The sequence below is a fragment of the Leptonychotes weddellii genome, chromosome 13 (genome assembly GCF_054177405.1).
Source record: "Leptonychotes weddellii isolate Sample4059 chromosome 13, ASM5417740v2, whole genome shotgun sequence".
Taxonomy (NCBI): Eukaryota; Metazoa; Chordata; class Mammalia; order Carnivora; family Phocidae; genus Leptonychotes; species Leptonychotes weddellii.
Window position 1 is genome coordinate 8,992,687 of NC_138381.1, and position 62,376 is coordinate 9,055,062.

The following is a 62,376-nucleotide window of genomic DNA, read 5'->3' on the forward strand; positions in this document are numbered from 1 at the left end:
CATGTGCCGTAGTTCTGGTGTATTTAATTATGAGTATGGAAGGACCTAGGAGGAAGGGACAAAAAAAAGGAAGAGAAGAAATGGGACGAAGAGAAAGAGAGAGATTTTTTAGTGTTTCAGCAATCCAAATACATGAGTCATTTGGATCGCTTGCAAATTGTGCTACATCCAACAAAAGCAGAGACTCTGAGACTGTGTAGCTTAGAGGCATTTTCCCTTCTCTGTTTTATCTGCAATTCTTAAAATACAAGGTTACTCATCTATCCAAAACATTGCATTCGGATGGGAATTTATTAGTCAAATACAAGGTAGAATAATGTGATTAAAAACTAAAATAAAATTAGATGCACAAGTCTTCATTCCAGTACGTTTTGAGTCTTTCAACCATTTTCAAAGAAGGAAAAAACAATAGCAACATTATCTCATCTTACATTACTCTGAAATTTGCTGCTATCTACAAAATATTCACTTTCTGACTTATCAGACTTTTTCTTACTAGTTTTCCAAGTTGCTGGTATTAGTTAAAAGATAGCCATGTAGAAGCTATGGTTTCTACTAGAGATAGAACTATTAAGGCATTTTAAGGTTCCAGGCAGAGTTTTCTCTCCAATAAATCAATAAGAAATGTTCTCTTCAGTTAAAGAGAAATGGACATAACCTCAGAATGGCAAACAATAATAAATTATAAGGGAATCTATATTTTGACCCCGATGTAACACAAGTAAGAATGGGTGGTAAATACAATAATACCATAGATTGTGGATTCTTCTGTTTATTTTATAAAATAAAATACTGTATCACAGTCATGCAAATAAAATTTTCAATTTCAACTTCTCCTAAGGATTCAAACATTTTCACAAAGAAAAGACAGCTGTCCCAGGCACTAAATGGTACAGTTAGTCAATGCACCATGAAACCCTTATAGAGGAAAGCAATCTTGTGAATGCTTCCTGAGTAAGATACTTGGAACTATGCATTAGTACGTTTTTCCCTTTTATCATACCTCTGCTTCTCCTGGAATGGTTCCTTTAAGAATTCACCATTATATTCCATTTGACTCCTAGCAACTAATTTATTTAATTTTTTTTTTTTTTTACTATCATCTCTAAACATTGGGGAACACAAGTTCACATGCGCGTGCGCGTGCACACACACACAGGGCTGGCCTATAATTATATCAGTAAATACTGTAATTAGCAATAATCAGGGGCTTTGGGTGAACTGAGATGCCAAAGCAACATACAGTCAGGCCCCTCCCTTTTGTGATAGTTATAGTCCCTCACTCCCTCTGTCTCTGAGTATCTGCGTCTCTTTCCCCTGTCTAGTTTTCTTTTGGCGTCTTTCTCACATATATACAAGCACAAAATTACATGTCTCTGATAGGTAAGTGAATATCTCTACATCTTATGAGATTGTATCTGCCTCTGTGATTGAATAATACCACATACTATTCTTCCACTTTTAATTTCTTTGAACTGTTGCCACAATGGTCCTAGCCCACAGCAGGACACCAATTAACGCTACTGACTTGAATGGTTCTAGACACAAAAGGATGCTTGTTGCAGTCCAGAAAAATGTGAAGTGCACGACAGAAAAAGAGAATTATTAATATTTAATATTTAATAATTAATAAAAAAGAGATGCTGTATGTATTTATTTTAAGCATGTGATGACAGGGTATGTACTAATTTTACCATTTGACAGATGAAGAAATGGGCTCATTATGGAAAAATAAACAAGCCATCAAGTCAACCTTGTTCTGGGTGGTAGGGTCAGAATTTTAATTCACAATGCTTTGGCACAAAAGCTGTTTTATTTCTACTAACTGGAGAGTGAGAATTACCCTTAGTCAATTTTCACAGAATAGCTCTATTCAGTAAGAAAAACTGCATATTCGGGGCGCCTGCGTTGCTCAGTTGGTTAAGCGTCTGACTTTGGCTCAGGTCATGATCCTGGGGTCCTGGGATGGAGCCCTGTGGCGGGGCTCTGCACTCAGTGGGGAGTCTGCTTCTCTCTCGCTCCCTCTGCCCCTCCCCCCACTCATGTGCACGTGCGCATGTGCCCACTCTCTCTCTCAAATAAATACATAAAATCTTTCAAAAAATAAAAATAAATTGCATATTCTATGAGATCATGGCTTGAAAACTATTTTCCTAGATTTTTTTTCAGTTAGTAAAGTTCCCAAATTTCAGGAAAAATGGATGAAACCATACATTTAGTGGATGTCTACTACAAATCAGGTAAAATTCTCCTCTCTCTCTCTCTCACTTATACCCACCTAGTTATTCTGCATCTATTTCTACAGGTTGTCCTTCATTTCAGGCTAATATGTATAGATTTGCTACTTAAAAGTCAGGGTAGAATTGGTCTGAAGCCTTGGGAGCTTCCCAGGTGAAATCTGAAGCCAGCCCTCATATAAGGAGAGCAAGGAGAGACCAAGAAAAGAGGCCACCACTTCAGATCAGTAGATGGCAATTTTAATAAGGAAAGGAACTTACTTATGAGGCTCATCTTGGGTGGCCACAAGATGAGTAGGTCCCAACACCAGAATCTTAAGCATATAGAGAGGCCTTAATGGGTTCCATCATGTAATCAGTCCAGATGGTCTCAACAACACATTGCTTTCTCAAGCCTGTGCCTTTGAAAACAGCTCCTACTGTGCGAATGGTGGGTGAAATGTACATTCAAAGAACAGGGGATGAGGTGGGAAGCCTCTGATTGTCTGGGTGCACCACATGACTTAACCAGCAGTCACATCCTCTGGATGACCTCCTCCAACATATCACCCCATATGACCAACTCTTGCAGATTTACGCTCCCCACTCTTCCACAATGAGACTGAGCAGTCAACAATGTTAGCACGTTTCGTTAGCATGGGGGTGGTTGGTTTTGGAGCTCTCTGGCCACATTGGAGACAGATACCACGGAACCAATAGAGGTATATGCAAGAGAAAACATAGATTAAGATAATAATTCCCAAAATAAATAATATATATATTTTTTCCATCTAGAGCCCCATGATATGAACCATTGATTTAGTAAGTCCCCTAGGCTAAAGGTTGAATCGTTCAGGGCATTCACTTATATCTTCATGTGATTTAATAAAGATGACATATTAGCAGACTCATCAGCTATAAACATACAACATTCTGCTTAGACAATGGCACAGATGCCTCCTTGCAAGGCAGTAATAATGTCTAAGACCATCCTATTTTTGGAGGACAGTTTTTCTCTTCAGAGACATTTCAGTGTTCAGTAAAGACAGGTTTTGCCCACTGTCATTTAAGGCTTGTTGGGTGAATTTATTAAGTTCTCCTACATGGGCTCTACCATCCTCCAGGCAAATGGAGGGGACAAAGATGCTGGCCAAATGTTTATACCAGTGAAAACAGAACATACCCATCTGGCCTTGAGGAAGGGAGGTTGGCGACTTTTGTTACAGAGGGGTAAACTCTCCTCTATGTCTAGGAAAAACCCAGGGTGCAATGGCTCAACCACCCCAGGGGGAAGCCATGGCCAAAGATTGTGCCACACAACAACTGGGTCTCATCTAGGACTACCTAATAAATACCTGGACATATCCATGCCAAACCAGTTGCTATTATTTTTAATATGACAGAATGACTGTACAGTTCTGGTGATATCCATCCCATATTCCTGGTACAATTGGGTTGGTTTCCTTTAGAGTAATTTTTCTGTTCCCAACATAGGGGTACCTGGGTGATCAAATGCCCATAACCTGGGATGAGCCACATGAACCAATCCCAAATCTGAGTGCAGGCACCCCTGGCTCTAATGGTGGTAATTTTAAGACTCCTCTGGTCAGGAGTTTGATGGGCAGCCTTTGAAGTTTGATTGACAGGAAAAGAATACTCATGCCCAGGGTGATTGATAGGTTGTGCCACAGGCCAAGTTTTGGGATCACTATTGGTGGTATTAAATGAATTAAGAGTGCTAATCCCAGTTTGTTTTCCTTAATATATTGTTCTAGTGCCTTCCAGTCCCCTCCCTGGAGTGGTGATATCCACCATGGCAATCCTGATAAGCTAGAGAGGGCAGCTGCCAACATAACCATCCCGTGACTGGACACCACAGGAGCAGTCTAAAGTCAAAAAGACAGATACTTGGTGGGAACTTGTATGGGAAGTTCTTCCCCTTCTCTAAGAATTCTATCTGTGCCCTGATCCTTAGAGGTTAAAGTGGCTGCAGTGTTAGGAATTCAACTTGGTTGTGCATATTATACATGTTGGCCAGGGGAGCCAGCACCGTCAGACATGAGGAGCTATGGTGTGGGTGGAATATGCCAAATCAGGATTCCCATCTTTTCCCTTCTTTCAGTGGTATGTGTTCCATTCCAGGTGTGGTGTGTTTCCAGAGGTCTGGCTTGCAGCAGAACAGTGGGATCCTAGTGGAGATTGAGTAGCTCCCTCTCACACAGGAGTATGAAGTAACTCACCCATCCTGGTGGGACATACCATTGCAAATTCCAGTAGATTGATGCTGTTCCTGGGCAAGATGGGGCCTGGTGTTCTCACCACGGTGAGAGTCAGTCTACTTTCTGTCTTCTGTGACTTCCATACCTTTAAGGTGTTGGGTGACTTGGCAGGGTTCCCAATCTGGCATATGAGGCAACAGGCCTTATTTACTGGTTGATCATTCAAATGTATTAAAACCTAAGACAGTGCTTTATTCCACCTGGCCTAGGCTGTTTTAATATTCTATTTTTACTTTCTACCAACCTGCTGCTTGTGGGTTATAGGGGAGATGGAATCTCCTTTCAATGGCATGTTTTTTTCCCAGTCTTGCACATCATGACTTTTGAAATGTGACCCCCAATCACTGTCTATTTGATGAGGGTATCCATTCATGGTACTCGGTTTCTCTAATCCCCCAATGGTGGCAACCTGGTTTTCACTGTGACAGGGGAGATCTTGGATTAGTTCAGACACAATGCCTACACAAACCAAGGCATACCTAGAACACTCATTTACAGGGAGGGGGTCCATATCCCTCATTGGTTGAGAACTTTGATGGATGGCCCCAGACTCCTTTGGCAGTTGCTTTAGGTATTATTTAGAACACATTGCATTAACCAAGTCACTATATTTCAAGAGCAATCTTGCATCACTGACAGCATGTCAACCCACCCAGGCACTCTCCTATGCACCCAATCTGCTGCATCTACCAAAGGGTCAATTGCTAGGGTTCATACCTGGGTTGGGGCATCAGTTTCCTGATTTCCAGTGGGTGTCAGTGCCTTATGAGCTGGGACATGGAAGACAGTGAGGGCTACCTCAGGCTATTGCTGTTGAACTTAAATGTTTTTCACATATCTTAACCCCACAAGGGCTTATTTATGTTTTCCAGGGTTCAGTTTTCCATTGACCAAGATGTAGGGCTAATCCCTTTAAACCAACCCAACTATCAATGCAAATGGTTAACAGTCAGGGGTCAGCATGGGTATCAGTGCCCTGTACTGGGTGATAGGGTTGAACTGGAGTATCCTGGCTTTCATTCCTGCAGTGAATGTGGCCTGATCAGGTCCTTCAAAGACAGAGATGCAGATGGTCTGTCTTATTCCCAACTTCCTAGGAGTTTGTTGTACCTCCTCTATAGATTTCCGAGTTACTGCACACCTTGGGAGATAGCCCTCACTGGGGCAAGCCTCCTTGCAGGCTAGAATAATCCAATCTATGAGGGAGTGAGTACCTTGAAACCCCCAAGCACTGTGAAAAAGTTGTCATAGGGCAGGGTGTGTGGTGATGCTGCTCACTTCCTCCTGCCCATTGCCACCACACAAACCACACCTGGTTACTTCTCTGGACTTTTGCTGAAACTTGGTAGCTGTATCAATGAGCTCAGTGGGCATATATTCTCTCATCATGAACCCTTCCTGAATGGGGGGCTGTCCTACTGGCTGAGGTGCTGTGGCTGTGCCTTTGCTTTCCTTTGCATTAGGGGTCAGACAGCATGCAACTTTTCATCTGTTTTACTCTCAACAATCCCAACATCCTCCACCTCATTCCCCTCACTTGCTCAGGGATTCCGTCTCTTAGCATCCCAATCAGGCTCTGCCACAAGTGCTGGGACGTTAATCCACAGAGTTTGCAGCCTCCTAGCTTCACAAAATGGCACGCTAAACTCTCCAGCTGGTTATCCTGCTCTCCTTTCTTGTCTGCCAGCCCCGAAGCCAGTAGAGTGGTGGGCACTGCACCTCCTCCTCCAATTTCAGCCCTTCTTCTCACTTCCTTACTTGAACTTCAGCCTCTATGTGGGAGGGCTCAGTTGAGCCACCCACACTCACGATGGCCCTCTGCACAGCCCCAAGATTCCCTTCTCTGCTGCAGTTGCTCCGTGCAATTCCTCAACCAAATGTATCAGGCCACAGGGTGTTTTCAGGATCTCCCCATACTCACACAGTAGTCCCCAAGCATCTGAGATATGGGCCACCCCTCCCACACTGAGGTCAGTGGCCAACCCAGGATTTCCCTTGGGTGCCTCTTTCCCTAGGGCCACTTATTCCATCTCCTGGCTGACTCAGCAATTATTGAAATTGTTTGCAACCTTCGGAGCTCGCTGGGTGAAGTTTTATACTGGTCTCCATAAATGGAAGGCAGGGAGAGACTGTAGAAAGAGACAGGCCACTCTAGACAGTAGGTGGCAGGTTTAACAAGCAAGGGAACTTATTAACGAGGCTTGTCTTGGGCAGACGCGAGATAATGAGATCTCTGCACCCACCTGCCAGAACCTGAGTAGTTTACGGAGAGGTCTTAGCAGGGTTTAATCATGTATTCAGTCCAGATGGTCTCAACAACACCTTATCTCTCAAAGCTGCATCTTTGAAATGGCTGCTAGCATGGGAATAGTAGGTGGAATGTACATCCCAAGAACAGGAGACGGGGTGAGGGGCTTTCAGTTGCCTGGGTCCAGCTCACAGGTCAACCAAGAGTCACATCCTCTCAATGACCTCCCCCAATAGATAGGCATTGGATAAGTTGTTAGAATGTCAAAATATGTATATATCTGACTTTCAGTCTCCTCTTCTGGGGATAGCATCAATAATAGTATATATATCACAGTTCAAGACAAGATTTGGGCATGTAATATAAAAAGGTCATGGGGCCCTTGGATAAAACTCCCTTGACTATTTTGAACATTGACGTTGAATCAAAAGTTGAGGGTTCCAAGAATGGGACCACTGGCAATTTTTAAAAATAAACTCCATTCTAGATGTCTTAATTGGTAATTCAATCTCTTCTTCCTTGCTTTTTTTGTAGAAGATAGTAGGCCATTTCTAATGCTTTCAGGGTAGGCTTCTGGGAGAAAAAATAGTTTTTCTTGATTCATTGTGTTTTATTTTTTTTTATTTTTATTTTTTTAAAGATTTTATTTATTATTTGACAGAGAGAGAATGAGAGAGAGAGAGAGCACATGAGAGGGGGGAGGGTCAGAGGGAGAAGCAGACTCCCTGCCGAGCAGGGAGCCCAATGTGGGACTCGATCCCGGGACTCCAGGATCATGACCTGAGCCGAAGGCAGTCGCTTAACCAACTGAGCCACCCAGGCGCCCCGATTCATTGTGTTTTAATTCTATGATCTGTGAAGGCATTCTGAGCTTTCCAGAAAACTATTGATGTATCTGGGTATGCATGATTTCTTAGTCACTGTTGATATCACTTGAGCAATTACACCTTGGGTGGTGGGGAAGCTGCATAAACTCTTGAAATTGTGGGGATAAAGGTTACATCTAATCATCCATAACTCTACAGCAGTGAGTCATAGCCCCAGAGATTTACCCATATGACTGACTACCTGACCAGGGGAAGACATAGAAAGTGTATGTTGGAAACAATCTTCTCAGGCTGACCAAGCCTTGCAACATCTTACTGTGAAACTTTCAGCTATTGTTGGAATGATGGAAGAGAAACCTATTTCTTGTACCTACATGAAAAAGTCAGATTTCCTTCTCTCTCACACCATGACCACAATCTTCCTCTCTCTCTCTATGTGTCTCTCTCTCTTCCCCCAAATCCCTCAAAATGAATGATATTTAGAGTAAGCAATTACCAAGAAATAGATTCATTTTCCTTGGGAATTATTACTCATCAAGAATTATTTATAGAGAAGCTTTGATAGTTAGGTGAGCACAGTTTAATACTGAGAATTCATCAGAGGCTTTAAAAAGATTATCCTGGATTTTTTTTTTTTTAAACCTTCGGGGTATATGGCTTAGCTCCCTTTGTAGAAATATTTTATGGAAGAAAAGGATAATTTTTAAATTCACCAAGAATGAAAAGACTTTTTGTCACTGGATTCTTGTGAAAATTCTGACTGTTCCTCCTTTTTTTACTAGAGGAAAAAAACAAGGAAAAACGATTTTTATGACTTTTCCAGAATTTCAGAGTAGTTTCTTCCACAGATGAGATCATGCCCTAGCGGTATTTCCATTCAGAAAAGCCACAAACATTATTATGTCTTTTTCCTCACGTGAATTTTAATGGAAAACAGTGTCAAAATAAGAAGAAGTTCATATGTAAGCTGTTGTAGATTGCCATGAGACAAATTTCATGTTATTTGTGAGTAAGTCTTCGAAACTGCTCTTTGAATTTGGCCTAAAGAATATTAACTTTTAATTATTAATAACTTTTAGTTAGAGGAGTGTGGAAATAAATTGCCTCTCCACCAAGTCTATTACAACTCACGTAAAGTCCTATAACCGCACGTGCCTGCCCAATAGCCATGTCTGGTTCTTGAGCAGGAGATAGGATGCTTGTGCATGAATGCGGAAAGGCAGGTAAAAGGGTGGTCTATGCTCCTGTCACACGAGTTCACCTCCTCTCTCAAGGCTTTCTGTTTCACCTTAATGCTGTCACCGAGACAAAAATAGCCTTGTGACTTGTTTATGTCCCAACTGTTCCACTTTGGTCTAAGGCTTTTCAAATCTCAGACTGTTGTAATCAACTTTCCACTGTAGACATGGATGGGTTTGATGTCTAAAGACATCAGTGTTTTCTATCCTAAATGTGTAATAAGCCCACAGTCAAAAGCATCTACATATTATATGCTTATTACAGATTTTTCACACATTTTTATGCTTTGTACTAAAGACTGTTTCATTTGGAAAAGCAAAATAAAAACACTTTGTGCATTTCTCAGCAAGTTAACCCAAGCTCAGCAGGTAGTACTATGGTCAGATAGAATCCAGATTGACATGGTAGCTGGTTAACCCACCTCCCACAGATTATAGCCATAGAAAGGGGGATCCCAACTGAGCCTTGTTTTCCTGAAAATGTGTATCTCTAATGATAATTTTGAATACTACTTTACAATATCATTCACTTTCTGATATAAAAATGAATTAGATGTATTATTGTTTATAAATATTATACATCTGGCAAGTTCCAGGACCCAAGGACTTATTTTATTCTAGGGTGTTCAAAAAGTAATATCCTTTCATGCCACATCAAAATGTAACTGAGACAATGCTCTGTGTGCCAAACCAGACCACTGAGAACATTTGAACTGTGCTCACAGCAGAAAACACCTGGGTAATCTTCATTATCAGTTGGAAAAACTTGTGTCAGTGGTTAGAACTGGGAACTCTGAGGACCAGGATTGGTTTTGCAGCCCATACTGAAATTGAGCTAAACATAGAGATAAACATAGGTCAAGTGCATAACAGATTCATAAATCAGGAACAAATGAGGGAACCATGAGCTAAAGAGAATGGCTGATCTGCTGAAATTTGACTTTTATTAAATACTCAGAATGAAATGCGATAAAATTCACTTAGTCTGTGAAGCAAACTGGTAAACATTTTGCTCTCTGCTAACTTTGCAGTAGAGGGGACATTAAAATTTATTTTACAGGTAGTTTTCACAGAAATTTTCAATGTCAAAGCAATAAAATATAAGAAGGAAGGTTATATTTATCAGATAATATTGGTATTTCCAAGCTGAAAGGAAGCCCTAGGCTCACGCAACCTCCCTCCATTTTTCTAATCTAAGAAAGCTGAGGTCAAAAGGGCAAATGACTCACTTCATACAGCAGAGAGAGAAGTGTTAGAACAGAACTTAAAACCTCATATACGTTTTTATGCAGATCTGTCCTGGCTCTGAGGCTACTTCTAGTCCTAATATACTACAAAAGATAACTTTCACTCAACCTATTAAGGGTTTAAGGTTCTACAGTAAATTTGGACTACAGAGGCAATAAAAATGTTATGAACTGAATGTTTGTGTTTCCCCAGATTCATACTCTGAAGCCCAATGTGATGACATTAGAAGGTGGAGATTTGGGGGGATAATTAGGTTTAGGTGAAGACACGAGGGCAATAATCTCATGATGGGATCAGTGCCCTTCTCAGATGAGGAAGAGACGCCACGTCTTCCTCTTTCTGCTGTGTGAGGACAGAGCAAGAAAAGAGTCCTCTGCAAGCGAGGAAGAGGGCGCTCACTACTGACATCCTGATCTCAGCCTTGCAACCTCCAGAACTGTGAGAAATAAATGCCTGTAATTTAAGTCACCCCTAGTCTATGGTATTTTGTTATGGTAGCCCAAGAAGACTAAGACAAACAATGTTCCCAGAAAAGTCTGTGGTGGCCTAAGAGCAGCATGGAAAGTCTCCTGCAAGTATCTACCCAGGTCTCTTCTATCCTCCATGTCCCAGGAGTCTCCACTTTGGCACCGTATTCAGGGTGGTACATCTGATCCCACTGACTGATTGGATGCCCTAAAGCATTTGTGTTCAGCATAGCACAGTTTCCTGGTGAATACTGCAACGCTGTTGAGCATCAATAAATTTCTGTCCTGAGGACGCCTGGGTGGCTCAGTTGGTTAAGCGTCTGCCTTTGACTCAGGTCGTGATCCCAGGGTCCTGGGATCGAGACCCGCATCAGGCTCCCTGCTCTGTGGGGAGCCTGCTTCTCCCTCTCCTCCCCACTTGTGCTCTCTCTCTCACTATCTCTGTCTCTCTCTCTCAAATAAATAAAATCTAAAAAAAAAAAAATTAAAAAAAAAATAAATAAATAGATTTCTGTCCTGAGAAGTGGCAAATTGAATCTCAAGACACCAACTATTTGGGGGTACTTCCAATAGGAAAATATTTTTGAAATAATTTTGTTGACCCAAATACCTAAACATTTTTTAAAAAAACAAATCAAGGTCCTTTTTATGTAACTTGGATTTGAAAATACTCTACTTTTTAAATTATTTATGGGAAGCACATTCTCCTGACATAGAAATGTAAGACTATTCTAGGTTTATGCATTATAAACTGTACTTCAGTACCACTGGGATTTGGGGGCAAAAAAAAGAGAGAGAGCTTTGAATAGATATTAGTTAAATCTTGAGTATAGCAGAAATGATTTTAAAATTGCTTTTTATTTGGATTTCTTATTCCAGATCTTGATATATTTACATAACATAAATGTTTCTGGGATGAGTATTGTGTATGAAACACTACAGTAAGCAAAGTGGGAGATTTAAAATAAAGGTAGAGACAATGAAATTAAATAATAGATATTATGTAATCTAACATAGAGAGGTTCATATGCAAATGGTTCTATTTGAAGGGTGCTCTCACATATGTTATATAATGGATGCAAAATAACTACCATGGAAATAAAGGGGAAGGTGAGAATATTTCTAAAGAATGACTGGTGGAGGAAATATTGAGAATTGTGGAGACTGTCTGACAAGAAAAAATGGAAGTCCTGCTATGGAAAGAAAGTAAAATGACCAAAGCCAGAACAAGCCCAGATATGTTTGTGTGCAGATGTGTAAAAATATATGTGTGCTGGATACAGAAACAGAGGTAAGCCTGGAAAATTAAATGCATGCTTACATATTTGTAAAATTATTCTTTCTCCGGGCTGAATTTAGACATTATTCTTAGTTGCTAGGAGGAGAGAAATTTGATCAGATTGTTTATTTAAACAAATGTATGGTAGAAGAAAAATGATAATTTGGGTTTAGGGATAATAGTGATGGGAAATAGTTTTGTTATTCTATTTAGTCATTTTTTTAAACAATTATTTATTGAGTACCAACTACATGTCAGGGAATGTTCTAGGCCTTAGCAATATAGCAAAGAACAAAATATACAAAATATCCTCAGAGAGTTTATATTTCGGTAGAGATAGTTAATAAAATAATACTAAAAGAGATAAATTATATATTAGTAATTTATACAATAGTAACGTAATAACACATATATAAGATGGTCCTGTAACATGTAATAAAACAGTAATAATAAAGGGATACATTATGTTAGAATGTTAGAAGTACTATTAAAAAATAAATCAAGAGGGCGCCTGGGTGGCTCAGTTGGTTGGGCGACTGCCTTCAGCTCAGGTCATGATCCTGGAGTCCCGGGATCGAGTCCCGCATCGGGCTCCCTGCTCGGCAGGGAGTCTGCTTCTCCCTCTGACCCTCCCCCCTCTCATGCTCTCTCTATCTCATTCTCTCTCTCAAATAAATAAATAAAATCTTTTAAAAAATTTAAAAAAATAAATCAAAGAACAAAATTGAATTCCAGGGTTGAGAGTGCAAATTTAGGGTAGAAAGCATGTTGTCAGAGACAGATACATAATTTAGCTTGAGTAACTGGAAGGATGGAATTGTCATGAATTTGAAATTGAGAAGTCTACAGTTAGCACAGATTTGGGGTGCAGAGATCAGGAACTGGTTTTGGCAATATTATTGATATATGTCTGTTAGAATTTCAAGTTGAGATGTTGAGTAAGCAGGACTTTAGAGGAGAAGGATAGGCTGGAGATTTTAATTTAAGATTAATTAACTTAATTTTATCACTTAAAGCCATGGGACCAGAAGAAATCTCCAGGGGAATGAATGTAGATAAAAATGAGAAAAGTTTCAAGGACTGCACCATGATGTACTTCAAGAATAAAGTGGTCAGGAAGATGAAGACAAGGGCAGTGAGGGAGACGGAGATGCAGTGACCAACCAGTGAGGGGGGAGACCAAGTGAGTCGCTGTCCTGCAGGTGTAGTGAAGAAACTGTTTCAGGAGGGAAGAGTGGTGCAATGTGGCAGATGCTGCTGATAGGTCAAGTAAGGTGACAACTGAGCATCAATAATTGTGTTTAGCGAAACAGAGTTTTCTGCTGACTTGGACAAGAACAGTTTGGGGGAGTTGGGGGATTAAGGATCACTGAAGTGGATTAAAAAAAGATTCAGTGTGTCTCATTTCCCTGAAACAATCCAGGTTTACACTAAATTTCAAAAATTATTAATAGCATTTCCTTTTATTCTCAATAATATTCTGCTTACTGTAGGGGAAGGAAAATAATTTTCCCTCTACCTTTTTAGGTTCTTGGTTGATGCCCCTCCCCCCACACCCCATCAACACACACGTAAGAAAAGATTAACAAGAAAAAAACTAACAGAAGTTTAATTACTTTCATATCTCCTATATACAAGGGAGATACCCAGGAAAACTGAATAACTTCCTGAAATGATGCAAACCACCCCCTTAAATGCCATCTCCAGCTAAAGACAAAAGAAGATATTGGGGAGGAAACAGATCAGTTATGGGAGGTTACCCAGAAAAGCAGAGAAACAAAGGTAGGGTTGTTAGATTTAAGTTCATGTCTTCTCCATAGATAAGTTTCTGGAGACTTAGTCTTCTTCCTTTTCTTCATACAGAAAGGGAGACACCCCTAGAAATGGTGATGACATTCATAAGGTAAATGTAAATATCTCTTACGAAAGGGTAAGTTCTACTCTGGTTTTCAAAGCTTCTCCTGTGTCTGCTATTTCTTTAAAATAATAAGCTCAAGATAAACCTTATGCCAAAGATACATACTTTGGAATGCTATGTTTTGATTCTTTTCACTACACAGTGAATTAAATCATCACCTTACTTAAATAAAGAATGGGAGGAAATACATTGGAGACAGCAAAATTAACACAACTTTTTTTTAAAGATTTATTTATCTTAGAGAGAGAGAGCAGGGGAGGGGCAGAAGGAGAGAGAGAATCCTGAAGCAGACTTCCTGCTGAGCGCAGAGCCCAATGTGGGGCTCCATCCTGAGCTGGGATGGGATCATGACCTGGGATCATGACCTGAGCTGCAATCAAGAATTGACTGCCTAACAGACTGAGTCACCCAGGTGCCCCAAATATACACAACTTTTTAAAGAAGTTTTACTGAAAAGAAAATAGGGAAATAGCTAAAGAAGAAGCGTTTTATGTTGATGGGCATTTTCATGAAAAAAAGTTGTAATGTGGCATAAATAAGAGAATTCTAGAACACTGTCTGCTGAGAGAGAAGATCTGGTGCATGGAGGGCAGGTCAGGCTTATGCAGGAGCACTGTTGATATTTAGCAACAGGAAAGAGGGTAGAGAAAGTTTATGAGCTGAAAAAGGAAACACACTCCAGACCTAAAAGTGAGAATGGGGTAAATGTTTTGAAGACAGGAGAAGAGAGGAGAAGTTATTAAATACCTGTCTAGAAGACTGTAAAAGTACACAGGATAGGGAAATGTAGGAACAGTGGTGGATAATGATGTGAAATGTTGGGGTCTGGGAGTGAATGCTCAAGAAAGAATTCTTGAGACATCTGCAGTGCAAAAAAGGGTGGTTTAATTAAAGTGCGGGACCCATGGGTAGAAAAGAGCTGTGCTAGGATTGTGAGAAGTGACTGATCATATACATTCAAGTTGGGAGGGGTTAGGGATAGCATAGGTCTCTAGGGAATTGGAAGCATGGTTTCCAGGACCTTGAGGGTCTAGCTGTTGTTAAGATAAGGTCATTTACTACTGTCTACTAAAACATTAGTCATGAGACCCTTCAGATGTATATCAGTGGGCCACATGTTTGAAGGATGATTGCTAACAAATGTCTTGGGCGGGAAGTGGGGGTAGAGACAAAGGAAGTTTCCAGAAGGATTTTCATATGTTAAAGTAGATTTACAGAATCCTGGAGGTCGGGCTAATGTCAAGCTAAGGTTGCCTTTTGAGTCTAGCAAAGTATTAATATTGAGGCTGCTAAGCTTTTTTTTTTTTTTAAAGATTTTATTTATTTATTTGAGAGAGAGAGAATGAGAGAGAGCAAGTACATGAGAGGGGGGAGGGTCAGAGGGAGAAGCAGACTCCCTGCCAAGGACTCGATCCAGGGACTCCAGGATCGTGACCTGAGCCGAAGGCAGTCGCTTAACCAACTGAGCCACCCAGGTGCCCGAGGCTGCTAAGCTTTTTGTAGAAAGTCACTCTGCCTGTCTCTAGTACTTGTCAATGGGCTGAAAGTTGTAAGGAAGTGTGATTTTTTTTTCTTTTGTTTTTGTTCTACACATCAGTAAGGGATACTTTGGTCCAAGTCAGAAATTCCTTAGAGAATTATCATTATAGTTCATGCAAAATAACAAAGAATGAGACAGAAGAGTTAAAAATGTAGAAGGGAATCCAACCACCTCTACAGAGTAGATTTTGTGTGTGATAAAAAATGAGAATCAAAATCCCTTCAGTGCTATCTGTGATGGAGAAAGGTGGACCCTTCTCTTCTCTTAAACTTATGGAAGAAGTCCTAGGTGAGATGCTAAATTAAGTGTGAAAAGCACTTACTTTGTAGTGCTGTTCATACTTGTAGAAAGTTGTATTAATTCTTGCAAATACAGAATTGAAAATTTGGTAAGTAGAGATTAAGATGAAGAACATACATTTGTGAGTTAAACTTATAAAAATGATTTCTGGGGGCACCTAGGTGGCACAAGGGGTTAAGCATCCGACTTTTGGTTTCGGCTCAGGTCATGATCTCAGGGTCATGAGATTGAGTCTCCTGTCGGGCTCCACGCTCAGCGGGGAGTGTGCTTGAGATTCTCACTGCCTCTCCCTCTATCAGCCCTCCCCCCTTTGCTCTTTCTCTTTCTTTCAAATAAATAAATCTTTAAAAAAATAAAAATAAAAATGATTTCTGAAAGTTGGAACATGGAGATCTTTTGACAAAGAAGGACTTATAATATCAGGTAAAGAACCCTGAAGAATTTCAATACTTTAGTTATAGCTAACATCCAGCATAAAGTCTGGCAAACAATAGACAACCAGTAAACGTTGATTGTGCAGAGTTCAAGGTCAGGCTGCCCCAAATGTGCCACTTTGGCATTTTGATTATTTTAAATAAAAGTCATTTAAGATACAGCCTGTGTAAAAAGGACACCCAGATCCTCCTCTGTTTACCTGAAAACAGAAAATATATCTCACATGTGAAGGGTACCCTCCCTGGACCAAGAGCCAAAGACACATCCTTACCACCACACTTAGGAACTTGGAAGCCGAGAAGGCCATGTAAACACCCGCTGTTACTTTTTATTAATTTACTACCACAGCCTAAATTCTATTCAGAATTCCTTACTAATCGAAGCTCCCAAAGTTATGTTGTCTTTGTGCTATCAATTCCTCATAGATTTATTGTCTCTTTGTCCAAAAAGTATAAAAATTGCCGGCTGTGGTTATTTCTTTAGGCCTCAACTTTATGATTGAGCCTCCATGTGCACACAATGCAATTTTGGCTTTTTTCTCCTGTTAATCTGTCTCAGGTAAATTTAAATCTTAGTCCTGCTGGAAAACCTTGAATGGTAGAGGAATAATTTTCCTTCCCAACAATTGAATAAAACAAACAAGTGCATATATATATATATATATATAGTAAGAACATAGCAGAAGAAAGAGCCTTTTGTTTTTCAAGATGTTTGTTGCCCAAATGAGATAAAGAAATAAGGAAATATTTTAACTAAAACAAAATGAACACCTTTTTATTAGTGTATTTTTAGAAAGAGGAATATATATTTTTAATATGGCTGCCCATCTACTTTTTCCTTTATTTCATTTAATCCTGTCTCTTGGGATACCTTCAGTGGATATATTATAAACATAGTTCTATGAATACAATAAAAGAATGCAAATGTGGAAAAAAGGTATACAGATTATTCTAAATAAATAAAATCACTGGATGTGATTTTTAAATAATTTCAGTAATACAGAGATTACACTACAAACCTTGTAAATACAATATTAAACATCATTAATTATAATTAAATTTATATATGCAATCAGAAAAAAACTAGCTTGCAAAGGAGTATTATAGCAATACTACATATTACACATTGATATATTTATAATTATGTTCAAAATATATGTTTCTATGACCTGTGAGCTGGTTATTAGAGCAGAGGTGACCATTTATGATTTTTCATCATGGCAACTTATAACAACTCCTTAAAATGGGTTTAACACTTCACAAACTTTAGCCAGTTACGGCTGTCCCTCTGTACAGAATGTATTTCCTCTAGAAGCCCGACTCTGACTGACACGAATGATTGAAAAGCTTTAATTACACCCCTCTAAGCCCGAGTGGTTCTATAACCACAACTCAAGAAGAATATATTCTTTCATCCCCCAAGGACACGCTTAAGACCTCACAGAGGTCAATGAGGCTTTTGTGTAAGGAGTTGCAAGAGGCAAATTTTATTTTATTTTTAAGCAAATGAGTCTTTGGTTTGCTACACTTCATTTTGTTCCATTGCTATTCCCATGCTAATAAATAACTGAACCTTACTCACCACAGCTTTTTCCTAATACTACATAAGAACACGAAGATCCTCCAGAAAAAGATGTGCCCTAAAAGCCTTTATGAAGCCATTTTTGGCTTTAAGGACTGGAGGATTAGCTTTAAGAATTCCCCAAGGAGAAGAAAAGACAATTCTGCTAGCCTACCCAACATCCCCTGAGGATCTAAATCTTTTTGCTGAAACACCGCCTGGAAGACCCGTCTGGCAGACAAGGATGGGCAGCTTCTTCTGAACTGTGTTCAGCATGTTGGGAAATGTACTGTTTTCATCACTGTTTTCTCCCCTGACCCCTTATCCTGTATATTACGTATTTTTTTTTTTTATATTACCAGCACAACCAGGTGAAATGTACTTTAATATGTCTTTGACTATAAAGGATTAAAAGGCAAAAGAGTGACAAAAAATACTTCTTTGATGTATTTTTTATATTTCTGAAGACAAAATATGGTGAAGCTGAAATGGGTTACTTACTCTTAAGTCCTAATCTCTGACAGGCAGTCTTTTTCAATACAACTCAAATATGGAGTTAAAACAAAGATGGAGTGCAGAGAGTATGGTAATGGTTTTCAGGATCTTCTTCTCCATTGATGCTGGAAGCCCTAGTTAACCTACTCGCAATAGGTGCTGGTTAGCAGTATTTGTTAACAGGCTTTGAAACAATACAAACCATCAAAGTGTAAATGGATTTTTAAGCAACTATATTTTAAAATTTCAAAAAATGTGAAATGTTATTGTTAAAAATGCAGTTTTAATCAAGCCTTAGAAGGCCTAGCTATGCATTCTTATGGCTTTTCAAACCTGGAAGTAATCAGTTTAAACTGTGGTTAAGTTGAAAAATAGCTTTATTTGTGTTCCATTAGGCCCAGTTGAAATGGTCTCATTACATAGGCATATTTGTTCAACCTCTGCTGCTTGGTTTAATTTAGAGATGAGCTGTGCAGTTCCTAAAGCACCTGCTTTCAGAAATGAACTGAATTTCAAGTGGGCAGAAGTCAAAGTAACTCACACACAAACACACCCCAGCAAAATAAAATTATAAACTAAAATAAAATAAGTTTACTGATCTGTGATCCAGAACCAGCAGACCACTGGACTGGACTCATGAGCCATCAGAGTACAAAGCCAGGTATTGTGTCAAGAGATAGAAGCCCTAACCATCTGCATTGCTCAGAATCACTTTATTCCAATGCTTCAAAAGCAATGCTGTCAACTGAGTCTTTGGGTTCTCTCTTTCCCTCTCCTTGGTCTTCTTTGAAGAGGTGTTAATAAACTGGCAGTAGTAGTCCAAACAGAGGAAGTGCTAATTGTCAATGAAAAAGCTATGTGTGGGCAAAGTGTTAACATCAAAGTTGAAAAGACTCATGAGTTTGCTAAATGTTCCTAAATTGTTAGGAACTTACTGACTTGCATAATGAACCTCAGATGTTAGCAACAAAATGAAAAGAGAATAAATTACAGCAGTAGCATTATTATAGTCAACTATATGGCCATGTCAAGACAAAAAATGCCAATCTAATGTCCTCACTGATAATGAAACGCTGCAAAAACACATTATTATTAATTATAATTCTTAAGTATTATTACTAGTATTTATGAGCCAGGTATTTATGAACTAAATTAGTATTTATGAGCTAAAAACATTGCATGTGTCATCTCATTTGATTATCAGAACAATTTGAAATTAGGTACTATTATAATCTCCATTTGTTAGACCTAATTTTATCGAGCTACAAGAATTTCAAGTTCGGGCGCCTGGGTGGCTCAGTCGTTAAGTGGCTGCCTTCGTCTCAGGTCATGATCCCAGGGTCCTGGGATCGAGTCCCACATCGGGCTCCCTGCTCAGCAGGAATCCTGCTTCTCCTTCTCCCACTCCCCCTGCTTGTGTTCCTGCTCTCGCTGTCTCTGTCAAATAAATAAATAAAATCTTTAAAAAAAAAAAAAAAGAATTTCAAGTTCAGTAGTAGAATCAAGTTTTAAATTTGCACCAAAGTCAAACAGGCAAAGACTTTATTCAAAGCTATTGCAATAGGAGAGAGGTAAAAACCGAGTCTAAACCCAGGTCCCTGGAAACAGAAGAGCTGGAGGGTTTTAAGAACTGGGGTAGGAAAATTATCTTAGTCTAATGTGTTTGCTAATTGTTTCTTCCCAAAGGGACAGTAAACTTTTTTATAGCTTTATGGTAAGATGCAGTTTTACAGTTTGGAGCAAGGAGTTCTCTGAATTAAGCTCCTTCCCCTACTTCCAACCCACCTCGGAGACTGAGAGGTTGGGGCACTACCTTCTTTGATGATGACATTTCAAAGGGATGGTTCCCAGGTTCTTGAGAAAGACATTCTGGTTGTAAAACTGGCAAGAGGCTTTAAAAAGATCTACATCTTAAAGAGACAGAGAAAAAATTTACAATTATGAGTTTTCTAAAGCAACCGCTCTAAAGAAAGCGAGGTCAGAGGTGCAGAATCAGGAAGAAGTCTGTCTAAAGTTTCGTCCAGCTGAGGAGAACTTTAAGGCTGTCTAATTCAGTGATTGGAGTCAAATTTATTCCCTCCCTTAAGATTCCCACCCCCGCACATATGAGAATCTATAGCAGGGGGAAAAAAATCAACAAAGAAAAAAATGTTTTTAAACCACCTATTTATTCCTTGGCTTCACTGGGTTTCAGTTTCCGCATTCCCTAGAACGACATGTCTCTAGATCTTTAGATTGTGAATCATACCTTGTAAGAACCTGGAGTTGGGGTTGTGGGGGAGAGGTTAAGGAGCCAGGAGATGCCCAGGCTTGGTGGGGAAGTTAGAGGATGAGCAGGCACATCCACAGGGCCCTTGCTTCAAGGAGGACAGGCTTGTGTATCAGTTTTATGAAATGGACTTCTGCTTCCAGCTTCATTTGAGAAATAAAAACAGGGAAGGGGATTGTCTTGGCAAGATAAAGTGTGATAACCACTAGACAAGATTACCTTTCTTAACCTTATATGTATAACCTATTATATATAATTCTCTAGACCAGCAGAGATTTCAGAACCTCCAAAGATCAAAAAGATCCAAGGATGAATAAGAAAAATTAGCACTTTCTTCTTTATAAAAACTGCACCATATGAATGTATGGCTACTAGATAGTCACAAATAATTCATGAAGGCACAATCCATTCTCAATCATATGTGTAATAAGAAAGCATTAATTACCTAATGCCTACCCTATCCCCATCTCCTACACAAATGCATGTGACCTATATACACCAGGGTGTGCTAACCATTGATCGCAGAATAAGGCACAGATCCATAGGCGATGACTTCTGTCTACATCGTGGTTTAAGTACATTTTTCCTCATACTTTAAATGCAACATAACATGCTGCATAGTGGGAGCACTTAATGAGTGTTTGCCAGATCCTGATAGAATAAAAATTTGATTTATACAATATGAAGAAAGGCAGGGTGGTTCATGAACTCTTATGATTTAATTCATTTCTATTCCAAAGTTTTATTCACTGTGGTTTTTTGAAAACACATAATACCTCCTAAAATAATTAATTTAGTTTAACTCAACATCTCCTCTTCCTTTCAACTCTCCTCAAAACTCATATTCTGTGGAACATATACTGTAACAAATAAACTAGATATTTTTTCATGGGGTTGTCCCATGAAAATTGTCCCCAATTGGGGATGTCCCCACTTTTTTAATCTAATTGTCAGATTTGATTCAGAAACATTTTCTCATAAGAATCAAGATTATAGTTGGTCAAAGCTCTAGAGCAGGCAGGCAATGTCCACGTTTGAGCTTGTTTTGTTCAGAATACATTTCCTAGGGCAGCAGAAAAAAACTCCTTTTTTTTTTTTTTTTGGTGACTTTGTTATGGTCTGAGGCAAGCACTTCAGCATGTGGGAAATAAAAAAGATTAAGTTATAGAAGAAAGGACCAATTCAAGGTGAGGAGAGTAATTGAACTCTAGGAGTTTGTAAAAATGTAGTGCTATTGGGAATGTGACCTTAACCTTGGCCACCCTCATGTATTTATTTTTTTGTTTACAGTGCAATTCAGGACCATGTTATTTCAAGAGAAAAGTGGTTAATATACGGGAATTTAATCTTCAGTCTTTAACTTCCCTTTTAGATAAACTTCCCCACAAGTTTATGTTCAAATATGGAAGAACATCTTTATGTTGTTGACTTTTTCATGTAGAAATGACTTTAATACTTGACTGTATTGGCAACATGGATGGATTAGATCTGGAAATAGAATAGTGAGTGAAATTTCAGCCTGAAGATAGAGCAGCATTTGAGTTAATATGCATTTTGTATACTTAATGTACTCCCCCTAACCCATTTCAGGTCTTTTTGTGAGGAAAATCTAATCATCCATCCAATGTCTTAGAAAGATAGATTTTGATGGATCTGCCTCATCAAAGATAGGCGCAGGACTGTCTTTGACCCACCAACAATTTCCTACCACGAGGGACAAGCCATCTCCTGGAAGATGTTAGATCAATAATTAAACCCAATTGTTTAAGGCTAAGACAACATATGGCTGGTGTGTTTTCTCACTTGGCTCCTTCCTTATGCTTTCAAGTCTTGAAGTCGAGGTGCTACCACTAGGGTAACAACACTCCCATTAGAGTTAACAACACTCTTCTCTGGAGGGAGACTTCACTTTTCCCTTCAGAAGAGGATGCTGTTTATCTGATGAGAGTGCCTGGCTCAGCCCCTTCCTTCTGGCTGCAGAGACAGCATGCATGCTCTCTCCATGACCTGTAGGTGTCCAGGAGCAGTCTGACCCCTGCGTGAAACCTGCAACCTGGGAGCCCCGGTCAGCTCAGTGGAGACTGAGCAAGCTCTTATATTTGTACTGTGAAGCCCTCTCCTCCAACATGTTTTTTTTTTTTTCCCTCCGTAACAAAGCAACTCCTCATCTGTTCAAGTTTTATTTTTTTAATTTTATTTTATTATGTTATTTTAATCACCATACAGTACATCATCAGTTTTTGATGTAGTGTTCCATGATTCATTGTTTGCATATAACACCCAGTGCTCCATGCAGAACGTGCCCTCCTTAATACCCATCACCAGGCTAACCCATCCCCCCACCCCCTCCCCTCTAGAACCCTCGGTTTGTTTCTCAGAGTCCATAGTCTCTCATGGTTCGCCTCCCCCTCCGATTTCCCCCCTTCATCTGTTCAAGTTTTATCATGAGCTTGCTGCATTTCAGTCCCATCTTCAGTCTCCACTTCTGATTCTTGTTCTGTTGCTGTTCCCACCACATCTGCAGTTTCTTCCTCCACTGACGCCTTAAATCTCCAATTTGTAAAAAAAAGTAATATCTGCAAAGCACTAAAGAGCAAAGTGCAATAAAAGGAGGTATGTCTGTAACTGATACTCTAACACCCAAACAGTCTACTTTTTATTTCCCTTGTTATAGGGGATTATGTCTCTGTCATTCACTTACTTTTGTTTTAGTGGAGTTTGAAGAGAAAGGAAAAACAATACCTTGTTCATGCTTCAGTGTTCAACCTGCTAATCTTGTCACTGAGAATTTAAATACTTACAGAACAAATACATTCCCTAAAACTAGAATTTGATTAAGCATTGATGAATAACAGCTGATTAAGTTGTCTCTGTAGACTTGTACTTTTTAAAACCTTACTCTATTAACTGTGTGACTCAAATTGTTGTACAGAAATGACTTCATGGTAATCAGAGTAGGCGTTCTTGTTAAAGATTCCTATTTGTATATATATATATATATATTCATGTATGGACCTTTTTTTTTCAGAGTGCTTTCACACCCTTTAACTCATTGAATTGTCCAAGGATACTGTGAGGTTAATAACAAGTTATAATTATTCCCATTTTACAAATTAAAAAAAAAAAACTAAATTGAAGATAAATGAGTCTATGGCTTTTCCAGTTCACATGACTAGTCATTTCCAGAGATGGAGGCATTATCTAGATTTTCTCACTCCCACTTCTGTGTTCTTTCTACTGCATCACTATAGCTTTTAAATAAGGCAAACATCAGAAGTCATGGGTCACTCATACATAGAACTCAGTGAACGTCAGTACATAAGAGCGATGATCCCTTGTGGAAGAGCTGACCTTGAGGTGAGAGAATGAGACACTCCTCTCAGACACAAAATTTTAGGAGACATCAGAAAACACAGTAATAAAGAAAATAATAATTTAATATTTAAGATTTTATTTATTTATTTATTTATTTGAGAGAGAGACAGAGATAGCAACAAAGATAATGACAGAGAGAGCAGGAGCAGAGGGAGGGGCAGAGGGAGAAGCCGACTCCTCACTGAGCAGGGAGCCCGATGTGGGGCTCGATCCCAGGACCCTGGGATCATGACCTGAGCTGAAGGCAGATGCTTAACTGACTGGGCCACCCAGGCATCCCTAATGTTATATTTCTAAAGTCAAAATTAGTGCAAAAAATCAATGATGAATAAAATATAAAAATGTAAATGAAAACAAATCGTGTGTTTGTTTTACAGTTGGCATAATGGTGCAGTGGAAACAGTCCTTTGACTTTGTGTTATTGTGCAACAGGAAAATTTCCAATTAGCCCATGGTCCCCGGACCCAGTAAGGCAGCGTTATGCATGTCAGCCATGATGTACCAACAGGTTAGACAATGTGGGTCTCATGTATGTTGACTGTAGTGCTTATATTATCCTTTCTTACTGGGTTTAAAATATGGGAGGCTATTTTGATAAATGTCTAGGGGGCATATATTTTTCCTTTTGCTTTCTGCTATAATGTGTCTCAGCAGGGCAGTGCTTAATGGGTTAATTCTTGGTACATGGAGAACTTTGGAGTTTCTACTTAGATCTGAACAACAAAGAGAAGGAGGATGGAAAAAGGATTAATCTCTAATGTGAAAGAAAGACATCAGTTACATATCCACTTCAATAATGTCAGTCTCAGGGTAAAGTAATGGCTTCGAAAGCTGATTTGACTTCTGAGCTCAGCAGCGGCAATCTGGTCGTTCATTCCTGGGGGGAGCTCACTGGAGAAAAGGAGTGGCTAAGGGGAAACGTTTCAGGCACCGAGGATGTGAGATATAAAATTCTTTTAAAATACATTAATTTGGTTCATGTAGTCCAACATGGGCTGTAGATTGAAAACCTTTGTTTCTGCAGGTGGTTTGTTTATTCCTTATGGAGTGGACATGTAGACATTTTTTTTTTAAATTTAGCATACATGATTTTGATAGAGGATCTTGCACAAGTTTTTTTTAATTCTCTGAAAACCCCTCCTCCAATTATTCAATTTTGTGTCTAATCAAAGTAATTACACCTGTCATTGCTAGTATGTAATGAGAAAAGAATAATTTCTGGGGTGTTTTTTAATCATGTAGATTCCCAGCCTCCACCCATGGCTTTTCTGATTCCACAGGCCTGGGATCAAAACCAGTCATTTGCATTTTTAACAAGCACGCTGATGATTGCAATGTAGGTGGTGACCCACAGGTCAAGCTCCCTGAGAAGCCAACTCTGCGTCAAGGATTTGCTTGCAGAAAATTTGTTGGAAATTGCTCTCAGGATCAGCTCCTGTGGTGAAAGAACAAGTGAGCAGAAAGGGAAGACGCCCAATGGCCCCAGCCGCCCTCTGAAGCTGCGGAGTGCAATGGTTCTCCAGAGATGTTGGAATCAGTCAGAGGCTGGGACCTTTTTCTCTCCCCGCCACCAAGCAGTCATTCTTTTGAGGCTGTTGTTGAGAAGAATGCCTGACACTGTACAAGCCTAGGTGGTACCTTTTCTGAGAGCAAGGCAACTGAGAGGGGGCTGCATAGAGACCAGCATCCCATTGCCCAGCCAGCACTCAGATGAGGCCACGTGGCAAGTGCTGGCCAATGGACTATGATCACAAGAGATACATTCATGTTTCTTTTTTAAAAAAGATACATTTATTTATTTTAAAGAGAGAAAACATGAGAGAGCAGGAGAGAGAGAGAGAGAGAGAACGTGAGAGAGAGAGCAAGTGTGGGGGGTGAGGGGCAGAGGGAGAGAAAGAGAATCTCAAGCAGATTCTGTGCTGAGCACAGAGCCTGATGTGGGGCTTGATCTCATGACCCTGCGATCAGGACCTGAGCTGAAACCAAGAGTTGGGAGCTTAACCAACTGCCCCGAGATGCATTTGCTCTTAAGCTAGATAGTTGAAGAGCAGGCCTGTGATCCTTTATCTGTCTCTTCTGACCCACAAATAGGAAGCTACGTATTCAAGAGTGTGTAGCTACAACATTGTTGGATCTCCATCATACCTGGTTCCTGAATTCCTAATCACCTGAGCCAACCTGCAACAGGAATGTAACATGTATTCAAAAAAACTCAGTGGTTTCAAGCTACTGGGAATTCAGTATTATCTAGACTAACCTTATTAAAACAATGGCCAGATTTCAGTTATACAGTAAATTGCATTGCCCTGGTATTATCTAGTGTGATATTTATGGTTTGACTGAAACTGTATCTTAAGGCTCTGAGCAAATTCAAATACAAAATTTATTGTAAAATGTACGTAATTTTGAAGAATACATGTATCGCAATAGGGCAACTTCTACTGGTAATTTAGGCTTAATGCAAATATAGTAAGTTTTTCTTGCATTCAAAAATTTTAAGACATTTTAAGAGTGAGAGATAAACAAATATTGTATGTTGGGTTTTAGGAAAATTTCACTAAGATTCTACTAAAAAAGTAAGAGAACAAATTAAGTAATTTATCTTTTTGATAGAGATTTTCCTCTCTGTACCAGTAATCATGGGAACACCTGTTCTATAATACACAAAATATAAATTGAGTTAACCAAGCATACTCCTAGTTAGAAAGCAATATGTTAAATCTGTAGCAAAGCCTTAAGCTCAATTAGAGGAAGACTTAAATCTTTTTTTTTTTTTTTTTTTCCTGACAAAACAAAAACTGCTTGGGTAATTTAAGAAAAAAAGAAAAAGGAAAAGTAAATATGAAACCATAAAAGGAAGTTATGTTATAAAAAGAGAGTAAAGATCTTGGCCATAGTAGCCAAATTCCAGCATGTTGATATATTCATTTTGGCAATCATAACATCATTTGGTTACATATGTTAGGTTTAGAGTCTCCTTGCTTATGTTTTCAAGAGCTAGGGAAGGATTTGGAATTGAAACAAATTGAATTAGGATATCCAGTGTAATTGGTATCTTATAAGAATAACAAAATATAAGAAAATAGATTAATATGAATAACATGATAAAATATTACCCATTGTAGAGAGTCATAAATTTATGACTAAATATAAATAAGAATGAGGTAAAACAAAATCAAATTAAATATGGATAATGCAGTGATAGATCCTGGATTAAATGGTAGTCCTCTTCCAAATGAGAAGGTCATTTTACTTCAGATACATCCCAGTTTGTGAGAAGCCTGTGGTGACAACTGGAGGAAGACCAATTCATGTGGTCTAATCACTGTTAACGGTGGGTGGCAGAGGAAGCAAGGAGGAGAGTCCCAAGACCCTCTGATGTGATATGTGGATTCTGGGACTATTTTTCACTAAAAACCAAAAGACAAAGAAAATTGAGTTAGAATAGGAAGGGGAAAACATATTTAATTTTGGACAGAAAGACCAACTTCAAAGTTAGCACCTAGGCAATCAATCTCCTTTTTAAAAAATCATAGAAACTGACAAAGAAGCAGAGACAGCTCAGAAGGCTTACTCATTATAGGGCAAAATTTCTTCTAACTCAATACCAATGTCAGCATCTGACCATTTCAGAAATCAAAATACAGGATTCCAACATACATTTTTAATGATAGAATTCTACCCAGGATCCCCTGTAATTTGAAATAGAGTAGAGGAATTGCTATTATCAATGGCAACTCACCTTTTTAAATGAGAAAACAGTTATCATCATAGCTGCTTTGTTATAGTACACTCGGCAAAGATATGTCATTTATTTTATTTTATTTTATTTTTGAGAGAGAGCATGCATTTGGGGGGGCGCTTATGAGGGGCAGAGGGAGAGAGATAATCCCTAGCAGGTGCCACACTTTGCAGGGCTTGATCTTAGGACGCTGAGATCATGACCTGAGCCAAAATCAAGAGTCAGTCACTTAACAAACTGAGCCACCCAGGTGCCCTAAAGATGTGTCATTTTAAAATATAGTTGACTATGAGAGTATCAATTGCTAATCCAGCTCTTATCTGATGGTATTATTAGCCAGATCTTCCACTTAGCTTGTACATAGCTTGTACACACACACACACACACACACAATATCCACATAAATGAAACTACACGTACATATAGAAGTATGTGACTCCGTATCTGTAAATGGTATATATTATATGCATGTGTATATATTCCAGATGTCTTATACATAGAAAGATAGATAATAGATCAATCAATTAATAGATGATAGATTTCCCAAATGATCCTAATGTAATCTCAGGTAGAAAGAAATTGTGGGCTCCTATATTCTCCTTTTGTTTTCCCTTTATAAATAAGCCCAAGCCCTTAGGGATTGTGTCTGAGACACCAGCTTCATCTGAGATGTCCGCAGCCTAATTGTAACTAGTTTTTACCAGGTAATTACCTGGTAAGTTATTTTTCCCTTCCAGGGTATCTATTTTTTAAAACAAAGGGTATCTTTTTCATTTTATGTTCCACACAACCAACAAAGCCCTAGGCACATATGAGGAGAACACAGATTTGAACTGATAGAAGGAAGGGCAAGAGGAAGGAGGATGGGAGTGGAACAGAAGGCTTTCAGAGATCTGCCTGTACCATCCAGGGCCCACAGGATACCCACCTTCACTAGTCCCTAGACTAGCATAAAACTGAGGATGAGCAACAATACTCTGTGACGTTTCTAATAATTCCAGAATTCTGTTCAGTCTCTCATGACACAGGGAAGGAGAAAGACAACATAATATCAGAGCCAATAATCTCCTCATTGATTAAAAAATAACCTAAGCTATTTAGGAAGAAAAAAAATATATCTCTGCAAGGTTACATCCTTCTGTCACAATCTACATCTCCCTATTTCATACACTAATCTTCCAAATGCTCATCTCTCTTTATTTATAGTTCTCTCCTCACTGTGAGGTTTGTAGAATTGATGGTGTAAATGGATACCGCAAACTCTAAAACAAAGCCTCACATTTTCTAGTTGCCTGTGAGGGGAAAATGTCTTCTATGAATGTGTTCATACTTGCCTTATTTGAGAATAATCATTTATCGTCCTATTTGGAAAAAAAAATAAAAACAAAAAACAGAAAACAGGCCCACAGGTACCAAACCCAGGCAGCAATATGGGTCAGTGTATGTAGAGATGAATTTGATTAAGCCACAGTGGAACCATAGATTAGATTCAGGAACATCAGACATGGCTGTCATTACAGCTGCCAGCGTGGGTGGGCTGATCTGTCAGCAAGGATTGCAGTCAACCTGGGAATGTGGTCTTGCACTTCTTCCAAGCAGCAGAGGGCTGAGCTAAAAACTCTTAGGTCTTTGTTGGCTATGATGATTCTTCCAGGGCCAATGATCAGTAAAACTAATAGAATTATGGAACAGTGGACTTCTGTGTTTTGCCTGTTGCAGAAAAGCTTGTGAAAATTGGATTTCTTTGCATGTAATTAAACTATTTGATGCTGTGACCAGTGTAGTTACAGAAGATATGCTCACCTGCTTGATAATTCAGTTTCTCACCAAATATTGGCTGATTATTTGCACAAGTAATTTTGCCAGTGATTCTAAGGGATACATAAATAAAGCACATATGTGAATTGTACTGCCTTCAAGCTTATGATATATAGCCATAAAAAATTACGGTATATTTCTAAATAATATACACAGCCATAGATACCAATCATAATGAAAGTTACATCTATGTACTATAATGAGTCCGGATTAAGGCACATGGGAATTCGAACAAGGATTCTATAGTTTTCAGTTTAGAAATATAAATTAAAGTTTGTGGTAAATATGAAATTTGAATTAGAGAGAGAGAAGAGTGTGCATTACAGTTTAAGGAAAAAAGGCATTTTTGACAAAGAGAACAGCAGGAGAAAAAGCACACAGAAAAATTTCACTTTTGATTCGAAATAACTTACAGTTCAGTATGACTAGCGTCTGTGCTTAATATAATGACAAATGATGAGAAAACCACTTATATAGGTTGTTGAGTTCAGAGCATCATTCTATAGGCAACAGGGAGACATTAAATAATTTGAACAAGAAAGTGATCTTCGGGAAGTCAATCGGCAGCCAAACATGGACATCATTCTATAGGCAATGGGGAGACATTAAATAATTTGAACAAGAGAGTGGTCTTCAGGAAGTCAGTCAGCAGCCAGCTCTGGGAAAGAATGCTCAGAACAGGGAACAATGAGAGATGGACGGAACAGTAGGGAGGATACTGTAGCTCCCTGGGGTTTCTGGAAGGAAGCAGGGAGAGTTGTGGGCAGATGAATGAGAGGCATTTTGGATGTAGAACAAATGATATCCTGCAAGTGAACATAGGTGGAACCAAAATAGAAAACAGTCAAAATGATAACAAACAAACAACTAAACCGTGGTCCAAACGGTACGTTTTCAGAAGAGATAGATTCTGTCCAAAGAAGTGGGATGTTCCTGAGAGATAAAAGAGATCCATTATGCCACTGAAAAACTCAATACAAGGGTTGCATTTGATTTTTTTTAATTAATTACTGCGTTTGATGAAGGAATTAAGAGTCCTGTTTGCAACATTGTTGTCATTGGTTTTCTGCCATTGGAAAATAAGCATCATTTTTTTTAAAGATTTTACTTATTTATTTGACACAGAGAGAGAGATAGTGAGAGAGAGAGAGCACAAGCAGGGGGAGTGGCAGGCAGAAGGAGAGGGAGAAGCAGGCTCCCCGCTGAGCAAGGAGCCCGACGCAGGGCTCGATTCCAGGACCCGGGATCATGACCTGAGCCAAAGGCAGACGCTTAACAGACTGAGCCACCGAGGCCCCCCGGAAAATAAGTATCATTTTGTATGAATTTCCTTAAGATTGGATGGAGTAAGTAGGGGGAGAGAAAATGTGATTTTCTTCTGCATGTAGAAATTCCAAACTTTAAAATGTAACAAAAGTACTCCTGGACAAAGACACCAGCCAGTTTCATTAGTTTTGTGGTTCATGTTCGGGTCTATCTATTCGGTTGCGTAACAGTGGTGAAGATTGAATTTGAGCAAAGTGAGAGCTGATCTTTGGAAAACATGCAGAATTATCATCTAGACTTTGCTTATCTATGATTCCTTTACTCCCATATATTGGTGTCCAGCTGCCCCCCAGTAACCTGTGCTCTCATGCAGGCTTCGCCCTCCCAGGTCCCTTCCCTACAGGATGCTCATAGGCTGTGTTTCCCTGGAAGCACCTAATACTCCAGAATCTTCCTAAGTTGTACATCTCCACCGTGTGTCTATTGCTCTTCCAGGCTTCCTGGGCCTGGCTTTCTGTGATGTAGGAGCTAGTTACAAGGAAGCCAATCAACTCTAACCACTTACTGATTAAAAAAAAGAGAGCTTGAAAGAATATATCCTAAAATCTTGAGACCAGTTATTGCTGGATGTGAGAAAGGAGGATGTGGAATATACGATGTGTGTGTGTGTGTGTGTGCACACGCATGTGCACTGTGGGAGTTACAGGAAAATTTAAAGGAATAACCCTCAAAAATAAGCTATTTTAAGAACATGCAAAAGCAACTTAAGAAACATAGGAAGGGGACTGGGGCAATATTGGTGGAGCATGATGGATAAATCCACAGACTTTAGCTTCAACTCGGGGAACCCTGTTCTAGATCCTACTGATTTTGTCGAAGTATAGCAAGTTACTTAAACTGAATAGTTCTGTTTCCTCATCTGAAAATAAGTAAGATAAATAGCACTAATTCACAATTTCATTTGAGAGGATGATTAAATTGGTAATACACACTTATCTCTTAAAGACACTGGCTGGTACCTGTTCAGTACTCAGCCAGTAGCTTTTATCTTTATTATCATGGTGGATTGCTTTGATATTCCTTTTGCATTCTCCCCTGCCTTCTCCTTCTTCTCTTCTTTGTCTCATTGTGAAGGATTAGTTTTGAGTAGTTTGCTCTCACAAATTCTCCCCTGTGCCAAATGGCAGTGAGATAGTCAGAACCGTCCCAGTCTTCTGGTAAAATTTTCCACCATAGAATAGAACAAAGCTAATTGGTTCCTATGGGACTTCCTTTCTACAACTAAATTATCTGCCCGAGTATTGTGATATTTGTTTTTCTTTAGAAAATAATTCATTATACATGTTCATTTGAAATAGCCAAGCTATAAAAATATGTTTTATACAATTTATGTTTTAAAATCACATTAGTTTACATTTATCCTTGTCATCAGCCAGTACTTTTCTATAGGCATACCTAATATGCATACATTTATAATATTGTGGATAAAATTTTCCACTCTACAGTTAACCTAAATACCATGCCATGGATACTTTATCCATTTTTCTATATGTTAGATGCTGTGGGAACTACAAGAGAAGCCTAAAATCTGTCCTTCCTTCCTTTCAACTGCCCCATCACCACCTGCTTCTCTATTTACAGCTGCCCTGCTTCCTGCCAAGCATCCAATCAATTTCAAAAACCTGTTCTTTATGGCCTTCCTCATTTTTTCCAATATACGTTCAAACTCATAAACAAATGAACTGGCTTGTATGTAAGGCAGTTTTTTTTTGTCACTGTTTTATAACTGGGAGAGTATACGGTCTATACAATTTGCTACCTCTCCTTTTTCCCTGGGTCAGCTGGATGGTTCTAATGCTTTGTTTGTAATGATTGATTAATTTCCCATTGTCTGAATGGACCACATGTATTCAACAGACTTATTAATGGACCCTTACCATTTAAAATTTTTTACCTGTACAAATAATGCTGTGATAGACATTCTTATAATTACTATCCACATGTCCTGGACTTCTGTTTCTAGGAGAAGTAGAATCTGGATAAAATAAAATGATTGTTTCAGGAAAAAGGTATTTGAACTTAAAATAAAAGTTTTATGGAAAAATATTTTGGATGACCTGGTTCGTAGATGCACAGATTAAAAGAGGAGAACTTTATAAGGTAAGTAGTGGTCAGTTTCAGGAGCAGAAATGTGAGCAGAGGCAGAGAGAGAGGTGGACCCTTACGCTATTTTAGCTTGGTCACAACTGTGGCAATACTCAGCTGGAAGACAAAGGAAAAGTCGGGCAGTGGGAGCAACACTAAGAAAGGCAGGAAACTTGTATATTTAAGGTATGACTTATAGCTCATGAGAGCAGGAGTAAGTGAAAAACACAAACAGATTTAATGGGCTTATATACGGATTGTTTTGAATAGAAAAGTAAGGAATTTGGACCTTCTGTTGCTGCAAAAGGGAAATGAAACATATGACGTGATTTTTGTTTTATAAGATGAGGCTATCATTTGAACAAACATTTCCCAAAAAAGAAACCCAACTAAATGCTCTTACCAATTGTCAAAGAAATGCACAGCACACCATAAACATAGTTTCTGTTTCTCATGATAAGACATTGTAAAGGTATAGGAAAGTAATGAATTTCATGCCGTTAGAAAATGAGTCGCTGTCTTTCTGTGATGCAGGTTAGCAATTTATCCCAATAGCATGAAAATTTCACAGACTCTTTCAGCCATTAATTCCCCTGCTAGGAATGTGTCTTAATTAAATAATGACAGCTCTATATAAAGATTAAGCTCTAAGTTGTCTAATTGTCACTTTTTTTAATAATAAAAAATAGGAGCAAACCCAACATTTCAAAATGGTGAAGTGGTAAAATAAATTATGGTATATTCAAGTAATGGAATATTAGGCAGTCATTCAAATAGTATTATAGAAGATTCAATTGTATAAAATAAATATACTGTAAAGTGGAAAATGAGTTCCCCTAAGTTTTAGCATTAACATTTAAAATATAAACCTACATAAAATAAATAAATATATATAGGAAATATACATATGCATCTGTACTTATACACCTGTATGTATGTGTGTATATATGTTTACCTCTATATATTATATATACATATATACATGTATACATTATATGTACATGATATTTGTAGAGAAAAACTTGGAAACATATACTTCAAATTAACTTCTTTCTCCTTTTATTTTATGATTCTTTATAATTAAGGTATGTTGCTTTCAAAATCATATAGAACCAATGACTACTAACTATAAATGCATTTTTAAATGTAGAAATACAAATACCACCCTGTCCACAGTGAAAACTTGTATTGGGAAGTAACTCAAGTTGAGGGACCATTTAGTACACTCTCCACATGATAAATACTGATAGCCTGAATTAAGTCCCATTAGGGGAGTTAAAAAGGAGAAGGTAGTAAAAGGTATGGTAAGACAGTGCCGTAAAAATAAGTTTAATTTAAAATTAGTAATAATATTGCTGGTGACAGGCTGAGAGCTACACTTGCGGGGAGCATGGCATAGTGTATTGAGTTGCTGAATCACTAATGTAACATTGTGTGTCAACTATACTCAACTATACTCAAACAAAAAATTAAAAAAATAAAATAACATAAAATTATCAGCTTGAGAATTGAGAAAAATCAAAATTGCGTTAAGTTGTAGGACACTGGGAACAAAGACTTTTCCATCCAGTTTTGTCGGAATATCATATTCTGTGACTCCTACACCTCAGCTCAATTTTGGTCTCTACACTTGTATTTTCATTTTGGTTAAATGGTAGCCTTTGCACTGGGTATTATATGCAAACAATGAATCATGGAACCCTACATCAAAAACTAATGACGTAATGTACTGTGATTAACATAACATAATAAAAAAGAAAAAAAATGGTGGCCTTTGTCATTTCTGGCAATATCTTGGTGTTCACTGACTTTGCCCTTATGCCTGAGAACATGTCATTGAATTCAGACCGGTTTATGCCAATGGGTACTCTCAGGTTCTCTACCCTGGCTCCTGTTGGACCAAACTCAGTAAACCTTCATATACTTTGTTTACTAAGAAATTTTATCCACATTTTATGGGTTGCATTGTGTCTCCCCAAAAGATATGTTCAAGTCCTTACCTCCATTACGTATGAATGTGACCTTACTTGGAAATAAGGTCTTTGCAGATGTCATCAACTTAAGATGAGGCTTACCCTAATCCAGTGTGACTGGTATCTGCATAAGGAGAGGAGAACACTGTGTGAGAACAGAGAAATGTTTGGTGAGGACAGAGGCAGAGATTAGAAAGGCGCCAACTATGAGCCTAGCAACACTAGGGATTGCCAGAAGCCGCCAGAAACTACAAGAGAGGTAAGGAATTGACTCTCCCTCAGAGCTCCCAGAAGGATCCAACCCCGCTGATGACCTGATGTTGGATTTCTAGACTCCTGCACTGGGAGAGAATACGTTTCTGTTGTTTTAAGCCACCCAGTTTGTGGTAATCTGTTAAGGAAGACTTGGAAAACTAATACAACACTATAAATTCTAAAGTTACAGAACAAAAGAAAAATAAACAACCTAAATTCCATGAGGAAAAGAATGGTATCTGTCTTGTTTATTGCTCTTCTTAGTGCCTGTCATACAGTATATGATAAATAAATGTATTTAGGGAGAAAAATATGAATATATGTTCTGTATATTCCTCCTATAAGAGCTAAGTTGGAGAGAAAAGAAAAAATTTCCTCAAAGCTGACATGTAAACAAACTAAAGATTCGCTAGCAAAATATATATAATAATGCTAATAATTATTTTATAAAACAATCAATATGTTGAGTCAGAGGAAGCATCTTGGAAAAAATTAATCTTCAACTTTGTATTGAAGAAATTTCATTTGTTGTTTTTTTTTTTTCAACAAATTACTTACTTGTCCTCTGTGTTTAATATAATGCCAAACATGGCTTGAGAGCAGGTAGGGAAAAATCAGCATGAACTGAAAATTGGATAAGGAACAAATAATATAGGTAATGGGGACAATATAAAGCCCAACACAATGCAATAGCCGGTACTGGAAGGGAATCTTTGTGAAACAAGTTGATACTGGCCTCGAATACAAAATCAGAAGTAGGAAAATGAGAAGGGAATTTTAGCAAAGACAGTCATTTGTGTTCTCTGTTCCCAAATATTGGAGTAGAGAATATGAAATGAGAAAGAGAAAACACTAATATAACTTTGAAAGGGTAGTGCCATTGATAATGCCAGGAACTGTCCTGACATTATCAACCTGCAAAGGTTGTTGATTTCAGGTGGTGGTAGATAGGAAGGGCAGGTGCTAAGTTAGTTTTACATGGTCAAGTGCATGAACTAACAAGTTAAAATGTAGAGGCGCCTAATCAGGTTCCCATGGCTGCTTACAAATTACCATTAACTTGCAGATTAAAACAACACAAATGTATACTCTCACAGGTCAGAAGTCTTAATTAGTCTTATGGGGAAAAATCAAGGGGTCAGCAGGGCTAGCTCTTTCTTGAGGCTCTGGGGGAAAACCTGTCCCATGTCCCTTTCAGCTTCTAGAGGCCACCTGCATTCCCAGGCCCTTGACCTTTCCTTGCATCAATCCTACCTTTTGTTTCTGTGTCATGCCATGTCTTCAACTACTGACTGAATTTTTGCTCTCATAAGGAGACTTGTGATTGTATTGGGTGCACTTGATGAACTAGATTAACCCTATGATCCCAAGATGTTTAATTTAATCACCTTTGTAAAGTCTCTTTTATCATGGAAAGTAATACCTTCTCAGGTGCCAGAGATTGGGATATGGACATTTGGGGGGCCATTATTCAGTCTACCACAGAGCCCAATAGACAGCTGTTAAGTATGAGACTGGAGAGAAAAAAGTAGTGGTTGATAAAACTCCAGAAGTATTAGAAGAAGTTAAATTTGCAGCCTATAGGAGAAAATACAGGAAAATGTTCATTCCTTGCTTGCCATTAAGTAGAAAAATATATTATATTTAAATCCCATTTAGACCACTTACTAGTGTTACTGGTAGGAAGTCATTGGTATATGTCTCAAACTCCAAAGCTACAGTTTCTAACTTTTATTTCTAATCGCCTCTCTGATGTAAGTGATAAGCATTTCTTGAACGATGACAAATTGTAAGACATCATGCAGCACACAGTTATATGACCCTAATCTCAATATACACAAAGGTATAACCCTAATAAAATTAGATTTAAATAATCATCAAGTGGATGGGCACACATTCCCTGAAGCTCAAAGGAGGAACTAATTCAGTACTGCTCTGATCTTCCTCCCCATGCCCTATCGTAATAAATGGCATTCATCAAGCTAGGAACTGGGGAATACTCTTTCACCACCACTTACTGTTCTCTGGTATCTACTCTAGCACCAAGTCCTGTAAAATTCGTTTCCTGATTATTTCTACAAGTCATCTGCATGCATCCATGTAAACTGTTCTAGTCAAATTGCCATATTTATCCCTGGGAAGTGGAAAATATCCACACATCCATGTTAGTTCAGTCAGGCTAAGCTTCTGCAAGTTCAAGTCTTATCAAGTGCCTCCCTACTTAATCACTTAATCACTTCCTTTGCTCTGAAAGACCCAAATATTGAGCACATCCTGCCAGGCTCTTAAGAATCTGACCCTGGACTACATTAGTGGCATCATGACCTGCAAAGTTGTCCTTACTGTCTGTGTTCCAACCACAGAAGATATTTTCAAGTCCCTTACCTTCTAGCCTCCACTTCTTCCTGGAATGACTTTCCCCCACTTTTTCTCTAGTACATTCCTCTTCTTCCTTTAAAATTCAGCTCAATTATCACTCCTTAGGGATCTAGACCTTGACCTCCCCAGGGTATAGATTACATAGACTCAGAGTACCCACTCATTTCTCATTCATAGCATTATTGATGATTGCACTTAAATAAATCTATTGTGTAATGAATGGTGTAATTAATCACACAAATATTAGCCATAAGCTCCATAGTTGCAAAAACTATTGCTATCATATTTCAGAATGTTGTCTCCAGTGCCTCAAACGTATTTAATGATTAGTAAATATTTTTTGAAAAACTGAGTAGCTTAAAGGATAATTAAAACCTTTCTAAGTAGATAGATAAGTAAACCATTTCTAGTCAGAGTCAGAACTGTCATTTGAAGCTTAGGGGTGAAGTCAATAACTCTAGTTAAAAATAACAAAAGGAGAAATGTTGCTCATAGACAGAGATATCACACAATGGGAAACGTGTGGTCTGAAGAGTATGGTGGAAGGAAAAAGGTCAGGAAGCATAAATTTCAGTCAAGATCGTTGGTGTATCAATGTATGACTTTGAGTTCTCCACCTTGGAAAATCACCTAAAGTCTCTGCTCCAGAGAGTTCTTTATTTATTAGCACAGCTGGTTCTAGTGCAATTCAAAAGGATGCAAAATACAATAAATAAATTAATAAATTAATTAATTAATATATTTCAAATCTTTCATTCAAGGTAAAGGATTGAGAATCAAAAACATGACGTGAAGGAAAGCAGCTATGTTAGGCGGCAGACGTGTGATCAGATAGAGCATAAATGCAATGTGCAGTGTTCACAGCTCTTTAAAATTTGAACGTCTTGTATGACTTGATTGAAATATAAAACTAATGGTTTATAAACCTATTATTGAGTTAAATGAAACATCTACTAGCACATTTAAAGCAGTTATTTTCTAATCTCTTCTGAGCTTATTCGCCAACGGAACAGATGAATGCATTTCTAATCAACTACAAATTCAAATGTGAAATGATCATTTGGTTCATTAAAAAAAAGAAGAAAAAAAAGTAGTGTACACTTAGATTCCAGGGAGGAAAATACTAGTAAGACTTGCTACTGAGTTTCCTTTACTTATATATATATAGATATATATATATATATTTTTAAGATTTTATTTATTTATTTGAGAGAGAGAGGGAGCACGCATGTGCAGGGGAGCTGCAGAAGGAGAGGAAGAAGTAGACTCCTGGCCAAGCAGAGAGCCCGATGTGGGGCTCGATCCCAGGACCCTGGAATCATGACCTGAGCTGAAGGCAGATGCTTAACTGACTGAGCCACCCAGGCACACCCTCCTTTGCTTATATTTTTGATGGTTGTATTTAAAGGTATAAAATCGAATATGTTTATATGTTTCACAGAGTTCTGCCTTTGAAAAAGAATAGTTTCTCTAAAGCTTAGAGCAGGCAGATTGATCAGAATATTAAAGACAAACTTTGTTTTTTTTTTTAAGTGACTGTTTTTCCTAATATATTTCCAGAGGCATAGTTTGGAAGGAATATTGAATAGCAAGTCAGTTGTCATACCCATTCTGCAGTACATGTGAAGAAGTGTTTAAGGACACTTGTAATAAAGAAGTTTCTAAGAATAATTTTTTTTAAAGAATTTTATTTTTATTTTATTTTTTTAAAAGATTTTATTTATTTATTTGACATAGAGAGACACAGCGAGAAAGGGAACACAAGCAGGGGGAGAGGGAGAGGGAGAAGCAGGCTTCCCGCAGAGCAGGGAGCCCGATGTGGGACTCAATCCCAGGACCCTGAGATCATGACCTGAGCCGAAGGCAGACGCTTAATGACTGAGCCACCCAGGTGCCCCTCTAAGAATAATTTTAAAAAGTCGATTGTCAATGATTTTTTTTGAGGCTGCCTACTGTTATCTACAAAGTAATACTGACAGAAAAAAGGAAAGGGAGAGCAAGAAAGAGAGAGAGAAGGAAAGAGAGAAAGAAAGAAAGAAGGAAAGAAAGACAGACCTACCAATATTTAAAGCTGTAACTAACATAAATTATGAAGTACTGAAAGTATCAAAAGGAAACATAAAATGTAATAGTAGGATTTCTGTATTAAAATGTATAACTTTAGGACAAAAGCTGTAATTTTATAATTTGAACTCCAATCTCAAACTGTGATCACAGATTTTATGATAATAATTATAATAATTAGTATGTCCTTTCATAACTTTAAAAATATTAATTTTTATCACGAAAAAAGTATGGTGTTTTTTATTTTTACCTTTCTAAGATAGTGAAGATATAAATCAAATGTAAAAAATAAAAATTAAAAATGAATGAGAAGTAAATATATTAAATTAGTAAAAATGAAAATAATCATTTTGTATACCTTATATTTTATTTGTAATGAAGAGCCAAAAGTTGGATAGCTAGTGCATGGAGTTGCTATTTCTTGTAGAAGCTCATCTACATAGGATGCATATTATAAATGACAGATACACATAGAGTTGCAACTTACATTTTAAAGTCAGTACATTCTGACATGAAAAATATGCACTTCAAAGTTGATAACATATGCCCCCTTAAGTCGAAAAATTTCTGTTAACCTGAAGAGATTTATCTTCAGGGTAGGAAGCAGCAATTCAATAGTAATTAAAAAGAATAAATCATTTGCATAAGATATTCATTCAATATAATGTATAAAAACAGGCACCCTCCAATGAAACTGTCTAATGAAACAGGTTTGAAAGACCTGTGATCTCTATGTTTAATGTGCTACATAGCAAGATCTGTGTTAAGTGTAAATGTAGGTGCTAAAAGTGGGCTTGATTTTAGAATTTTATCATAGGGCGCCTGGGTGGCTCAGTTGGTTAAGCAACTGCCTTCGGCTCAGGTCATGATCCTGGAGTCCCGGGATCGAGTCCCACGTCGGGCTCCCCGCTCTCATGCTCTCTATCTCATTCTCTCTCTCAAATAAATAAATAAAATCTTAAAAAAAAAAAAAAGAATTTTATCATAAATTTGGCTCCATAGCACTTAATTTCATTCTTAATTAAGTCTGGCCTTGACAATCTCTCTCTCTGTATGTATCTGTACAGCAGCTGTAAACATAAACATACACATATACAGAAAGAGCGGGGCGGTTGGCAGGATCTGAAGTGTTACCAACTACAAAGGATGGAAGTTTGTCTAGATCATAAGATAAAAATCTGTATTGATAATTATTTGTTAAGGGACAAGTAACTTTCACTAAATCTTGGAATTTTCTGTATCATAGGTCATATATATATTCCTGCTATAGTATATAATATTTCTGTATTTTTTACTTTACCTCTCCCACTATTCTGTGGGTCCTTTTTGAGCCATTAACTGTCTGCCTCCCAGAGCTAAGCACAAAGCCTGGCATATTAGATGCATTAAATGTGTATTAAGTGTTGAATTAAATCAAATCAAATCAAATCGAGTTGAATTAGAAGTACTGGTAACTTTAAAGTGTTATCCTAACAGAAAACTTCATGAAGGTCTAGGACTAGCTACAAACAATGGATATAAAAAGCAGTTGGGTATCAGAACTGGCATACAATGTGAAAAATGTGTGGGGAAGTTCTGTAGGTTAGGAGAAGATTTGTATCAGAAACATGAAAGAAGTGAAGATGAAGTTGAAATGGAACAAGGACTTGACACAGAAGTGAGTTTCCTTAGTCTTCAAGTAGACTATTTCAGTTCCTAAACCCTGGAAAGAGTCAATACCAAACTCTGGGGATCTACTGAGCCTGAGTCAAAATTTGTATCGTTCCATCTTGATCCATCTTGACAAGGGACACAAAGTGGAATGAAAAAAGCAGATAGACATATGAGGAAACATGTCTTTCTGATGAAGCATAGTTGGAAGAAAGGCAGGCAGGGGCAAGAGGCCCCCACCCTAAAAGGAAACCACGCTTAAAAGGATTTTATAAGAGCCCTCCACCCTTTCCCACGTGATAGGGTAGATGACAAAAACCTGATTGGGTGACAGGCGCAGGGAGGTTTAATCAGATTAAATCAGCCTGCCAACAAGCCCATAAAAACCCCTAGACTTAGAAACTCTGATGGCAACCCTATCGGGCCCCCTCTCTCTTCAGGAGCTTTGTACTATCGCTCAGTAACTTTACTATCGCTCAATAAACTTTGCCGCCCACCACTCTTCATCTGTCTACTTCTTCATTTTTTGAAGCGGCAGGACCGAGAACCATGGGCACTAAAGGAGAAGAAAATCCTGTTAACATTTCTAGCTTAGCCCTTTGATTTCACTTCTGGCAGGTCAGCATGATCAGGAAATAAATAAGAAAAGACAACGACTCTCAATTTTCAAGCAAAAGGATTTCAGAATAAGGTATTGCTTAGATAGGTTATGGAAGAGCTAAAACTCCAAAATAGGGACAAGGAGGTGACCTAAAGATTAACAAAAGCAAAGAGCTGCTGCTGTTTTGGGGCTGAAAAGCTATTACTGGAACTAAGGGAATAGTTTCAGTGATAACCAGAACCAAGAAGTTGGAATCAGAGGACTTCTGTTCATTAAGTCCTGGAACATGAAGGAGATAGAATGGCTGCCAGAGATGCCTCCCAGGATTGAGTGGGAGCTGGTCCTTTCCTGCCATCTTATGGTCTTCTGTTACTACCTTTGGCTATACCTAGCCCTGGAAGTCTGCTGCAATACAAAAATAATAAATAAATGAATAAATAAATAAATATAGAATTAAATAATAAATAATAGGGAAGAGGAAAGGATTGGATCTGGGAACAAAAAAGCCAAGATTATGCACAGCCATTTTACATTTTCTACTTAGTTTCTATCCTCACTATTCTCTACATGTAAGCTCTTATAGAAGAGCCTTAAACTTCATCTATCATGATGCAATTATCAATTCAATAAGGAATGTGAACAGCCTTTTGACAAATGGTGCTGAGATAATGGGATAGCCACAAGCAAAAAAATCAAGATGGATCCCTATTGCATATATACATGAAAATTAACTCAAACGGATCACTGATTTAAAGATAAGGTCTAAAGTGATAAGATTCTCAGTAAAAAACAGGAGTATATCTTTGTGGTCTTGAGTTAAACATTGATTTTTAGAAACAATACAAAAAGGCAGAAGCAACAAAAGAAAAAAAGATAATTTGGCTTCATCAAAATCAAAAACTTTTTGCTTCAAAGAATACCATCAGGGAAGTGCAGTGAACAGCATGCGGAATGAGAGAAAATTTTTGCAATCATGTACCTGATAAGGGACTTATATCTAGAATATACAAAGGACTCTTAACAATTCAGTAACAGAAAAATAAAAAAACCTAACTCAAAAATGGGCAAAACATTTGAAGATACAGTCATCTGAAGAAGTTACACAAATAAGCACAATATACAGTGTATAAGCACGATATACAATAAGCACATGGAAAGATGCTCAATATCATTAGTCATTAGGGAAATCAAATTAAATCCACAAGGAGTAACCACTTCATACCCACTAGGATGGCTAAAATCTAAGACAGTCAACGACTAGTGTTAGTGAGAATGTGGAGAGATTGGAACCCTCACATATGGTGGGTGAAAATATAGAACAGTGCAGAGGCTTTTGAAAAAAAAATGGCATTTCCTCAAACTTTTAAACTGAAGTAAGATCCGGCAGTTCTAGTCCTAGCTATATACCCAAGACAATTTGAAATGTATGTCCACACAAAACCTTGTACACTGATATTCATAGCAGTACCATTCATAATAGCCAAAACTGCTAAGGAATAGATAAAATTTGGTTTATCCATACAAAGCCACATATTCAGCCATAAAAATAAGTGAAGCATTGATACATGCTATAACATGGATAAACCTTAAAAAATATGCTAAGTGAAAGGAGTTAGTCAAAAAAGAGCAATATTATATGATTCCATTTATATGCAATATCTAAAATAGGCAAATCTATAGAATAGAAAGTATAAGTTTGCTTCTCTATAACTGGGAGGGGAGAAGTGTTGAGTGGGCACGGGGGCTTGAGAAGTGGCTACTAATGCATGCAAGGTTTCTTATGGGGTATTGACATGAGAAGCAGTAATGGGATGGTTGCAAAACACTGTGGGTATAAAACCACTAAAAAACACCGAAATGGACACTTTCAAGAGTGAAATTTATGTTATACGACTTACATCTCAATAAATCCGTTAATGGGGCACCCAGGTGGTTCAGTGGGTTAAGTGCCTGTCTTTGGCTCAGGTCATGATCCCAGAGTCCTGGGATCCAGAGCCCATATCAGTCTCCTTGCTCAGCGGGAAGTCTGCTTCTCCCTCTCCCTCTGCCTGCCATTCCCCCTGCTCGTGCTCTCAATCTCTGTCAAATAAATACATAAAATCTTAAAAAAAAATGAAAAAAAAAAGGCTGTTAAAAAGAGGGCATTTAAAGGGCGCCTGGTGGCTCAGTCAGTTGAGTGACAGCCGCTTGATTTTGGCTTAGGTCACAATCCCAGGGTCATGAGATTGAGCCCCACCTTGGGCTCCATGCTTAGAAGAGAGTCTGCTTGAGATTCTCTCTCCCTCTCTCTCTGCCCCTTCCCTGGACTGAGCACATGCTCTCTCTCCCTCTCTCTAAAAGAAATAAATCTTTAAAATTAAAAAAAAAAAGAGGGCATCTGACTTTTCCTCATAAACAAAACATGTATCTTTTGGGTCCTTTCCATCAAAAAAGTATTGTTCATGCTTTGGGAACCTAAAATGGCTAAGATCATATTTTGAAAACTGTAAGAAGCAGATTAAAACAAAATATTGGATTTTCAAAAGTACACATTGTGTGTGATGAGAGACACAATCAAGAGAGGTTTGTTCAAGTTGCTGCCTGTGATGTTTCTACGAAAATCAGCCAAGTGTATGGGGAGGAAAATGAATGTTTATTTGTGTCTGACTCAACATACTGCTCTGCACTGTCCCATAATCAGATGCCGATCTCCGTTTATTTTTATAACCCTTCTCTTCATTTTCTTCATGGTTAAATTGTATGATATGTGTTGTTCTGCTTCAGGAAGAACCATCTGTTGTGTAATTATGACCAGGGGCTCACCATTATCTCAAGGTGTAGAAATTCAACATTATAGGTAATATGAATGCATAATTTATTATGCTTATGGACCTAATTGAAAACTCAAACGTCTCCAGTAAGAACTCTATTTTATCAAGAATTGTCCGCCTTGCAAAATGGCATGTTTCTCTCAAACTTGTGAACAAAACAACTTCTAAACCTCAAAATTTACTGAGCAATTTTTTTTTTAATGGGAGTTTTTTTGGCTTTGAAACAATTACACTCGATTCAGAATAACTAAAGATGTAAAAATAATGTCTGTGAAAAAAAGAGGAAATATTATATTCATTGGTAGTCATTTGTGACTTTGAAGCTTTATTACTGTTTAGGAAGTAGGAAGGGCAATTATAATAATATGGGATAATGCCGATCAAAACATAGGAAGCAATCCTCACCATAACGGGTTGTTTACCTCTTTCTGAACTTCATAAGCTAGAGGGGAAAAAATAATAATAAAGATAATAGTTAACTACTATTCTGTTATATCATATCTTCATTTTAGTCCCTAGACTCAGATACCTGTGTCTATTAGGCAGATTATGTGTCAATAGAAATGTTTTATTTTCATTAGAGAATCTCAGATACATAATATGAGTTTTTATTTAGAAAATATAAAAATGAAAATAGAGCATATTCATGTCCATCTGGTGCATTGTCTTTTTTTTTAATAAGATGTGTGTATTTATTTGAGAGAGAGCATGAGCAGGAAGGGCAGAGAGAGAAGGAGAGAGAATCTCAAGCAGACTCCACACTGAGCGTGGAGCCTGGCGCAGGGCTTGATCTCACAACCCTGAGATCATGACCTGAGCTGAAACCAAGAGTTGGATGCTTAATTGACTGTACCACCCAGGTTCCTCTGGTGCATTGTCTTTAAATATTCCTGCTCCCCTGATTACATGGTTTCCAAATTTCATAAGATCTGTAAAATTAACACTTGAGCCTGCTGGCTCCAATTTCTCTTATGAGTTACTAAAACTTACCCTAAATAACAAATTATTTTAAAGTTGTATATTATGATATTTAGTGTACCCAATAGAAACACGTACCTGGTCTACTTTTGTTATGCTTCTGAATTCTGAAAGCTACTGTCAGATTGGACACATCTTGTTCAGATGTATACATTTAGCATTCCTTGAAAGACATCTCTAACCCCAGAATACACATAGATAGCAACAGGTTTAATTGAAAAATAATACATAGTTCACATCATGCCATCCAGGAAATGCAAATTAACACAACAATGAGATGCCTCTATACACCTGTTAGAATGGCCAAAATCTGGGACACCTACAACACCAAATGCTGACAAGGATGTGGAGCAATAGGAACGCTCAGTCATGCTGGTGGGAATGCAAAATGTTATAGCCACTTTTGAGGACATTTCAGTGCTTTCTTACAAAACTAAGTATATTCTTACATGATCCAACAACCATACTTCTTGGCATTTACTCAAAGGTGAAAACTTATGTCCACACAAAAACCTGCACATGGATGTTTATTGCAGTTTTATTCATAATTGTCAAAACTAAGATGTCCTTGAGTAGGCGAATAGATAAATAATCTGTGGTACATCCAGATAGTGGAGTATTATTCAGCATAAAAAAAGAGCTGTAAAGCCATCAAAAGACATGGAGAAAACTTAAATGTATGTTATTCAGTGAAATAAGTCAGTCTGAAAAGGGTACATACTATATGATTCTTATATGACCTTCTGGAAAAGGAAAACTATGGAGATGGTAAAAAGATCATTGCTGTGGTAGAGGTAGGAGAAGGATAAACAAGTGGAGCACAGAGGGTGTTTAGGGCAGTGAAACTACTATGAATGATACTATAATGATGGATACACGTCATTATACATTTGTCAAAACCCATAGAATATGCAACACCAAGAGTGAACCCTAAGGTAAACTACTGACTTTGAGTGATAATGATGTATCAGTGTAGGCTTATCCACCATAACAAATGTGACACTTTGGTGACCAATGGTGATAATGGGAGGCTGTGCATGTGTGGAGGCAAGGGGTAGCTGGGAAATCTCTACACTTTTCTTCCAATTTTTCTATGAACCTAGAACTTCTCTAAAAAAAAAATCTTGAAAAAATGCACACCTTTAAGTATATTTATTTTAAAAATATAAAATTACTAATAACTCATATTGTGCTTTTACTAGTAAGACTGAATTTGTGTAAATGTTTACCAGGTATTACTGAAGGAAATATTTATGATTTACAAGTCCAGTGGTTCTCAGAATATTGTCCTGGGATGATCATTAGCAAGGTACCTGGGAGTTGTTACAACTGTAGAATCTCCTATTGCATCCCAGGCCTCTGAAGCAGAGACTGTGGGCTGAGGCTGCACAGTCTATGTTTTCCACACACACTGAGGGCTGAGGACCACAGGTCTAGTGTATGTTGATTTCTGTCATCGTTCATATCTAGTTGACTTCTGTCCACTGGTGCACCTTTCACAAGAATGATCATTTTCCTGTGTCAGGAACAAGGTAGCCATATATTATACTTGACTGTCCAGCATTTGTTGAACCTTCCCTCAATATTTTGTTTTATATAATAGTTTCATACATTGTGTGTCCCACCCTCCCAAAGTGGATATCCGAATACTAAATTTGCCCACTTCCCTGCAGTGAGAAGACACATTGTCTAGGTTATCCCAATTAGATGCACTCAAAGGGGAACTGGGTTTGAGGGGCAGCATGAAGGATGGCCACAAATAGGTCAGTTGATATGTGGGTAAGCACAGTGGTGCAATGTCTGGTTCTTTGGGAGCTGGTGTGTAGCCTTGTCAATGCCCAGGGATAGTGATAGTGTCTTGCTAGAACATCCTCTCACTGTTCACAGCTTTTGGCTCCACTGTTCTGGACTGAGTAGCACTAAGCCTGGTTCTCTGACTTTTCTGGAAATTCTGTGAACTTACCAATTTCCTTTCGCAAAAACTTGCTTTTTAGTCTTGCTAGAGTCGATTTTGTTCTTCCCAACTAAGAATACCAAATGTGGAGAGTATTTGCTATTATTTATAGAAAATTCTATCTTTGGCTGTAATTGGCAGATACACTTTACAGTTGGCATCAGCTATATTTTTTTTGCTTGAAGTGTAGTTGACATGTTATATTAGCTTCAGGTGTACAAAATAGTGATTCAACATCGGCTATATTTCTGAGTTCTAAGTGCCTCTTTTCTTTAAAGCACAGTGTAAGTGGGATCCTCACATTGGAGTGATTGTTGCCAGTTACTCCAGACAGAGGAATAGCTTCTGTGTACTTGGAGTGTGCTTTGGATTTCTGCTCTGTATCTTCCTCAGCAGTCTGTCATCTCCCTGAACACCTCGATTTGTTTCTTTGCATTGTTTATTGTCCTCGCTTCAGTTACCTCAAAATTGTCCTTGAGTGGTTCTTTGTGGGTGTGATGATTTTATGGTTCCTGGTTTTTTGTCAGGAACAGCTTCTAAAATGAGCCTGACCTTGACTCCACACCGAGCGAGAGTCCACGCACGCTGGATTATTTCCTACATATCCAAATGGCTCATTCCCCCTCCATCCTTGCCTGAAGCTACTGGGAATTTATTGCTCAATCCTTTTATATGCATTTTGTGGTAGTGTGTGATTCCTGGCCTGAACCTATTTTACTGAAAAAGTAGAAAGATATGGCAGTTAGTAGGATGTATTATGGATTAAATTTTAGAAATGTTAAATTTTGTGTTAGAAAATAATTGGTTAGGGGCGCCTGGGTGGCTCAGTCATTAAACGTCTGCCTTCAGCTCAGGTCATGATCCCAGGGTCCTGGGATCAAGCCCCTCATCAGGCTCCCTGCTCAGCGGGAGGCCTGCTTCACCTTCTCCCACTCCCCCTGCTTGTGTTCCTTCCCTCTCTGTGTCTCTGTCAAATAAATAAACACAATCTTAAAAAAAAAAAAAAAGAAAAGAATTGGTTAGTCTTCTCTTTGACTCTGATTTTGAGAATATAAGGAACATTCAAAATATGCCAACATCAAGAAATCAAAAAGTAATAGGAGAATAGATGGGACAAAATCAGGGAGAGATGATTTCATATTACCCAAGAAAGACAGGAGAATTTAAATGACTTAATTTAATACAACAGAGCCATTTTACAAGACTGTTGGAAGATAAATTTATATTTTGAAGGCTTACTGCATGGATGGGGAAAAATAGAGTCAGTGGATATAGAACACTAACTTTCCGAATTTGTGTGTATGTGTGAACCAATAAATAGCGATAAAAGGATGATTCTAGGGGCGCCTGGGTGGCTCAGTCATTAAACGTCTGCCTTAGGCTCAGGTCATGATCCCAGGGTCCTGGGATCGAGCCCCGCATTGGGCTCCCTGCTCAGTGGGAAGCCTGCTTCTCCCTCTCCCACTCCCCCTGCTTGTGTTCCCTCTCTCACTGTGTCTCTCTGTCAAATAAATAAATAAAATCTTAAAAAAAAAAACTTTTAAAAAAAGGATGATTCTAAGACATTTAAATAAAATGCAAGACCTGAAAATCCAAATATACATCTGACATTGAAGCAGCTTTTATAAAAGATACACCTTCAAGGTAAATTAAAATTATTCTTTACAACAGAACTACTAATAAGATCATAATTTATTTTCATCTGTTCGTTAATCTTCCTCTGGTGAATGCCAGCCATTTTTTGTCTTCACTACTATATGCTATGGTAAAGAGTTACAAAAGCATATTTTGTTACCAAATAAATTGTCTGTTTATGAAATGAATAAATATTATTTAATGTAGAAAAAAATAGCATAAATATTGCTAGTTCTAAGGGCAGATTGCATTAAAATGTTTGGAAGCACTATGTCTCCCTGATGAAGAGTACTATCAGACCATCCATGTTTGCCTCCTGGTTTACTAAATAAACAGTTAAGATGGAATGATTTCCAGTACTTGAATCTGTCATCATATTTCTTTTTTAACAATTGCTAAGTAATAGAAGGTCATCAAAACTTGTAATATAAAGTGCTAACTTTTTAATTATAAATTAAATCTACATCATTGTAGATGCATATGGCCATATCTTCATTTTCCTATGACTCTTTTTTCTTTTACTGTTATGCATTTCTTTAGGATAAAATTGCACTTCTATTTCAAAGCAGCCTCTTGGCCTAGACTAGGTGAGAGATAATAAAAGCAGGAGTTAGAACAGTGACATAGAGTGGCAAGGATCCGTTTTAGAAATGGGTGGTAAAATCAGTCAGACTTCGTGGTAGATTGGGTGAAGCCAGTAAATGTAAACTCTTCATAGGTGGTAATAAAAGGAACAAATTAAGGCAGTGTCCAAATAAAAACGGAAAAGCAAAGTGACATCATTTTTATGGTGGAAGAAACCTCCATGCATACACATCCAGGTTATAGATCCGGTAGAAAAGGACAGGTCAAGGATAGAATGATAGCCAATATTTATTGAGGCTTCGCCTCCTTCTAAGTACTTTAGAAGTCTCTCATTTAATGCTCACCAAATGCCATATCAGGGAAATTATATTTTTATCATATTTTACAGCTGAGGAAACAGAATTCTAAGTAATATGCCCAAGTTCGCACAGCTAATAGTGGAGACTGACTTTGAATCTGGGTCCTTAACAAACTCACCACTGTGTCCCACTAGAGAAAGAAGAAATAACCAATGAAATCCCAGAGATGTGATTGAGCAAAAGCACAGATAATGATTTGTCCTGACAGGAAGATGCTCTGGGACCAGAAGAAATAGCATAAAGATAGGACAGATGTAGATAGGGTTTTAAAATAGGTTAGACAAGAAGTTAAAGTACTTTGCTGCTAGCTTTCTTTCACTTGATAAAGAAGAAAGCAAAGTTGTCCCTCCAGTTCTAAAGCAGGGTAAATATTGAAGGGCTATCTTAAAACATGTGCTGAAGGAATAAGCTACTTGATTTCTGAGGACAGAACAGAAACTATCATCATATTTCTATTGATTTCATTGTGCAAGAAACTTGAAGAAATCATTACAAAATGACCATATGTTGGCATTACTTTATATAAAAAGTAGGAAAAATGAAGACTCTTATTTTTTTTAATTCAGGCTAACTCCAAATACCACAGAATAGATGGATTACCTACTTCTGAGCTACATTATGTAAATTTGATTTTTTTAAATTTTATAAAACAAATACCAGGTTTTAAAGAATACAAAACAAACACAAGAATTAAATTATACCTTCATATTCTAAGATGTAAATCCAAGTAACTGTAGAGAAATGTATATTTATTACTAATAAATATAATTCCATAAAGCTGAAAGAGACTTTGGCATCAGATGACCCAAATGGTTCCCTTCTCAGAAGAGGAAACTAAGATCCTATGAAATATATGACTTGGTAAAACTGATACAGTTCACTAGGAAAACCAAGCCTTCATATACAGTATCCCTTTTGTATTCAGAATACACTATCCCTTGTGTATGTGGTCAGAAGAAATGTTACCTCATGTTCTCTTTTACTCATATATTCTTTAAGTTGTCCTATCATTCATGCCAATTAATCTACTGCAGTAGATGTATAAACTACTAATTGATCCTAAGGGGTATGATAAGGGATGGAACATTTACAGAATGCACACTGTTTGTCAGGATCATCGCTAAGCACCTCTCTCTGTACTTTACCATACATAATGACCTTAAGTATTTATTGATAAATCCATTTATTTTCAAGGTCGAGAGAAGTGTGGCTGAGGGACGTTAAATAACTCACTTGGGGTCACGTATGGCCATTTCCCTCCCATCACACTGTGAAATACCATGATGTTTGCATCTGTTAAATATCTAAATTTCATTTTTCCCTGTGCAACTTCAGATATTTTTTTTCACTTTTAAATAATATCAGCATGGTTCCAGAAAGTTTAATCTTCGATTTCAATAGCATGTACTACACAGAAGAGTTAGAATGTAAGTGTTAAAAAAGAAATTAAGCTTAACTGCTCTTACCCTTGAGCGCTTCTGGAAGGGACCAGAGAAGCACAATTTATGGGAAGGAAGCACACAGTGGAATGAGGTGCTACCACTTTCTCAGAGGAGCTTGCTGCCCCCCGGGACCACTCACACTGGAAGGATGCCACATGTCCTATTTCCTCATAAACTTGCTAGCAAATCTAACTTTCTTAGGGAATGCTAGTTTGGCATCTCCCAAGTCCCATGTGTAAACTCAGCGGGCAACGGAAACTGAGAAATGCAATTTATTAAGTTCTCTGCAGGACATGTATGGAAATCTCAAAACACAAGGAAGGATTGCAACATACTTTAGGCAGCCCAAACTTAAAAATGTTCGCTACAATTCACCCATAAATTTCCCAATATAAGAAAACACCTTCCTTTATACTCAAACAACGGAGGGGCGCCTGGGTGGCTCAGTTGGCTGAGCACCCAACTCTTGATTTCGGCTCAGGTCATGATCTCAGGGTGCTGGGATCGAGCCCTGCATTGGGCTCCGTGCGGGTGTAGAGCCTACTTAAGATTCTCTCTCCCTCTGCCTCTCCCCCAACTCTCTCTCTCTCTCTCTCTCAAAATAAAAAATAAATAATAATAATTTTATTCAAACAATGGAAATAATAGGTTCTAGTCCCTCAACCTAGGAAAATATAATTTCACTCACAAGAATCAAAACAAGTGCATTTTCTTACCAAAATGAAGAGCCTCACATCCTGTGGATCTGCTTCAAGTTCAGATTTCTAATTATTATTTCTTCCTCATTTAGTTCTATCATATTAGCACTTTGATATTCTGTAACATGAAATAAATTTGAAAATTTAACCACTCCACAAATAATAATTAGGGGAAGAGAATGGGGAGGATATTAGTCAATGTGCATATGTACATATAACACACAGCAAAGAAAAGAGGAAAAAAAATGGGCAGGAAGTGTCACTGTTATTTCTCCAATGGGTTTATCAGAAAATCATAGTTGTTATTTGTAATTTAATTCTTCCATCAACTATTCCATGTTTCCACTTCCTGAACTCTTTATCCCTAGTGGATCTGAGTGCATAGTTGTCCTGCCTGCAATGGTTGCTGAATTCTTGCATTACCTATTACCATTGAACATGGCAAAAAATAAGTGGCATTCCTAGGATTCTCTGATTTTAAGACATGATCTTTACTAGCCCTATAGTGTAGCAGAAAACCTATTACTTTGTCACAGGTTCCATATAGCATGCTGAGCAGCTACAGATACCCCAAGAAACATTGGGTCTGCTGGTATAAGGGTATCAAGTGTCCAAACTGCTTGCATTGCAGCCTGCCCTGGATAAAGAGCCTTCTGTTTCTCTTACTTTCATTCATAGATGAGCCTTTATAAATGCTTGATAAAGGGACAGAAGCAGTACATCCAAATGGTGATATAATATTTCTCCAAGATTTAGTGTGATCTACCAATCTTCATGCATCATTATAAGTGGTTAAGGATTATAAGGATTTGCATCCTGTCTTTAACTTTGGAGGCTAGACACTGACAGGTTCCTGAAATTTCAGATTTTATGCAGTCCAGGTCAAGACGATATACTCTAGTGGATTAGTATAGGATTCCGTAAGGTGCTGAGAACACCAGAATCCCTGCGGACTCAATTATGGCAGAACCAATGAGGCACATCCATTTTCCACAAGAGCAAAATTGCTACCAAATTGACATAAGGAACATGTTATTTCCTTACTCAACTCATCAGAGCATCAACAAGCATGTTGAAACGGATAATCAGTTTTAGCTATCAGGTTTTCATATTTCCAAAACTCATTCTATTTTTTTCTTTTTTTTTCCAGATTAAGAATGAGGCAGATCAAAAGAGTTGTAAAAAGGTGTTTTCATCAAAAAATTTTAGATCAATGTCTTCAATATTACTGGGATATGCAAGATTAATTTTTTTGCAAACTCTATCTTCCATTCAAATTCTATAAAGTAGATATTGTGTTTAAGTAGTGCATACTCCTCTTAATTTTGATATTCATAATTTAACAGTTATGATTGTAGTAGTGAAGTGTCATGATAAAGTACAGTTGATTAATGAAATGATTTTATATATAATAAAATTAGGTATTTTAAACATAAAACTGGCTAATCTGATTTCAAAAGATAGTTTTCAAATTAAATCTGTTATGTAATTCAAAATTGACCATATTTTCTCATTCAATCCATTTAATTCTTATTTAAGTATAGCTAAACCAATATAAAAGCCATTTGGCAATATTGAAACATCAGAAAATAATCAGTCATGCAATATTTCAGTTGGGTAGTGTTATAATGGACATTCCAATAATAAGTATATATAGTAATATGTAATATATATACTATATATAGTAAATATAACCTAATTTATATTGTTTGGCATATGTGACTGAATGATTAGAACTATTTAATCCAAAGTCTGTTCCATTCAACAATGAAAAATATTCAGTCAGATTGTTAGCTTAAATTAATGAGTCAATTTAGTCAAAGTTTGTGGGGCTTATCTAGAATAAAATTAGAATATTCAGTTTCCCATGAAACTTTATAGGTATTTTTTATCAAATGATTCTGTACTTCACATCCTATAACTTTAAACATGGGTCATTTTATACTTCAGCCTGACACGAAGCACATGGGGTAGATGCGCAATAGATAGAGATCGAAATGATGGCTAATAAATCTACCTCTTACTTTAATATTCCATTGACAAAAGAAATTTCACAGGGCATCCAAATAGCATTTGGCTATATTTTTTATGGGTAGAAAAAGTAAATATTTTTGCAAAAACATTGCCGAACTTTTAAACAGATATAACAAGGATTCTCTAGGAAAACCTGTTCCTCTGATATACGCATTATTGTTTCCTCTTTGACATTATTAATGCCAATGGATCTCAAAGACTTATGTACAAACACATTTAAGCCTTATTTTGAAGATATAAGTTAAGAATAAATATTAAGATTTTAATACTTCCTTGTATTTAAATTTCTGTGGAAATTACATGCAGAAAAACACTGCTAGAGGAACTAAAATTGTAAACTCTGTTATAGTTAGAGAAAAAGTAGAAATTTTATCGAGGGAGAGCAGCTGGCTGTGGTCCTGAGGCTTGTTCTCAGCTTTGCAGATCCAGGGAACCAACGTACCAGAGACAGAATTCAGGAAAATGGAATCACACTCTTTCAGGAATCTTTTTGGTAAGACACACATGTGTGTGCGCATGCGCGAACACACGCACAGACCCCCCCCCAACAATTTATTCAGCAATAGTTAATGCAAATTTAATTTTTAAAGGTCAGATATCTAAGATATAAAAAAAACTACTTTGTTAACATTTTTATAAGCAATGACATTAAATATATATTTTTAAAATATTCAGAATCTAGAACTTCTCTTTCTTTAGCATACAACAGGAGAGAGGGAGGTCGAGGCCGTGGAAAGAAAGAGACACAGAGAGACAAGAGAAACAGATTCCTGAACAAGAATCTTTCTTTCTGCCAATGTCAACAGGGTACTGAGACCTTCATGTTTCCACAGCCTGATGCATTTTGTAGAGGACAAGTAGCAGAGTGGCTGCCCAATAACTGAGTAAACAAAAGAACCAAAGCAGCTTTTGGTAATATTTGTCTCCCAGCCTTTACCATACTGCTTAGATCCATTTTTGAGGAACTGCCAGGAAGTTACCGCAGATGTGCATTAATCCACACACCAAGGAGACTGCATCAGTCTCCCTTATCATGTGCTTTTTTTCTCCTAGACTTCCACCTTAGGGTTCCACGAAGTCCCTGGGTTCAATGAAGTATGTTCTTTTCAAGAATGCATTTTATCTATTTTAATTATCTTATACACAAACATCCTCAAGATGTTAAAAAAAGACTTTTTTCAAAGTAAAAAAAAGACAAACCTAAAGAGTATGAGTGCTTTTTTCTTACAGAGACAGCAAATCTAGATATTTTATACACTCTTAGAAATTACAGAAATATTTGAATGAGCATGATATATATATGTATATATACATAATCTTTTCATATGTTACCACCAAACTGAAGTTTTCTTTTTTTCCCCAGAAACCAACTCTTCCTCTAACATTATATTCTTCACTTAGTATTCAAAATGTTTTGCCTCCTTATCTTTGTCAAAATCCTAGGATTTTGATTTGTATCATCCCTTTCCCTGTGGGCAAATCCCACATCTTAATTTTTTTATTGAATATATGCTGTCCCTGGGGCACCTCGGTGGCTCAGTTGGTTAGGCGACTGCCTTCGGCTCAGGTCATGATCCTGGAGTCCCAGGATCAAATCCCATGTCGGGCTCCCGGCTCAGCAGGGAGTCTGCTTCTCCCTCTGACCCTCCTCCCTCTCATGCTCTCTGTCTCTCATTCTCTCTCTTGCAAATAAATTAAATCTTAAAAAAAAAAAAAATTTGAATATATGCTGTCCCCTTCACTACTAATGAGAAGATACTAGCTCTCCTTATGCATCTTGGTCCTCCTAAAATTCCCTCTTCAGTACATTCTTTTTCTCATCAACACTGATCTCTACCCTGAAGCCGGAGAGAAATATCTGAAATATTAACCGGCTGAAAATCATTCCAAGTCTGGCATCTTGAATGTGACAATAGTTCTTTTTTTTTTTTTAATTTTTTTTTTAAGATTTTTATTTATTTATTTAATTGAGAGAGAAACAGCATGAGAGGGGAGAGGGTCAGAGGGAGAAGCAGACTCCCTGCCGAGCAGGGAGCCCAATGCGGGACTCGATCCCGGGACTCCGGGACCATGACCTGAGCCGAAGGCAGTCGCTTAACCAACTGAGCCACCCAGGCGCCCCGTGACAATAGTTCTTAAAGTGTGTTTCTGATATCAGCATATCAGGGTTACCTGGGAACCTGTTAGCAATGCAAATTATCCAGCCCCACCCCAGATTCAAAGCAGAAACCCTGGGAGTTGGGCCCAGCAATACGGGTTTTAGGAAGCCCACTGGCCATTGTGACGTGTGCCCAGTTTGAGAACCACTGATCTATGGGACAAAGTCTCTGTTTCTTAGCATGATGTAAAGTAGTGTTGCCCATGGAAAGGCAGCTTGTGGGTCAGCTGGGAGCTTGTAAGAAGTCCCTCCTGGACCAACTCGGAAACAACTGATACTGTGTGTCTGCCTGGAATTGCACACGGTCTGGGGTAGTTGGGCCGGTGTGCTGGCAAGCTCTTCAAGTGATGGCGATGCATACTTAAGTTTGAGAAACACTGGGGGGAAGATCCTGCATGGGCCTATTTCTACCATTTTAGCCTTCTGACTAGCTCTTCTCACATTTGGAAATCCAGCCTCAGCAGTCGACCTGTGTTTCCTCAAAAGTACGAGTAGCTTCCGGGCTCAGTAACGTTGTCCTCATGAATCCCTCTGTCTGCATTGCCCTCACCAATCAGTTCTCCTGGCTAAATCCTGTGCATTCCTCCAGACTCAGTGGCCCTCTGACCTCCTCCAGGAGGCCACCTTTGACTTCCCCCGCACTGTTGTGTTTTTCTTTTCCAAGGCTCCACTGCAATTGCTATGTTGGGTGTGTATCTCCCCACCCAAATCTAAGCATAAGGAGCAAATTATAAAGATTTCTTTAAAGATAGTACACTTTCCACGTGTGGAGAGAAAAGGCGACATTCAACACATAAGGGTTATATAATAAGGTGGTGCTAAGTAGTATAAAGATCACCTAGTCCTGGTGTTGTCCTGCACTGGGGGTGTGACTTCGTTACTCAGTCCTGGAGTCTCAGGTCCGGCATCTGTGAAATGGAAAGGAAAATTCCTGCCCTTTTTACCGTAGAGCATTGCTGCGTGAATCAAACAAGATCCTTGATGTCAAAGTGCTTAGTAGACACAAAATTTTACACAAAGATGCAGAAGACATTTTCACATAGTTCGTGTTTTGATTAAACAAAACTAGCCCTTATCTTCCTCCTGAAGTATCAAATTTCAGGCGAACCATAAAATTAATTGATAATAGATAAATAAAATTTCAGAATCTTAGTATCTTTATCTTCAAAATTAAGACACATTACCACAAGCACATGGGTGTCACATGAAAACAGAATGCCTACTGAATGCTAAAATTACGTTTAATTTACTCCTACATTGTGTTTTGTGATAAAGTATTTGCATAGATATCACTTCTATATACAAACCGCACAGGTAGAATATACAAACACCTTCTTCAGCTTTATTTGGGCTCCTAACTGTCTACAGAATACAAATCCCCAATCTGGGATCCAAAAGCCTTCTCAATCATAAGCCAATCTATCTTTGCATGCATGCAAAGGAAATTCTTCCAGAATCGAATTATTAATATATGTAGAATTGTTGAAACTTCAACAAATTACAAAAGTGACTTACATAGCTTTAGAAAGATGTATGATAGGGACATACTAAAAGTCAAAATATTTTTATCTAAATTTCATTAGTTGTTTTGTCTTCATTGGAGCCAAAGAACAGTCTGATTCCCTATAGAACTGAATTAACTGGGTTTTGTTGTATTATGTAGAAGTCTCTTATTCCAAATGCAAATTCCTCATTGGCTAAGGTAATTTGCTGGACACAGTTTTAACTAACCCTTTCTTAAACAGCTAACCAACATCTTAAACAAGGAATCCTCCTCATGTTGAAACCCTTACTTCCAAACATTCACATACCTGTGCCTCAGATTCTTGGTATTTTTAGGATTTAGCCATGGAAACACGATTTGTTCTCAGCTCATCCACTGCTGATTAAGTAACAGCTTTCACAGATATGGTAAGTTATCTCTCTATTTTCCAGATTTCAAAACTGTATTTTTCTTATCTTTTCTTTATTTCCCTTGATCTTGTGTTTTTAAAAATTCTCATTTCTAAACTTGAATGAAGCATCAAGAGGCAGCGAGTTAGACATTTGCACTTCATCTCATACCCTTACCATGACATTTTCAACACACAATCTGATACCATTGTAAACATGCATACGAACACTTTCAATTTCCACTTTTTCTAAAATTCCTTATGCTCCCCAGTATAATGCCTTCCCTTTGTTTATTGTCATTAATAAAACAAGCGGAATCCTTGCATATGAGCTTTTGGTAGATTTCCTTTTTTATAACATTTATATTATTTAACTTTCTAGATTATGTATCCGAGGACAAAAATTGCCTGCCCACTGGTCACATATTGCCTATTCTGTTTGGCCAGAAGAATATTTGAAATGAATACAATTTTATGAAATATGTGTTCTTATTACTTAGAACACTTAATTATTTGACCCCTGAAAGTATGTGAATTCTCTAAAGTATTTCATCAACATTAAATGAAGGAAAACGGAAAAATAAATAAGTGGATGTCATGCTTCTTCAATTTCTTTCTTTCCAAAATAATAATTTTTCATTATTTTTTCTTTATCTATAAATTTCTTTGGCTGATTCATACTCTGTCATTAAGAATGATTTTCAATTTGGGGCTGTGTTTTTTTAAATTTCTCTGACAGCAATTATAGATTTTTATCCATGAACTTGTCATTTGGTCAACGGTATTATTGTGCTTATAAATGCTGAAAACCTGATCCTAATTTCAGTGTTTGTATTTACTATCTTTGCATCCTTCTTCCTCACATATAATACCTAAATTAAATCCCAAAGCACAATAGTTAACTCAGTGCTTTGAGTCTAGCTTGGTAACAGACACTATTTCCACATATTGTATTTATTTGTATTTCTTTTTCTTGAATAAATTGTAACTTTTTCAAGGGCAGTAACCAGGACTTACACATTTGGAGAATCTCTAAGACTGTTGATAACAAATCTACTTCATTGTTTAGAACATCTTAGCCAAGCAATAAATATTTGTTAAATTAACTCAGCCACTGTTCTCTGGCCACCACTTCAGACATCTGCATGGACTGTCGTTTTGTTTGAACTGATCTGACTAGAATATATATTGCTATATAGACAATTTCTCTAGAATACAAAAAAAAAGCCACATCTGGTCAATTTTGTGGGTAAAAAAATGAAACAAAACAGACAAACAAAAACACAAGTTAACATTGTTGATGCAAAATTACCAATATGTTCTTCATTCTTTTTCTTCTTCCAAAAGGATTTTCTGACATTATTTAAACAAGACAAGAAAGAAAGAAATAGCACATATGTAAATCAGATGGCAATTCATCTCTTTTCCCATTCCTTCTTCAATCTCACTCAGCAAATTGATTTGCCTTGGATGGATCTATTGTAAAAAAAAAAAAAATTACCATCTTCACAACGATTCTAGGATCTTATAAATCGTAATAATTAGCATGACCTCCCTTTCTAATTCAATTAGCTCCAAAGGAACGATTTCCTATAATAGATTGACCTCTATTATCCCTAACAGCATTAATCGGGCAAAGCTATATATAGCATTATGAGGAGTCCAGTGCTTTGTCCAGAAGCACACTTGCCTTAAGCTGATCTGATGGTTTCTTTCCAAGGGTTTGAGTCCTCCCTTCCTTTGCTGTTACTCTTACTGAATGCTAACTGTGATGGAATGTTTACATTGTGTATGTACTGGTTCTTCTTAATCTCTTAGAACTGCTTAGTTTAAAGTCTACTGTTGATATTATTCTTGAAGTTCTCTATATTTCATGATCTTTTTTTTTATTGTCTACATTGCAAGGGTTGCATTTGGAATAATGATAGTTTAGAATTTTGGAATTTTCTAAAATAAGCAAGGGGAACAGTAATCATTTACCCAGTACAAAATAGGGGGTGAGCTTCTATTATCACGAAGGCCCCTTCCTGTTCAACAATTTTAGGATCAAAACTCAGGAAAAGTTCTAGAACAAGCGTATGACACACGTCTTACAAGAAACTTGCGTATCCAGGCCCTTTACAAGAAAATTCTCAAAAAAGTCATGGTTTTGACCACGCAACTCTGCCCACATGGTCACAGCAGACTGGCCAGCAAGATCACAACAGGACTTTGAGAGGACTGGCTATCGTGGCCCCCATACAGAATAAGTCAATGAAACCCAGTGGTTGGGGAGTTCATTTAGTATGCACCATTGTAGAGGGACTGAGTTAGTTGCTAGGATCAAGAGCCATTGAAGCAGAATAATACTGTCAGAAAACCAGTAAATGGAGGTCAGAACTGTCAATATATCTAAGTTCTAGACCTTCGAGATGTCTTGAACAAAATCCCAATTTCCTGTGGAGCTTATAAAATACTTTTTTTTTTTAAATAAAATACTGTCTTTACTTCTGTATTTTCATATGTCCTACAACTAAGGCCTTAGCACTTGAGGTAACTTGAATATGTCAACCTTTTTTTTCATAAAGCAAAAGATTCTAAATAATAGTGATATAAAACTATTTATTTAAAAAATATCCTTACATTATTTAATAATAGGTTAAATACAAAATATTTAGAGGATTTTAATTTTATTTTTGATTAGGTAAATTATAACATCTCCATGATTCTTATTTTGTGAAGTTTATTTTAAACTATTTTATTTTTAAGTTCATTATGTATGCAAAATAGAGGACAACAGTCATATACCAGCCAAGTGGTGGAGTTATATGGAAGCACTTTTTTAAAACTAAATCTATTTACATGAAGTTCTTTCCTTTAGCTTCCAAATAATCTATATGGTTTCAGCATAAGCCAATAGTCTTAAAAGTAAAGAGTTTTATTTAATTAAAAAATACATGTATGGGTGAAATTTTCTTCAAAGGTCTCTGAAGAATTATTTGATTTGTTGCTAATACTCTTGGCTTTTTTCAGTGTATTTAATTCCACTGATATCCAAAACTCTTAGGTGCTCACAAAAGCAAAGCGTTTGTAATTAGGGGCGCCTGGGTGGCTCAGTCGTTGAGCATCTGCCTTTAGCTCAGGTCATGATCCCAGGGTCCTGGGATCGAGCCCCACATCGGGCTCTGTGCTCAGTGGGAAGCCTGCTTCTCCCTCTCCCACTCCCCCTGCTTGTGTTCTGTCTCTCACTGTCTCTCTGTCAAATAAATAAATAAAATCTTAAAAAAAGTGTTTGTAATTAAATCAACAATATATAGATCATGTGATTCAGTTAGATTACAAATTAACAAGTATTTTATATAGAAAAGTAAGAGTTGCTTTAGCAGCACATATACTATACAGAAAAGCAAGAATATGTTTGTAGAAAATGAGGAAATTAAGGTTTTTTTTCTTTACTGCAGCCTTTTTTTCTCAGTCTTTTGATTATACAATACAAAAGGCTATAAAAATTTAAACAATAGTGTGGCACCTGGGTGTCTCAGTCAATTAAGTGGCTGACTCTTGATTGGCTCAGGTCAGGATCTCAGGATGGTGAGATTGAGTCCCTCATTGGCTTGTATGGAGCTTGCTTAAGATTCTCTCTCTCCCTCTTCCTCTGCCCCCCATTCTATGTGCACGTATGCTCTCTCTTTCTCTGTCTTTCGAAAGAAAAATAAAAAAGTAATGTAAAAAACCTGGGATGAAATATTTGAAGCCATTGAAGTATACTGGGTTTCACACCTTAAAAAATAATACATACAAATAATAATACATACCCTAGGAAGCAAAAATAAGTCCAAATTAAATGCACATTGAATAATACTATTCATAGCACAAATATGAAATGCAAAGATAATGGAATCTGGAAAGAATAATAGAAATTAAGTTAATTAAATGAACGAACAAAAGGTAGCCATTTGGATTCATTTTTAAAACTCTCTAAGACTTGCATATATATATATTTTAAGTAGGTTCTACACCCAGCGTGGAGCCCAAGGCAGGGCTTAAACTCATGACCTTGAGATCAAGACCTGAGATCAAGTGTCGGCCGCCTAACCAACTGAGCTACTCAGGTGCCCCAAGACTTGCATTTTAAACTATACATTTAAGAAGTTTTTAAAGCCTGATTTTAAATTGCTTTTTAACATAGATAGACAGTTCAAAGATAGAAGGAGAAGAATATATCTTCAGTTCAAGAAGTGCATTGCTTTTCATGAGATGTAGGA

General features: G+C 37.7%; 1 long non-coding RNA gene across 1 annotated transcript; it reads right to left on the reverse strand.

Annotated features, from left to right (window-relative positions):
• Positions 1 to 25,968: 25,968 nt before the first annotated feature.
• On the reverse strand, positions 25,969 to 52,147 carry LOC145716678 (uncharacterized). Its single transcript, XR_014139475.1, has 3 exons — positions 52,067 to 52,147; positions 29,240 to 29,307; positions 25,969 to 27,104 (listed from the first exon to the last, which is right to left on the reverse strand). It is a non-coding gene; the product is annotated as an uncharacterized LOC145716678 (long non-coding RNA).
• Positions 52,148 to 62,376: the final 10,229 nt, after the last annotated feature.